General features: G+C 45.9%; 16 protein-coding genes across 16 annotated transcripts; 11 read left to right on the top strand and 5 right to left on the bottom strand.

Annotated features, from left to right (window-relative positions):
• Positions 1 to 1,986: 1,986 nt before the first annotated feature.
• On the top strand, positions 1,987 to 2,283 carry CORC01_11599 (uncharacterized protein; the record flags this gene model as incomplete). The annotated part of the gene is made up of 1 exon (XM_022623222.1): positions 1,987 to 2,283. The coding sequence occupies one exon, from the start codon at positions 1,987 to 1,989 to the stop codon at positions 2,281 to 2,283; it is 297 nt and encodes a 98-aa protein (XP_022470277.1).
• A 134-nt stretch (positions 2,284 to 2,417) lies between these two features.
• Positions 2,418 to 2,579, top strand: CORC01_11598 (uncharacterized protein; the record flags this gene model as incomplete). Its single annotated transcript, XM_022623221.1, has 1 exon — positions 2,418 to 2,579. A coding segment is annotated over one exon (162 nt), but the record flags the coding sequence as incomplete, so codon positions are not given.
• Positions 2,580 to 3,911: 1,332 nt separating this feature from the next.
• On the bottom strand, positions 3,912 to 5,045 carry CORC01_11597 (uncharacterized protein; the record flags this gene model as incomplete). The annotated part of the gene is made up of 1 exon (XM_022623220.1): positions 3,912 to 5,045. One exon carries the CDS (start codon positions 5,043 to 5,045, stop codon positions 3,912 to 3,914), a length of 1,134 nt encoding a protein of 377 aa, XP_022470275.1.
• Positions 5,046 to 8,755: 3,710 nt separating this feature from the next.
• CORC01_11596 (oxalate decarboxylase family bicupin) lies at positions 8,756 to 10,509 on the top strand (the record flags this gene model as incomplete). Its single annotated transcript, XM_022623219.1, has 5 exons — positions 8,756 to 8,832; positions 8,885 to 9,165; positions 9,250 to 9,576; positions 9,632 to 9,846; positions 9,898 to 10,509. The coding sequence occupies 5 exons, from the start codon at positions 8,756 to 8,758 to the stop codon at positions 10,507 to 10,509; spliced, it is 1,512 nt and encodes a 503-aa protein (XP_022470274.1).
• Positions 10,510 to 11,304: 795 nt separating this feature from the next.
• On the bottom strand, positions 11,305 to 14,730 carry CORC01_11595 (uncharacterized protein; the record flags this gene model as incomplete). Its single annotated transcript, XM_022623218.1, has 5 exons — positions 11,305 to 12,927; positions 13,792 to 14,043; positions 14,171 to 14,410; positions 14,550 to 14,601; positions 14,669 to 14,730. The coding sequence occupies 5 exons, from the start codon at positions 14,728 to 14,730 to the stop codon at positions 11,305 to 11,307; spliced, it is 2,229 nt and encodes a 742-aa protein (XP_022470273.1).
• A 1,374-nt stretch (positions 14,731 to 16,104) lies between these two features.
• CORC01_11594 (fatty acid hydroxylase) lies at positions 16,105 to 17,276 on the bottom strand (the record flags this gene model as incomplete). Its single annotated transcript, XM_022623217.1, has 3 exons — positions 16,105 to 16,444; positions 16,541 to 16,607; positions 16,697 to 17,276. 3 exons carry the CDS (start codon positions 17,274 to 17,276, stop codon positions 16,105 to 16,107), a joined length of 987 nt encoding a protein of 328 aa, XP_022470272.1.
• Positions 17,277 to 20,267: 2,991 nt separating this feature from the next.
• CORC01_11593 (uncharacterized protein) lies at positions 20,268 to 22,139 on the top strand (the record flags this gene model as incomplete). Its single annotated transcript, XM_022623216.1, has 3 exons — positions 20,268 to 20,858; positions 20,998 to 21,177; positions 21,267 to 22,139. 3 exons carry the CDS (start codon positions 20,268 to 20,270, stop codon positions 22,137 to 22,139), a joined length of 1,644 nt encoding a protein of 547 aa, XP_022470271.1.
• Positions 22,140 to 23,892: 1,753 nt separating this feature from the next.
• Positions 23,893 to 25,478, top strand: CORC01_11592 (uncharacterized protein; the record flags this gene model as incomplete). The annotated part of the gene is made up of 6 exons (XM_022623215.1): positions 23,893 to 23,998; positions 24,060 to 24,207; positions 24,285 to 24,537; positions 24,613 to 24,738; positions 24,823 to 24,972; positions 25,068 to 25,478. 6 exons carry the CDS (start codon positions 23,893 to 23,895, stop codon positions 25,476 to 25,478), a joined length of 1,194 nt encoding a protein of 397 aa, XP_022470270.1.
• A 367-nt stretch (positions 25,479 to 25,845) lies between these two features.
• On the bottom strand, positions 25,846 to 27,227 carry CORC01_11591 (mannan endo-1,4-beta-mannosidase C; the record flags this gene model as incomplete). Its single annotated transcript, XM_022623214.1, has 3 exons — positions 25,846 to 26,553; positions 26,647 to 26,973; positions 27,057 to 27,227. The coding sequence occupies 3 exons, from the start codon at positions 27,225 to 27,227 to the stop codon at positions 25,846 to 25,848; spliced, it is 1,206 nt and encodes a 401-aa protein (XP_022470269.1).
• A 2,818-nt stretch (positions 27,228 to 30,045) lies between these two features.
• On the top strand, positions 30,046 to 31,191 carry CORC01_11590 (glycosylhydrolase family 61-5; the record flags this gene model as incomplete). Its single annotated transcript, XM_022623213.1, has 4 exons — positions 30,046 to 30,138; positions 30,201 to 30,350; positions 30,415 to 31,080; positions 31,138 to 31,191. 4 exons carry the CDS (start codon positions 30,046 to 30,048, stop codon positions 31,189 to 31,191), a joined length of 963 nt encoding a protein of 320 aa, XP_022470268.1.
• A 4,306-nt stretch (positions 31,192 to 35,497) lies between these two features.
• On the top strand, positions 35,498 to 35,781 carry CORC01_11589 (uncharacterized protein; the record flags this gene model as incomplete). Its single annotated transcript, XM_022623212.1, has 2 exons — positions 35,498 to 35,646; positions 35,772 to 35,781. 2 exons carry the CDS (start codon positions 35,498 to 35,500, stop codon positions 35,779 to 35,781), a joined length of 159 nt encoding a protein of 52 aa, XP_022470267.1.
• Positions 35,782 to 38,136: 2,355 nt separating this feature from the next.
• CORC01_11588 (kelch repeat protein) lies at positions 38,137 to 40,141 on the bottom strand (the record flags this gene model as incomplete). Its single annotated transcript, XM_022623211.1, has 5 exons — positions 38,137 to 38,647; positions 38,706 to 39,026; positions 39,084 to 39,783; positions 39,846 to 39,941; positions 39,997 to 40,141. The coding sequence occupies 5 exons, from the start codon at positions 40,139 to 40,141 to the stop codon at positions 38,137 to 38,139; spliced, it is 1,773 nt and encodes a 590-aa protein (XP_022470266.1).
• Positions 40,142 to 41,455: 1,314 nt separating this feature from the next.
• CORC01_11587 (uncharacterized protein) lies at positions 41,456 to 41,767 on the top strand (the record flags this gene model as incomplete). The annotated part of the gene is made up of 1 exon (XM_022623210.1): positions 41,456 to 41,767. The coding sequence occupies one exon, from the start codon at positions 41,456 to 41,458 to the stop codon at positions 41,765 to 41,767; it is 312 nt and encodes a 103-aa protein (XP_022470265.1).
• A 1,600-nt stretch (positions 41,768 to 43,367) lies between these two features.
• On the top strand, positions 43,368 to 43,751 carry CORC01_11586 (uncharacterized protein; the record flags this gene model as incomplete). The annotated part of the gene is made up of 1 exon (XM_022623209.1): positions 43,368 to 43,751. The coding sequence occupies one exon, from the start codon at positions 43,368 to 43,370 to the stop codon at positions 43,749 to 43,751; it is 384 nt and encodes a 127-aa protein (XP_022470264.1).
• An 802-nt stretch (positions 43,752 to 44,553) lies between these two features.
• CORC01_11585 (MIP family channel protein) lies at positions 44,554 to 45,774 on the top strand (the record flags this gene model as incomplete). The annotated part of the gene is made up of 2 exons (XM_022623208.1): positions 44,554 to 44,858; positions 44,985 to 45,774. 2 exons carry the CDS (start codon positions 44,554 to 44,556, stop codon positions 45,772 to 45,774), a joined length of 1,095 nt encoding a protein of 364 aa, XP_022470263.1.
• Positions 45,775 to 47,807: 2,033 nt separating this feature from the next.
• On the top strand, positions 47,808 to 48,824 carry CORC01_11584 (uncharacterized protein; the record flags this gene model as incomplete). Its single annotated transcript, XM_022623207.1, has 2 exons — positions 47,808 to 48,292; positions 48,353 to 48,824. 2 exons carry the CDS (start codon positions 47,808 to 47,810, stop codon positions 48,822 to 48,824), a joined length of 957 nt encoding a protein of 318 aa, XP_022470262.1.
• Between the last annotated feature and the right edge of the window lie 13,025 nt (positions 48,825 to 61,849).

Here is a 61,849-nt window from a genome sequence, read left to right as displayed (position 1 = left end):
GCTCGTGGATGTCAACCTAAGGTAAATAGCTGGAAAGTCCGTCGGAACCACTCCCACCCATACTGCCACTAAGGTAGTTGACACTGCTCTTTCCTCCTCTCCACCGTTGCTCGATACACTGTGTGCCCGTGAGGCAATGACCAAACAGACGGTTCTTTGGAAAGCACGACCGGGGACAACCGGCGCCCCCTCCGTCGGGCGCAACACGGATTGCCCCAATGCCCCCACCTTTCCCCTCCTCAACCCAGGCCTCGAGCACTCGGCCATCCTCCGAGTCTTTTTCTCGCCAATTCCCACCTCTGCCAATGGCAACCTCCGTATTCGCCCCCTCTCATCCTCTTCATCACCATCCCCAGTCTTCCCCAATTTCTGCTTCCCCAGCATCTAGATGTCAATATCGAGTCTAGTGAAGGCTGGAGTCATCTACCCGTACCCCGTCTTCAATCCACCTCAATCCGAGTCATGCTGGGTCAAGTGGCCCAAGGCCAAGATACTCCAGACCTAGTGTTCCTCTCTGCTGGGCGTCACCACCAACCCAATCCACTGCTTATCACGAGTACACGACATGACAATGTTTGCCAAGACATTGTACCCTCAAGAAACACGCCATTGTCTCGACGTGCTTGCCGCCAGCGGAGCGCCAGTCAGCCAAAACTCCTCCCAAATCCCGGTCGCTACATCCAAGCTAATGTACAGCAAAGAGCAATCAAGCCCGGACAGCTCCAGACTCCAAGATGTTGATCAAACTTGTCCCGGCACTCAACCTCTCCGACCACCGCTGACCACTCACATCGTCCTCACCTGCCGCCAAGCCTCCTCTCGCCTCAACTTGCCCGGCCCTCATCTAGACTCAGCCTGGAGAGACGCCGGCCCGCTCACTCGCCGTGACTGAAGAGAGCTATCGACCACATACCAAATCGTTCGTCATCACAAACTGTCTCTCGGCCGATCGTTGCTTCCCGGTCCCCCATCCTCCCCCGCCTCTCCAACGACATATCCCCCTCAACCCCAAACACTGAGTCCCTGACTCCTCACTTGCGGAGAAGAACGGGTCCATCATCCTCGCCAAACCGAGCCCTTTTCGCATGCTCGCCACCTGGCTGGCCATGGGTTTGTCTGCAACCTTCGCATCACTCCACCTTCGTCACTATCCACTATTCGACTATGCTCCGGCGCGCATCCTGATCCTTACCGCAACGAGGAAAAACATCTGCAAGTGCATTTCCCGAGTATTTCGAGATCCCTTTCTAGCCCTTCTGGCCTCTGCTCCGGCCTGCTGCCGCCGCGTGCTACCCTGAGGCTTTTCTAATGCAGTATCCTACCATGCCTGCCGGTCGTTATCATAACCTTGGAAAGGCGTACCAAAAGACTCGAGATTCCACTGCGAACTTTGTCCGAATCTTTCGAAGTCACCGCTCTCAAACGGCGGTGCGCCGCAAGGCCCTACTGCGACGCTGCCTGCATGCCATTTAACTGCAATTGACAGTTCACAATGCTCCCAAATTTGCATGTCGCACCGATAGCACTATAGCTTCCGGCCAATTGGGCGATATACAGAGACCACGCCACAGAAGCAGGCTCGATACCTGACCGACACATCACCCACGAGCTCTCCCGCTGCTCCGGCCACCGTCTCACTGCTAAAGCGAATCCTCGCCAGACTAAGAAGGTTTCTAGAAGTCTAGAACCTGGAAAGACCGCATATGCTCGTATCTTTGGAATTGTGTTGCAACTAGCTTCCCAGCCTCATCGCCTGTAGAGTTTTCGACGTCTATCGCTACCTAGACGTTCCCCGATGGGCAGGCTCTTATCAGTCTGTTTCGAACCAAGGTGGATGTCAGAGAACGCCTGGCCTGTGACACCCCACGTCCGCGCTGCCTGCAACCCTGGGAATAGCTTGCAACAAGACACTCCCACTCTGCTTGTTTCTGATAAAGTGAGGGTCCGTTGCATGTGCTGCTCAACGCCTGCGAGTGCTAAGATTAGATGACAAGAGCAGGAAACAAAACAGCGTGGGTACCAGGTATGCGAGTCTGTTTCGCTTCGGATCGGCATCTTTTCTTGGGATCCGATGTGTCCGAAGTGACAGTTCCCAGTCGAGCCAACTTACAAGTTACTCAAGCACCAGATGTAAGAAACGCCAAGGCACCGGGCCCGTTTTGTCCCTCCCTTGGCCCGGCCTTTGCTCGACGTCGACAGCGTGGCGGCTACCTCCTGCTTGGCGGCAGACGTGACGAGACGTCCACGATAATTGCTCGCACGCTACTAGGCGCTATGCCATAAATCGCAACTCCGCTAAAGGGGTAACAACTTACTCGGTATAGGTCAATTGTCTTGGCTTACACACCATTGGCACGACCATGGAGCTTGTTTGCTTACCTTAGCTTTGGTCGACTCGTCCTCCACTACAACCACCCGTGCAACCTTCTTTTCGAGCCGCTAGCCTATCCAACGCCCGCTTGTCGATCAGTCTTGGTTCTGGCTCAGCCATTCGTTCCGGGACATCTTCGTGGTCCCCGACTAGGGCAAGGCTGTTATGGCTTCGGGGCGGATTTGCAGAGGACAAGGATCAACACTGACCATCGTCGGCTGCTTTTCAGAGGTTTTCCCCATCACGCATTACAACGATTGATGGGTTTTTTGTTTCCTTTGAGACTTTCGGAATCCTGCACGCCTTCTTGTAGTTCTGAGGATACACGGAGATTGCCTTCCGTTCTACTACACGTCTTTCGCATTTCGCTGCGGGGTTCAACATCACAACCAACTTAGCTGAAGACGACCGAAGGAGGAACCCACGCTGGCAAACGCGGAAGGAGAGTAAATCAGGTTGAATTTCTGCGTTGAATCTTGGCTTAGTGGATATCACCTTGGCATCTTACGACGTTGAAAAATGAGTCTTGGGGCTGTATGAGTGTTGCGTGCAACGCGACATTGAGCCCTGCCAATTCTTTTGCGTTGGATTTATATTATGCTCAACACTGCTCAACCATAGTAGCGTCTGGTTGGGTACCCCATTCCTTCACTGCGGATGTGTCTTGGCTCGAACAACCCACTGCGCTGTGACGGACACCTAGGTGCCGGGGGTGCAAGTAGAGGAGCACCATAGTCTCGAACTTAGGTATTGATGGTCCGTCTCCCCCCGCTCCCCCTCAGCATCCAATAGTCGAACATGACAAAGAGGTAATTATTTGAGTTCTCTAGCCGGCATAGAGCCATCCGGAATGTTTTCGTTCCGAAACGGGCCTCCGGATTTCGTAGACGTGATCCAACGAAATGGCAACGCTACTCTTCCAACTCTTTTCAACATTCTTTGTTGATAAATGGCGCATTCTTACTTGATCTTGCTGATCTTGCAGAATGAGGTCGGCCATTATTGTGGTTCAGCCTTGGATGTTGAGTCCTTTAGGTCTTTGAACCTAACGTGTTGAAGTCTACAAAAGAGAAGGCCGCAGACCATTCCGGAGTAAGGGTTGGCCTATTTGTGAGTCCAAGTATAGTACGAGCATTTTGTAGGGTCTTTTAGGTAGCCCTGATGTTTCCCTTCCTGTCATCTTTTCCACATTCTGGTGATTTTGGAGCGTCGAATCCCAGCGGGATCCAGTCCTGAATCGGGAGTCCTGCCAATTTGTCCGTACTCACCACGTAGTAGCCATGCAGAAATCTCACTCTCAGTTCCGCGGGGTAATATTATACATTATAATTATGCTTCAAAGAGGTGCAATTAGTACTGCTCTCGTGGTGGAATCCGGTTTGGACAGCACTTTTGCACTGCCGTGATCATGTCGATCCCTTACTCAACCACCAACGATACCACCGCAACGGGCGTAATCGGTAACACCTCCCTTCACGTCTCTCCTCTTCTGCCCTCTTCTTCCGTAGGCACCATCACGCTGACTTTCCGACTTCCCAGCTCATTCAATTATCGATCCCCCCTGAGACAAAATAGCGGCCCGGCTCGTGGGATCCCGATCGCCATATGAACTCCTCTGCAGAGACCTCAGCGGCGCCGTCCGTCTCGTCGGCCCCGACGCAGATGTGTTCGCGGTCCTCTCGCGCAATGTCGGCATATACACGGCCGGCCTTTTCTCCCATATCTGCCTCGGCTTCGACTCGGGCCGTGGCGTCTGCCTGCTAGATCTCCGCCGTGACGAAATCTCGGGCGCAGACAGGCTCCGTCGTCGACGATCTGCGGATGACACCTTGGCCGCCACATCGCCTGCTCCCCTCTCCCGTGGACCTCGCGCCCTGGACCCGTGGAGATCTCCCCACGAGGCACCCCTTTCCGCCCTCCGCAGACTCGGTGGCTCGTCGTCGCGGTCACCGTCGTCGAGCAGATCCAGCGTCGCGAGCCACTCTTTGGCCTCGCGTGCGTGCCTCTCGGCAAACGCGGCGCGCTTGAGGTGAGGTCTCTGCGCGGCTTGGATTTCCTCTGCTGACATGGCGCCGCCTAGCGTGGCGTGTGAGCCCATGATGATGCCGATGCCGGACATGACGGCCACAAGCGCAAAGTCGTCGTCCAAGAACGGCGGTGGCTGGGCCTCATGGTTCTCTGCGCCGGCGCCGGCGGCTGCGTTGAGGAATTGGAAGCCTATGCCGAGGTGCGGGCGCGAAGGGTCAATGGAGAGCATGGCGACGAGCTCCTCTTCGCCGTTGGCGTGAGCGCGTCGCGCGCGGTACGGCTGCGGCAGAAGCCGAGCTTCGTCGGGGGTGCGTTTGCGCCAGAGCATCCACCCATCGGAGCGCCTCAGAGTCCGGACGGTCAGACCGCGGCTGTGTCGCCATTCAAAGTCCACGTCGGTCGTCCTGTCGCCTCCACAAGGGTCGCGGAGGCGCATGGTGAAGCGCCAGAGGCCTTGGTAGCTTCTGCCTCGGACGAGGCGGCCTAGAAGCCAGCGGAGGCCTAGGGTGTTTGGTTGGCGGGCGCGGTCTTCGTGGAGGAGGAGGAGGAGGAGGGTTTTGGGGGCCAGCGTGTACACGCTGCATGTGGTGTCGCTGTCTCGGCGGTCGGGGCGGGAGGGGGCGGCTTGTTCGAGGTGGACTTGCATTGTGCGGCGGGTCTTCTAGCCCGGCATGTTGACGAGGCGGTGGGTGAGGTGGGCTATGATGGGGTGGGTGCTCAGGGGCCCGTCGTGGAGATTGATGCCGATTGCGTTGTCGGCGGCGGAGGGTTCGGCGTCGTGGGAGAGGTAGAAGAGGGGGTTGTTTGCTCTTTTGGCGAGGCCTGCGTCGAAGAGTGTGAAGGAGTGCGGGAGGAGACGGGGGGAGGTTGAGGGGCTGGAGGGCATTTTTGACTTTTGAAGTGTTGTCTCCTTTCTTTTTCTTGGTGAAGGATTCGTTATTTTGGATGGTTGGTCTGGGAGATGATCATGGTGTTGACGCGTTTGGGAGTGTGCTGTTGTGTGCTGTTACGTGATGTGCTCGAGGATGGAAATGACATTGGAGCAGTTGACCATGTAGATGTTGGGAGAAGGTGCAACCGCTAGTCGGGTCATGCCGTGAACGCTGCCGGGTGTGAGGGACCCACAGACTCGGTCCGGCTCGGCGTCTTACCGGTCCCGAACGTCTCCACAGCGGACACCTAAAGGAAAGGAGGCGTCGTGTCTTGAAACCCCGACCCGAGTTGCGTGTGTATCAACTACTCTATTCCGGATCGGATCTTGACACCTGTGAGACGTCGGAAGGTTCGGATTCTTTTAGCTGGCAGTACCAACATATATATGTATTGAGTAACCTGCGCAAGCTTACTCTTTCGGGGTCTTGATAAAATCTTCACAGACTCGTATCAAGGTACTCTACCCGCCCCAGAACATACCATGCAGTTACTTTCGTCATATTCTTGTATCTAATGACTCATTCTCCCGTGTTTCTCCTACCTATATGTTGCTCGCTGGACCCCAGGAGCCATCGCATTATTGAGGATCCGAATATTTGAGCGCAGTCATTGGCTGCGGGTAATTTAGACAGGCCGCCCGCCCTTTTGCGGCAGACAAACGGTTCTCTTACTGATGCCTGCAACTCAGCCTCGCCCTTAATCTATGCTCTTACATTCCGACTTGTTAGCATGGTTGCCTGGTACCGCACCATATGCTGCATGGAGTACAAAGTCCCTTCACAGGCTGCCAAATGGGGGTTCATCAATCATGACGTTCTGAATGAAACTTCAAATTGAGATTTCTGATCTATATTTTCCAAGCGTGTCAGGTTCCAAAGCACCTCGTGCTCTTATTTTGACCGGCAATGGAATCTGACTCGTCGGTGGTTGCTGGCTGCTTGGCTGTATGAGCTTTGGGTGGCTTTGCCCGAGAGCCTCGCCAGGAATCCGCTACGGGTTCGCTGTGATGTTGATATATTGTGTGTACTGATGCCATAGTTCATCAGTCTATGGCGGAATCATTGGCGATGCTACCAGGGAACTTTTACTCACTGTAAATCGCTAATGTAGGTCATTCCAGCACCCCGCGGAAGATTGATAACCTTGTTCCGACACGTCCGACCGACCTTTAGGCTATTATGCAACATGGAATTTTCCTTCACGACGCAGAGCTCGTTGGAGGCCTTATTCTATCCACCCTCTGATTTACTTTTGAATACATGTCAAAATATAGCATCAGGAAAGCGAGCATGTCATGATGTCATGCTCTTGGATTGAGTGACAGTCATGGGAGGTCAGAAGAATAAATCTTTTGCGGATGTTCAAAGAGTTGGCCGTTTGTGAATGCATTATAATTCGTTCAAAGATACCACCCTTCACAGTCGAAGATCAGATCAATGCCGGTAGGATCCGATAGCAATTGGATGAGGTTTTTTTATGTTCTTGGGATGATCTCTGCAGATGAAACACTCTGAAAGACCACGGCCAAGTACTTTGCACCAATTGATGGATGGGTATGCTTAACGGGACTTGGCTACCGTCAAGGGTGCTCATGAGTCTAGCTGCTCGGTCGATCATTAGCCTTGCGATCCAAGCTTCCCCTCTTTTGAGCCACGACAGATCTGCAGTGGGCAGAAGAAGAGAAAAGAAAGCCGCCTGTATCGGATGAAGCCGCACGCGCCAATGGCGGGCATGCATGCGCGATGGCATTGTGGCGGCATTCCCGCAGCACCAAGCGCAACCCAAATCGCACAACGATCCAACCACAGCAGACATCCGACGACTCCAATTGCATTGACGTCCCGGATGGAGGAAACAAGCTTTGATTTGTATCCAACTGCCCCTCCTTCATGCTGTGCGGCTTTGTTTAGTACCCCGTCTCGCTCATCTTGTAGACAACGTTGCATTCGTCTCATCATTTGGACTCTAGGCGTGGGCCTTCTAGCCCACGTTCTTCCAGATGACACGCTGATATTCCCCTCCTATAGAGATTATGCAATCTTTGTTACTTTGGCCAACGACTGACCAGGACCCCCAACTTTCTTGTCCCAACTTTCTTGGGTCCAACCTGGCATACAGGTTGATGCAATGAGCATGGAAGCGAGTCGAAGGTCAGGAGACGAAAATGCCAATTTCAAGGCAGAGCTGATGTGCAGCCCACCCAAGGAGTTTGCAGCATTTGTAATTCTGATTGTTCACAATTCGCATTTGAATGGCTGGCGCGTCTCTAAATTCTCACCAACTTCCTCTCTCCGACTTTAGAGGTCGGCGGCATGACGCTAGCCAGCCGAGTGACCAGGGAGCTAGAACTTTTGATTCTCGAACAGGTGTAAGCGCGCAATCCCGAGCTTTCTGCGAGACACCGGGGCTTTTTCTTTTTTGTTCTGTGCCGAGGTGTTCGTCACACCCAGACACCCTTATTCATCCAAGGTTACGTTTCTTCTGCATGAATAATCTACCCACAAAGAACACACCTCAAGAGGGTTCGGTGGTTCAGGCGAATCGCGAACGGACCATTTCTAACAAGTGGTGACTTCACCATGTAGCCAGACTATCAAATGCCGTCTTCGGCAAAAGGGGGGGAAATGCAACGTGGGGCATTTCCGAATCCCGCTATCAAACGGTCCACCTTGGAGGCCAGGCGACACCACCAAGCCTTTATTTTTAACCTTTTGCTTAGCATTGGTACTTACAAAACGGCTTTCATCTCAGCAAGTCAGCCGGGTAAAATAAGGCACGGTGGACTTCCCGAAGCATCCGTTGGATGTAAGCGTTTGAGTGAGACACCGCGCTGAGCGTGCGGGTGCTTTTTCGGAGGTTATGAGTAATCGCATGGTGGTTAGCCGTTGACAAGATCGATATGTTCGTCCACCCGGTGCCGTACAACCGACGTGGGTCCTTGTCTTACCCGTGCTAACCGTGTTTGATGTTCGCGATAGACCTAAAAGAGCAAGTAACGCGTCATCTAGACTACTATTGCCCCCGGCTCATACTACACTGTTCGTGCTCCACAAGGCTAGCCCCATATCATCCACATATCACGGTCCGGACGCCAAGGCTGGGAGTTTAATCGGTCCCGCGGAGTTCTACTCCGCCTTGCGATAGAAGATGGCACGGATTGGGTGATGGGAAGCAGGTTGGGAGAAGGTCAAGGGACGGCATAGCTAGCTTGGGAACCATCTTATGCCGTCTGAGAGCTTCTTGAGGCACGTTCTGAGTTCGTCCGATGGCATATGAGGGGTATAAGAAGACCCTTCTGTCCGGCCTTCAAAGGGCCTATTCTTCATCAGCTTCCAATCCATCTCGGAGCAAGACACTGAACCAACGGCCTTTCGTCGTAGCGCCATCTTTCCAAAGTAATCTGCGTCCTACCCACCATCTATCATGTATACCCACGGTGCTTTTCTACTAGCTAGCTTGCTTGCGGCTCTGCCACATAGCTATGCGATCCCAGCGCCACAGTCAGTGTTCAGAGGAGGACATTAGTGCGAGACGTGGCTGACAATTGAGCAGAATCGGAGACTATGGAGAAAACAAAGGCCCCGTTGGCGGTGTCAATCCGCCTATTCCGTCCGTGACTGCCCCCACGGGAAACCTCAGAGGAGATTCTAGCCTGCTCGGAGGCAATGCAGCTCGGCCGAACCCCGAGACTGGCGGCTCTGCCATCGTTGATGACGTAAAGCTCGTGCCTGGCCAGAAAGCAGACGGAAAGCTCGGCCTGTACCTCAACTTTGATGGTGTCGACGTCCCGCAGCCGATCCGCGGCGGATTAGGATCCCCGGATCCAGGGCCCAGTATGTTGCATTCCTAGCGGGGGGGGCGTAGAAGGGTGATCTGACTGCAGGGAAGCGGGAGGCGCTAACACATAATTCCCGCAGGAACCTATGCCTACGAGAAGCTTAACCCCGATCTCTTTGCCCCGCCGGGTACCGACAAAGGCGATGTTGAGAACGCCATGTGGCCGTTGGGCCTCTCGCATAACCGCCTCGGCAGCCAAGAAGGCGCCGGCTGGGCGCGGCAGCAGAACACCAAAGTTCTTCCCGTTGCTTCTGCGATGGCGGGGGTTGATATGAAGTTGCAGCCTAACGCGTATCGCGAGCTTCATTGGCACACCTCGGCTGAGTGGGCACTTATGCTGAAGGGATGCTGTCGCGTCGCCGCGATGAATGAGGATGGAAAGACTTTCATCGATGATATTTGCGAGGGTAAGAGACTCTTGGGATGATAGATGACACCCCCACGGCTGACCGAGATACACAGGTGATGTGTGGTTCTTCCCCAGGGGTGTTCCTCACAGCATCCAGGCATTCGACCAGGGCACGGAGTTCCTTCTTGTCTTCGATCAGGGAACCTTTAGCGAGGAGAATACCTTCCTTGCTTCTGAGTTATTCTTGAGAAATCCCTTGTCCGTACTTTCCAAGAACCTCAAGACGGACGTGTCTGCATTCGACAAAATCCCCAAAGATCAACTTTATGTAAGTCAACAGCCATACATCGCTATGGATCTTATGCTTACTTGTTTTTAGATCTTCAACGGAACACCTGCACCAAAAGACATTGAGAAGCAGAACCAGACCTCTTCGGCCGGATCGCTCACCGGTGCTGATTCATACACCTACCACTGGTCCCAACAGAAACCCTTCCAAGTCCCCGGCGGATCCGTCAAGATCCTCGACCCGCAAACGTTTCCCATTGCGGAGAACTTTTCAGCCGCCCTGGTTGTCGTCCAGCCCGGCGCCATGCGCGAAATTCACTGGCACACCACCAGCGACGAGTGGAACTACTTCCTCCAGGGTTCCGGCCGTATCACAATCTTCGAAGCTCCCGAGGCCTCGCGCACATTTGACTTCACCGCAGGCGACGTTGGCTACGTCAAGGTGGGCGACAGCCACTACATTGAAAACACCGGTACCGAGGACGTCATTTTCCTTGAGGTCCTCCAAGCGCCCAAGTTCTCGGATATCAGCGTTGCGCAGTGGCTAGCACTCACCCCGAAGCAGGTTGTCAAAGACACTCTCGGTCTCTCTGACGAAGTCATTGCTGCTCTTCCCAAGGAGAAGGAGTATATCAAGGTTGGCAACATCAACATGACCGCATTGGCGGATGGTGGACGTAACTTTAAGAAGTTCAAGGCTTAAAATGGCTTTTGGATTTTTTTCATTTCTCCTGTAAATATTTTCAGAAACGTCAACTGGAAGTCTGTGCGGTATAGAGGCATGTATTCAGTCATTCGAACATGTGGGTATTCGAATACCAGGAGCAAACATTACGCAATTAAGCAGCCTTTCATTGCCGCTCTTCTAAAGATAGGAGACTGGCTTTCTAGGGCCTCGAAAATTTGCTCAGTACGTCGTTTTATAAAATGTGCAGGCGTACATATAGATTCGAATGGCTGGCACATCACTTTGGGCCTGTGAAGCAGCTCAAAATGGCATTGATCTTCACACTCGGGAGGCTTCCGACGGTGCTAAAGATTTTGGCTTCGGCTAGTTTGTTCGACATCGGTTCTCAGAAATCCATTCCATGGAGGCGACAACATCGGCATAGGTCTTCTCAAATTCCCCAAAACCGTCATCCCATTGATTTAAGGGTATCTAGGCGTTTAAGTATAGTGGCATATTACACTGGCGCCCTTTATTCCTTGATGAGTGTCAGGGGCCTGACAAGGGGTGCTCTGGTGGGCCCCTATTAGTTATCTGAGGGATATAAATCCCTTCTCATAGAGCCAATTTAGGGGCCTAGCCAGGTTCGAATGCTATAAACTAAGGTACCGATACCTACCTCGAGATCCTTCCGTGAAGTGGCCCTTTGCTGACTTCTTCACTTGTGAACCACACGCCCTGACAATGGGCAAAAGCTAAACTGTTTACATGATGTGGACAGGCTGAAGGTATGATTGTTATTGCAGGGTACATGACTATCGAATTGTAGTGCTAATGACCCAGGAATTCCTTGACCTCGTAATTTTGCCTGGCATAAAAAAACCACAAAGATATCGTGATGACTGCAATACCCGCAAGAACAGCAGATGCATAATTCATCTCATCTGCAACAGCGGGTAGGTAATAAGGGAAACAGTAAAAAATCAATGCAACCGCCGACCATGTAAGCATAACAATGTTCGCAGCAAGGCCAAGCTTAGGATACCAAAAGGGCCCGTGGTTGAAATTCGAACGGCCTTGGGATAAAACCAAGATAGCGGGGATACTGTAGCTAATGTATTGAAGAAGCAATCCGGTGGAAATGAGAGAGTTGAAAGCAAGCTCAGACCCGAGGTAAAGGCACCCAAAGATCGCAGTCCCCGATGCTGAGAATATGAGTGACCAGGTAGGCGTGTGCAGCGGGGATGGTGCAATTTTGCTGAAGTGGCGATGCATAGGGAAACCAGCCTCGCGACTGATGGTCCACGCGAGCCGAGACTGCCAAGTCTGGATAGACCAGGCCGCACCGACGGTTGTGATCATTACGGGCACCCAGAGACCAACCGCGGCAGCCTTGCTGTCCGTGATGCGGTAGAATAAGGCTAGGGCAGAGTTGTCGTCGGCTCCGTCAATGATGGGAACGTTGATGAGGACCGACGTCACAACGAGGAGTCCGGAGACGAGGCCCACCACGATGGTCCACATCAGCGCCTTTGGGATATCCGTGCTGGGACGGGGCATCTCCTCTGCCAGGTGCGTGGCGACGTCGAGGCACGAGAAGCTCCAGTTGGCTCCGTTCATACCGATAATGAAGGCGATGCCGTTTGGCCAACCCGAGATATTCACCGACCTGACAAAAAAGTCCTTTGCCGAGGCGTGCTCGTCCGACATGGCGAAAAGAGTTATAAAGATGACGACGATGGTGGAGCAGCTGAAGAGCAACATGACCTTGGAGATCTTTGGCAACAGGCTCTCAAAGCTCGCCCCGAAAACGGTGACGATGTTGAGCAGCTGGAACCCCAGGAAGCCCATCCAGCGCTTATAGACAAAGTTTGGGTCAAGAAGTGTGATGATGGAACAGATGCCGACAGGGACGGAAAGACACGTCGACGAGCCTGTAGCGACGGCGGCAAGCCAGCTGATGACGGCCGTGATGTACGACAGGAACCGCCGAGATCTCGGCGACGCCAGCCGGTGGACCCAGATATACTGTCCGCCGGGATGTGGCATGGCGGAGGCCAGCTCCGCGAGGGTGGTGGCAGTCGCGAGGCCTACAAAGGCCATGACGAGGAACCCCCAGAAGAAGAGGGGCGGGCCGCCCATGGGTAAGGTGCTGCCGAAAACCAGCAGCAGGCCGATGGCGGTGTTTGTGGTCCCGTAGCCGATGCCGAGGGCGGATAGAGTTGTGAAAGGCTTCATAGTCTGCACGGTGACGTCGCCGTGGGGAATGGAGCCATGCTCCGCGGCTCCCTCGTCCGCTTTCTCTGGCATAGCGGCGATTGCGTTCCGAGTTGTGGCTGTTGGGGATCTGTCGAGTGAGGATGATCGCTGATTCATTGTGAAGCGTCTGCTTTGGGCATTCGCTAGAGGCGAGGTCTCGTTCAAGATGACTGACTTGATGGATATAGGCCCAGACTGTGGAGGAGGGAGAGGGTTAGAGTACAGGGAGAGATTCTCCCTCAAGTCTTGGGGGTGGAGTATCGGGAGACCATATTAAGTAAGGTGTATGCACGTTTTTTGTGCATGTTGTGTGGTTGTGTGACTGGCTACGTGTAACTTAGCAGCATGAAGTTCGAGTTGACCGGCCTGATGCATGTTGATAAGCCGAGATACCACCTCTTCCATAGAGGACCAGATCACTGAACTTGGTTCTTAGGGCTTTTGTGCTATGGGCTCGCATTTTGCACGCAGTTGCCAGATCCGGCAAGCCAGAGCGGGCCCCGAATCCGCTCCCGGTGCCCCGTATCCCGGCCACCCTACCTCGCCGACAACGGCCGGGTCACCGGCTCAAGTTCAACAGAAGGATTTGAGTAGTCATGGACATACAGAAATCATTTGATGGAACTAAAAGCTCAGGCGGAAGGATTACAAATTCTTAGAGCTCAGTGTTTGTATTCGCCCTTGTTGCAATCAAATTTGGAATTGACGGCCTCACTTGTCTCCCTCACTAGGGGGCCTTCAACTCATATCAAGTTTGATCCTGCAAAACCCCGAGCCCCTCAGTCTGGCGTCTTAACAATCCCCCACAATTCTGCCTTGACCAGAACCGAATGCAGTCGTACGGGGGGGAGGGTGGGGGGCATTAATCCGAGACGGCATTTGAGAGTCAAAGTTTAGATGGTATTGGGACTCTAGTGCAGACTTGAACTCGTATCAATCGAAACCATAGCCAACGACACATCTCACTCATTACCTCCCACCCCTCCCATCCCCAGGCCCAGCACCCGGCTCCCTCATCATAGTAAACAACCGAATCGCATCCCCCTCATCATCACAAACCATCTCCCTCTCAAACACGAACCCCCAGCGCCCGTAAATAGCCACGTTCGGCACGTCCCTGCTGGACTCGAGATAACACCGCACACCCTCAGCGTCAGCCCGTTCCGTCACGACTCTCATCATCTGGGCGCCGACGCCCTTTCCCTGCGCGGCGGGGAGCACGACCATGATGTTGAGAAAGTAGTAGCCCCGCGGGTCGGTCCAAAGTTCGCGTTGGGCTTTGGCTTGCGCCTCTTTCCAGATGTAGTACCGCTATTTCCGTCAGAGCGAAGTACGGGAAGTTCAGAAAAGAGTTGAGGTGTAGTATAACATGACCGTAGGCATTCCCACAAATGAGTAAATTCAATAAAAAGGAATATTGTAAATGTAGCATGCGTACCTTGACGTTCAGCCCTCCGCGTCCATACCACAGGTTATAATTGACCTGCCCAAACCACAGACGCCAGCCCTCCAGCCAGTCTTTCCACGTCGGCAGCGTATCCGCGGGCTGCGGAGGGAGCCACATGGCCACGCCCAGCACCTCGTCGCTGTCTTGTTCCTTTGCGACGTGGAAGATGCCGTTGCGCATGCCCCATCTCATGCGGAGCGCTAGAGATTCGTAGTTTCTTTGCGGGTTGAACTGGGTCACAAAGTCAATCATGAGATCTGTTTATCTCTTTCTGTCTCTCTCTCTCTCTCTCATACTACATGGGTCGCGGAAATGTCCAAGGTTGAGTGGCGTCCTCGACTACCAGCCAGATTGAGAATGGAGACCGCACCTTTGATTGATCGTATACCCAAACGTTGTACGGGTCGCCGCTGAAGGCTTGTCTGGGCGTATGCGTGAGGAAGGTCTCGGTATGACGTCTGGTTCCCCCCGATGCTTGCATTTACTTACTGTACCGCCTTGACTGCCCCTGGAATATCCGCTTCGGTGAGAGTTGTAACTTGGATCGTCATCTTGGATGATTTGCTGTGAACTCTCGACGGGGATGCGATGAGATGCACTTGATCATTAGGGATCAAACAAGACAGTGAGATGAGTGCCTGACGCTCTCAAATCCTTGCGGCTTTTGATATATTCCTGCCAGCCTCAAGGAACAACGCAATCAAAATGATATAAAATGGGTAAACAAATCACCAGCTGGTTGATAGCTGCAACAGCAAACTCCATCTCCCGATCGAGTGTGAGTCTGCGGGGTACAGATAGTGTTCGTGTAGGTACATGCAGATTGATTACCGGAAAAGAGATAAGATCGCATAGACTTTCCGCGAAAGGTAAAGCGGGAAAGGGAGCTGCATTGGAGGCCAAGCTCTAAAAAGAGAAAAACTCCCCCCTTCTCCCAGTGGCGGCGGCTCATTCACCGGCATGGATGAGAGCTGTGAGAATGAAGTTTCCCCCCCCCTTTGCCAAGGACCTCCGACTCACACCGATTCGCCATTCCACCGAATTGACCGACCGACAGCAGGAATTGGGCGTGTTTGGGTTCTTCCTCTTTCTTCCCCCCCCCTCAATTCCCCTCCCGGCCGGCTGATATTGGCATCTTATCCGTTTGCTAGGTATCCCGTCCAGCAATCCGCAACGGCCGCTTTCGCGAACGGGTCGTATGCGGGCAATCCGAACATTTGTAAACCTTCCCGCCCACCGGATGACGTCTGGCGATGGCGTGGCGAATGGCAAACGCATGGCCACTGCAGTCACTTTCAGTTCCTCTCCAAACTTTCTTCTCCTTCCCGCGGGTTCTTGTCCCATGTTTTCAATTGACAGACAGCCTGACACGGGGACACGGGACACGAGACACGTCAGTGACGCAGGCGCAGGCCGGCGCTGAGGCCAACCTCGCTCGTCCTTCTCAATTGAGCGGAACTTCTTTCGGGTGAAAAAAGGTTGGTGAGTGAGCAGGACTAGACACATCGACAACAGCAGAATTGGTTTATTTGAGGGACAGAGGTGTTGAGGATGTTAAAAAAAAAAAAAAAAAAAAAATGCCTTGGTATTCGCTTAATTATGATTATTCTACTTATGCTTATGCTCATTCGCCATGAGTGGTGTGTCAAAAGTCCACCAGGAACTGTAGTGGACGGGGGAAAGTCGTTGGAGGCTTCACTCGCTCATTTTCGAGGGCCTACCGATCCTTTCGTGTGAAATGAAGAAAATCTCATCTCAACATCAACGTGTCGCCATGCTTCCTTCCATGCATTCTTTTATCAAGAAATGGGGTTGGTCGGTTTCTCCAAAACGTGACCGAATGCAACGCCATGGCCCATAAATCCAAACACACTCACTTTCTTTTCTTTTCTTTCTTTTTTGGCTCCCTTACTGGTCCAGCCCACTCACAGATCCTTCTTCTTCTCGTCCTGGGGAATCGGGTTCCCCTTTTCGTCGACGAGGCCCTTTGCGCGCATGACCTTGAGGGCATCGTGGAGGGGGTCGAGCTCGGGTTGGGGGGCGCGGTGAGAGTCAAAGTAGTTATCGGCCCAGGTAAAGTATTGGCCGTAGTTGACGGTGAAGTACATGTGGTGGAGGGTGTGGTGGGCGGGGCTGTTGATGTACTTTTCGAGCCAGTGGCCCGAGATCATGTCGCCGTCGTGGATGAGGATGGTCCAGATCTGGACGAGGACGAAGAGGCCCATGTAGAGGTACTTTTGGATGGGGCAGAAGAAGACAAAGACGCTGGCGGGTGTTAGTCTGGATGCACGTGGGGGGTCACGAGATTGAGGCTCAATGGACTCTCCATTGGGTGGTTCGGAATATTGGGATTAGACTCACTGGTAGGGCAGAGACTGGACGTAGCCGTCAAGAGGGTGGAAGGCGAGGGCGGCCCAGGGCGTAGGCACTAGGCAGTTGTCAGTTCCTCCCGTTCAATGGACCGTCATTCAATGGTCTAGAAAGCAAACAAGTGAAACATATGAGGGGGTGACATACCAATCCACTTGTGGTGTGGCTTGTGAATGTACTTGTAGACAGAGGGGTGGTGCTCGAGGCGGTGAATCCAGTAAATGGCGATATCATTCCAGACCATGAAGACCAAGGCAGACATAGCCATCCACAAGAGACCGTACTCGTTAATGTGGGTGTACAGCAGACTCTTGCCGCGGACCTCGGCGAGGAAGAAGGGTAGCGTCAAAATATTGATGACGGGGACGGCCTTCATGGAGGAGATAATCTCCTGGCGGATCTGGTTCTTGAGGAAGCGCGGGTGGTGCTCGAGGCGGCGGTCAAAGATGAGGTAGTAGGAGAGCGGGCTGAAGATCCAGTAAAGGAGACAGGCGCCGACCTGAGTGATTGCGAAGATGGAGACGCATTGGCGCAGGATGCTGTCGCGGGGCCAGGCGGAGCCGTACGAGTTTGTAAAATCTGATGGTGCAAAGGAGGCGGAGGAGGAGGCGGAAAAGGCGTCGCCGGTCGCGTTGTATGCGACGCCGGTTGTGGTGGGCGCGGGGACGAAGTAGGCGTAGGCCTTGTCCAGGACGAGGGGGTCGAGGAGCTCGAGCGCGACGTCCATGATGGGCCGGCTTTGTGTACTTGCTGGTTGTTTGTTTGTTCGGCAATGGGAGCGCGCGAGGAGGCGTAGGGACGCAGGTGGGATGGCAGCTATCGAGTGCAGGCTGGTTGAGGGAGGGGGGAGGAAGAGATGGAGAGGCAAGAGAGGTGAGAGAAAAGAATGAAGAATGACGAAGAGTCAAGTTGCCGATAAAGGTGTTCCGATCAAGTTGCGCTCGCTCGCTCGCAGCTCGGTCGGTCGGTCGGTCTGTCGGTCTGGTGCTCTCCTCTTGTTGCTGCTGCGGCTGCTCAGGGGCAAACGAAATGGCAAAAGCATTTTTGGATCCGGTTATTTCACCCACATAAAATTACCTTACCTAAGTTAGTCAACCACCACCACCACCAGAGAGCTCCTGCGCGCTTGCGACCAGTACGGATACCATTGGGTGACAAGGGGCAGGACGGGAAAGAGGGATGGCAAAGAGTGCGACCACATCAGGAAAGACACAGAGCCAAAAAAAAGAAAGGCAAAAAAAAAAAAAAAAAAAGAAAAAAAGGGCCACCCGCGGGGACGGGGGCAGGACCGCGAACAAAGGGGGGACAAGGGGAAGAGAGGGAAAAAGGGATGGAAAAAAGAGCGAAACAACCAGAAAAAAAAAAAAAACAAAAAAAAAAAAAGGAAAAAAAAAAAAAAAAAAAAAAAAAAAGGGACCCACCAGACGAAATGACGGCGCTACGCTTGATCTGTTCATCTAAACCAGGGCGGGCTGATTGTTCCAGCCAATCATATCCACATCTGCCCTGCATCTCTGCCTCTGGCGGGGTCTTCTCATGGGTACGTACCTCTCCCACGACACCCGTACCCGGGTTCCCAGGTGTTCAGGAAAGGTACCTACCCAAGGTAGACACTACCCACGGCGCATTCGGGAGGTGGTGTCATTTTGGTAGTGGCTGCAGCGGTGGAGGGCAATCATGCAGCGTGGCAGAGCGCGCCAACACCGTACTTGTGCCCTCTGATTTGCCAATCGCACTCCCCATTGCACCAGATCAGTTTTCCTCCCCCTCCATCCTCTGCTGTTCAATGATTACTATCTAGGTATGTATCCGTAGGTGGATCATGGATGCGATGATTCGGCGTATTCGTCGGGCCCCTCGGTCTCCATCCGGCGCCGCGAACACGGAGTTACGAAATGCCCACAGTGGAGTCCGTCAGCCCCCCGAGTCCCGCCTCCAATGGGAATGCGAGGAGGATGAATAAAATCGGGGCGGATCTCTCGGAAACTCGTGCTGCGAGTCGAACCATCTTCTTTCTCCGTCTTCGCCACGGGTGAGCTCGGGGGGCGCTTGGGGACAGCATACCCCAGCAATGTGGATGCATTATCCTTTTCTGCCATCTGGATTTTCTGGGATCATCATCCTTTCGGTCTGTGTGGCATGTTGATGAGTCTCTGCTAGTACGATTAATCATCCCTCCTGAGCGAATCTATACCAAACCTCCTGTCCGATGGCCCTCTCACTTCTCTGGTGTTGTTGGGAGGAGAGAAAACCCCGCCCTTGGAATAAACAAAGATGATGTAGCCATCGACAAGTGCAATTGCATTTTCGGACGACTTGGGCAGGGATCCAAGGCCAACAGCAGTTTCGGCTGAGCCACAACGACTCGCTCGTTTGAGAGTGAAACCGAGATTGGGCAGAGCGATAGTGGCATGTTGCGCGAGCTCTCGTTGAGTTGCAACTTGCCTATCCGTACAGCGTCATACTTGGGCACTGTTGGTGATGAGTTGTAATGGCGTCGGCTGGTCTTTGAGCAGAGCTTTCGTATTCGTTTAGCATCCACCCAGTGCTCGGGCGCTCCACATGATCTACAGTTTAACCGTCAACTGCGGCAGAGAAGTAGCTAGCTACCCAATCACAGTAGACAACAAGCCAGTGCGTGCAGCGTGGCGTTGTCCGCGTCGAATCCAAGTTGGACTACAGAGTGCCTCGCCTTTGCCTAGAACTTGAGGTGGAAGTTGTCCAAGTCTCTGGCAGAAACTCTAAATGTTGAACCTCTGTCAAAAGACTCAGGCCGCAAGCACAAGTTGGCCCATTTTCTCTCAGTCCATGGTGCAGTATCGAGGGCTTTGCTTATGTAATTCATACAACGGGTATCCGTACTCCGTATGGTAGACAGCTTGCAGTGGACCAAGTAGGTAGGCACGTAGGCACTCCCGAATCCCCCATCGCCGCTGTTGACTAAGCCCTTATGGGAAGCTCATTCGAGATGTGCAACTTCCCTTCTCCGCAATCCCATCCCAACTCTCTCCTCTCTCTCTCCCGCTCTCCCTCCCTCTCTGCCGTGCCGTCTCCAACAACGGCGCGGAATCCGGGCCTCGCAGCGCCCAAGATCGGACGTGGGGACCTTGTTCGGACGTCTCGCCCTCCACAAACCAATTGCATAACGCATCCCTAGCCGGTCCTTTGTGTCGATAAGGGGATTAGACCAACGACGTCTCCCGCCCAAGACAGCGGTTCTCGCCCACCCCCCCTGGTTGGTTCACGCCCAACGCACACATCACGCATATCCCTAGACCAGCCGAGCCGCGCGATGCCGAATACGGGCAGGCCAAGTCCAAACTGTCACTTGTGCCGGAGCCGAAGGGTCAAGGTGAGAGAGAATGAGAGACACGATCCGAGACACAGCAAAATCCCAAAACGGGTCACTCCCGCCCTACCGCCCTACCGCCCTACCGTCCTACCGTCCTACCGCCCTCCCGCTCGCCAGTGCGTAGCGTCGCGTTCGTCGCGTATCCGTAATGTACCTGCTCATGCCTAGGGTTCCATGTACCTACCTACCTATTTGACCCATCTCATACGTGTATCCGTAAAGAATCATGCCTACATCGCAATGCAGCTGACATTGGGGGGGCCGACCGTGCCCGCGGCGTGAGGAAAGTGCGATTTAGGCCGGCCGCAGTGCCAGAGATGCATCAAGTACGGGGTCCAGTGCCCTGGGTACCGCGCCGATGATGGGATGCGGTTCCAGAACGCCGATCCCGCCTCGTTTGAGCGCCGGAGGAAGAAGAGAGGCCAGCAGCACCAGCAGGAGAAGGACGACGCCGCGGCGTCGACAGGCTCGGGGACCCTGCAGATAATAGAATTCACCCCGGATTCGTGGACGACGGCGTCGTCATCGTCGTCCCCTGCGTCGAGCCGGCAGCCGAGCCGGCAGTCCACTCCCGCCACAACCATCACCGTGACCACAACGACCAGCACAACCCCCAGCAGCACCACCACCGTCTCGAAGCAGCGGCTGCCCGTGCTCAAGACCCTCCGCCAACACTGGACCGCCGAGTCGGTACCGCTCGTGCTGGGGTTCTACCAGAGCCTCGACTTCCTCCCGGGGCTGTTCCGGGGTGTCGGCCACGACCACTGCCTCGTCCTCACTGGCCAAGTCTTCACCAGGGCCTACATGATCAACCGGTTCCGTCCGAGGGCCGACTACCGCGAGCTGTCCATCGTTCTCGGCCACGCCCTCGCCTCGGTCCAGGAAGCCATCGCGAGCCCCAAGACGTATACTTCAGACTCGACCATTGTTGCCGTGTGGCTGTTGGGGAACTACGAGGTGAGTTGAATACGGCGGGTGATAAACGGAGTCGTTGCAGTACACCAAGACCAAAACTCCCCTCCCCCGGGTGCAATGGTATCGTACACGGTAACGAGTTACTTTGCGGAGCAGGGAACTAAAAAGAACGTCTTGACAGCTGATGATTGGCGGGTTGGAACGGAGATCCTTCATAACCGCTAAAGAAAGGGGTTCGTCGCCCGAGGTTCCCTGGCACATCCACGGCCAGGGCCTCCTCAGCCTCATGCGCGCTAGGGGAGACCGGCAGCTCTACAATGCGTCCGGCCGCCAAATCTTTTGGGTCATGCACAACATGATTGTAAGTAGAAAAACAATAAAACTGTCAATCCACGTAGCCAATCTACACGGTAAAGACAAACATGCTAAAAAAATATAACCACGGGTTAGCAAGTCCAACTCACAATAGCAAACACGCCCTGCCCCCCCGATTTCGAACGCTGGCTCGACATTATCGAGAGCACCCTCCAACCGGGCGAGGGGCTCCTCCTCCAGACGGGGCGCTACCTCTCGGCGGCGTGCTCCCTGCTGTCGAAGCTGATCCCCCTGACCATCAGCGGCGACGCGGAGCGCGCGCGCGCGGCGTACCCGGCCCTCGTTGCCGAGTGCGACCGCGCCGACCTCGCCATGGCGGAGTGGATGCGCGCGGCGCCCGAGTACCAGATTGAGCCGGGGCCGGTGTGGGGCTACTTTTGGAACTCGTGGCGGAGCGCGCGGATCAAAGTGCACCACATGATGATTCTCATTTCCAACCTCGTCGAGTATGGTGAGCCGCCGCTGGTGCCGGCCGATTATGCAGTAGGTGGTGGTGGTGGTGGTGATGGTGGTGGTGGGTGCCCGTTGCTGAACCCAGAGGTGCTCCGCGCGCGCCGGGAATCCTGCATGGCCATCATCGCGGCGGCGGGGCGGGACGTGGCGGAAGGGATACCGCGGTCGCTGGGCGGCAAGATGCCGGACATGGATCCGGACTCGCCGGCGGCATACTTTGACGCGGTGCGGCTGATTTGGCCGCTGAGCCACCTCTACGTCATCCCGACGGCGCCGCGGCACCTGCGGATCGCGGCAAGGGAGGCGCTGGTACGGATCGCAAAGGAGAAGGGGATCCTGACGGCGCTGAAGCCGCGGGCGGGCGGGGTGCTGTTCCCGGCTGCGGCGTTGAGGGGGATTCCGGTGGATGATTTGGGGGAGGGCGAGGTGGTGGAGGAGGAGGAGAATCGGGCGAGGTTGGATGGGATCGTGACCAAGGTGGAGGCGACGGATTAAAGAAGCCGAGAGCTCGCGATGTCTTTGTAACCTATGGGTTTCCTCGGGGTTTATTTTTCAAAATGGTGTTTTTGGTGTGTTGCCGTCGTCTTGGAATGATTGTTGTTGACTTTTTGGGGATTGTGCTCCTGACACACAGCCCGTCGGTGTATTGTCTCGGGACTTTGACCGTCGGTGCTAAACTCAATTCGCCGACGGAGATGACATCAATGACCCATGCAGAAAAGGGGACTTTGTGCGCCTCGTCTTTCAGCTAAGCTCTGGAGGCTGCTTACGTTCGCATGGCTTGCTGCTCCCCTTCCCCCCATGGCCGATCACTGATGATTGCTCCCCGTCTTTGAGCCGATTACAACGGTACCGTCTGACTGCCACGACTGCCTAGTGCCTACTCGTTTCCCAGGGTTATTGTACGGCGCCGGTTCGACGTGATCCCCCCATCAAGACGATCCTCGCCCCCAAGTTGTTGCTTCGGAACCAAGCCTCAGCACGCGCGGCCGACGTTTGCATTCTACTTACTAGCAGAGGCCCAAAATCGCAGCCCATTCAAGGGGGGTTCAATAGACTCTCAAAGGGTCCAAGGGATGGATGGACAGACGATAGGTAGACATCCGCAAACGCCCAGCCCACCGTAGCTCTGGATCATGGATCTGCTCTTGCACCCTGGTCCAGTGGCTCAGGGAACGAGAAGCTTGTTTCGACGTTTTAGCGCCGAATCGTTTCTTGGTGCTGCGGCCTGCACCGTTGTGACTGTCTACCTAATGTGATGAATGGATAATTCATCCGTACAGAGTCAAGAGTCTGGTCCGGGGGCGGGGGAAGGGGGGGTGGTTTTGTCGTTTTTGTGGCGGAGTCTTTTTTGTGGGGGTGGGGTGCCCCCTTGTGGTGTTTTCTTCAAAGTGGTGAAAGGGAAAATTTTCCGTTCCAAGGTAAAAGGGTGGGTGGGGTGGGGGGTGGGGGGGGGGGGCCCGCGCCAAAGCGGCGCCGCTGGGGGGCGGGGACCCCCTCCCCCCCCCCCCCCCCCCCCCATGCCGGATGAGGAAATCGATTCGACCCCGTTTCTTCCTTAACCCGCCCTTTGAACTTTTGAGGTGAGGCATGGAGTAGGTATTCGTACCTGACTGGTGGTGACTGGTAGGATTTGCGCCGTGTGCCGGTTATCCGGTTCGCGGTAACCCTGTGTAGAGGAGAGAATTGCTGGCTGGTTGGCTGGTTGACTCAGCCACGGGATGGGATAGACACGCCCTGCGAATGCACATCAATCTCACATACAGACTACCATGTAAGCACGAATCCGTCCACCAAAGATCTTTGCTAAAGAGGGGAAAGAATACATACCGGTAGTATGGATCCAGAGGAGGCCTGCGCTCCGCTGGGCTTAGATTACGTCTAGATAAGGTACAGCACTACACGTCAACACCCTGGGGCGCTGCTAATGCGCTTCGTCCGCCTATTGGCCACGTTCGCTTCGACAGGGGGCTGAGTTTGGAACTAGCGGAGGATTTCTGTGAATGTAAGGTATTAAGCGAGTGCGAAGGCGACGCCGACGGGTGCAAAAGGCTTGTTTTTACTCTTTTTACAGCTGCCTACTGGCTATGGGGCTGGGAATTCTCTGGGAGGGCTCCACGCGCGATGTTAAGAGTGTAGTCGCGGGAAAAAAGATATAACTACCCGGCTTGGGGACTTGAGATATCTCGGAAAGAGTTTGAACCATCAAGCCAACCCACGAAACGTGTCGACCAACGCAGTTCTTATCATGCTTATACTCGAAACTCTCATCCAGGCCAGGGGCCTTCTTCGGGACCGGGACAGCAGCTCCAACAGCACCAAAGATGCCTGCCCAAACATCTCCCTCGCCGAAAGTCAGTTTTAGTTGCGGTGTGGTAATTCGTGGCATGGTCATTTAGCTAACAACGACTCGAGATGCATCTCAACCCCTCTTCGGCAACATGTCCTTTTACACATTCAACATGATTCTCTCCGGGAGCTTCGCCGCCGCTTCCTGTCTCATCATCGTCTCCCTCATGATCCTCCACGCGACGCACCTCAGCAAGAGCAACGAACAAATCAAGTGCGTCTCACCCCAATCCCCCCTAGTCATGTCCTCAACCCCGTATCAATCAACATTGGAACTAACAAACAAGAAAGAATCCTTCGAATCTCTCTCATCATCCCCTTCTGGTCCATCATCTCCTTCCTCTCCATCTGCTTCCCCACAGCCGAGGTCTACCTCCACCCTTGGCTCGAGTTCGTCCAGTCCATCTGCCTGGCCACGTTCTTCCTGCTGCTGTGCGAGTTCGTCTCGCCCAGCGCGCAGCACAGGGACGTCTTCTTCGCCGGCATGACTGTGAAGAATAAAAAGGCTGCCGGCGGGGAGCAGAACGGCCTCGAGTGGTACCGGGTCAGTAAACACGGCACACTCTCCATCCAGTGCAAGTGTCATGGTCTACATTTTGCTAACGCCCCCCGGTTGCAGAAAATGTGGTTTGCCGTCTTCCAATATCCCGTCGTGGCCCTGCTCGTCGCCATCTTGACCGCCATCACCCAAGCTGCGGGCGTCTACTGCGAGTTTGAGAGCAAGGTGCACTTTGCTCGACTATGGGTGAGTTTGCATCTTCCCTCTGAGCCGTCAAGACTATAACCAAAAAAAATAAATAAAAACTGACATGACGTTTGCGAAATACAGCTGCAACTCATCAGCAACGCCTCACTCACGCTCGCCCTCATGACGGTCATTCGTTTCTTCATGCAGCTCAAGTCCAAGCTATCCCACCACCAGCCCATCGCCAAATTCCTAGCTTTCAAGCTCGTCGTGACCCTGACTTTCCTCGAGACCGTAAGCAAAAATCCTCCATCCAACAATTAAAAAAAAAAAAAAAAAAAAAAAAACCCAAGGCTCCGTCCTCGCGCTAACACCCCCCCCCATGACAGATCATCTTTTGGATCCTCAAAGACACCGGCGCCCTCAACCCGACCCCGAAACTCACCAACGCCGACCTCCGCATCGGCATCCCCTCCATGCTCATCTGCATCGAGATGCTGCCCCTCGCCGCCTTCTTCCACTACGCCTACTCGCACCGGCCCTACGTCATCGGCAGCGGCAACGTCCGGCGACCGCTCGCCGGCGACCTCGAAGCGTACGAGCCCCAGACGTACTCTGGTGGGCCCGGCGGCGTCTGGGCGCTGGTCGAGATGTGGAACCCCATGGAGACTGTCGAGGCCATCGTCTTTGGCCTCAAGATGAAGGCGGAGGAGAGGAAGCAGCAGCAGCGCGGGAGGGCCGGGTGGCAGGCGACCAAGTATCAGTCGGTGGATGAGCCGTATGAGATGGGTAGGAGGTGAAGCGATGGTGGAGGGCGAGGTTGAGGGGCGATGCTTATAGATTTACACTTTTTATGACTTATAGATTTTCCAGAGAAATATACCCATTCAAAGTTCCCTTCTTTTGTGCTTGCCAGCCTTTACTATAGCATCAACTTTTGGCTATTCGATAGAAAGCTGGTGGGGGCTTTCCAGCATCATCGAAATTTTGGACCTCGATAACTGGATATCTTGACGAGGGAGAACTACATCGGACCAGGAACACATAGAACGCCCGCACTGAACAAGATTTCCGCGTGTTGGATGATTGAGTAGCATTCGATTAATGCACAGCAGCTTATGTATTTCTCTATTACAGTGTACATTATATGTAAGTTGTATTCGACGTCTAGAGCGCGTTGACCTTGGCGGCATGCTCGTAAACCAGCGGCTGGGCCTCGGCATCATCCAAATAGATGGTGAACCCATCATTATGGTTGCGGCCATACGAGTAGTGCGAGAAGCCAAACTGCCAATACAGATCCGGCATCTCCTCCTCGAGCGTAATCGCCTGCCACTTGCCCAGAACCTCCGTCCGCGGGGTATCGTCCACCACCCCGAGGTTCGCCAGCCTCGCCTCGGCCGTCAACCAGCCATACTCCTCATGCACGACCGGCTTCCCGACCTTGCGCCCGGACGCGGCGTGGTCCCGGATCCACTGCTCCGTCCACGCGACCGTCTTGCTCCACCAGTCCGGGTACGAGTGGAACACGCCAAAGTCGACGTCGGGCAGCGCCAGCTCGTGGTCAAAGTCGCTGCCGTCGGCGCCGTTGTACGCCCAGTCGTCCGACTCGATGTTGAAGCCGCCCTCGCCGCCCCACGTCACGAGGTGCTTCTTGTCGAGGGACTTGACGTAGGCGCTCAGCTCGGCGATCCAGGTGCCGAGGCGCTCCGGGGTGCAGTCGTCGCTTCGGGGCAGGTTACGGACGGCGTCGCCGCCGCAGCGGGGCTCGTTGGCGAGTTCCCAGGCCATGATGGCCGGCGAGTCCTTGTATCGGGTGACCATCGTCTTTACGTAGCGCTTGAAGGCGTCCTTGATTACGGGGACGTGGTAGAACTATTATCATGTTTCGCGATTTGTCAGTGACTGGATACATGAATTGTAAAAGTCTGTTGCTGGGAAAAGGGGTGGGGGGGAAGGTTTGCTCACGTCGTCGTGGTACTTTCCGCCCAGGTTGACCGTGTACACGTCCATGCCACCGTAGTCGGCCCAGTTATTGACGAGCGCGACAATCAGCTTGATGCCGACCTTTTCAGCGGCGTTGACGACCTTGTCAAAAGCCTCAATGTTGATAACGGAAGTGCCGTTGTTCCACGTCTGGAAAACAACGCTGGTGTCACCGGCGCCCTCGCCGCCGTACTGAGGCAGGCCGCCGGCGGTGTAAGTGGCATTCTTGTCGTTGAAGCCCCAGGTGCGGAAGACTTTCAGTCCAGCTTCCTTGGCAGCTGTCAAACCGGCCTCGACATCAGTTTGGTTCTAGCGGACACCGTTAGTCTCGACGACATCTTGCCATAGACGGTCAATTTGGTTGGGGAGGGGGCGTGGGGGTGTTCACGTACGTTGTCAAAGGGGAAGTAGTAGGCATTGCTACCAGCAAAATTGAAGTCCTCGCCATCGAGCTGGAACTTGGTGCCCTTGACCGTGACGAAGCCCTTTCTGATGCAAGCCGCGGATGCAGCTCCGCTGGCCAGGAGGCCAATCGAAAGCAGACTGGAAAGCTTGGGTAACATTTTCGGTTTGACTGGCAGGAAATGCTTGCAGCTTTTTCCTAGCCCTCATCCAGATAACTTCTCACTCTCTCTGTCTCGCCAGACGCACAAAATGTCTTTCTGAATATGGACATCTACTGTGGTTGGGCGCCATATATATTGACCCTGCCTCCGGAAACTTTACATCATGGCACGCAACGTGAACTGAATCATCTCATCCGGGGTGTTTCCCGATTCGAACCACGGAGACCGTTGCGCCGCCTGCCTCGGGGTACTTTGGCCGGGGGCATGCGGGGGAAGTTGGAGTTGCCAAAACGAGGGACCGCGGCGCTATGCCGCTTTCAATGCGGAGGGTTGCTGCCCGAGAGTTGGGGTTGGTGACGATGGCATGGAGTGATACTGGAGTGAGAGGGCAATTGACAAATCACAGCTTTAGATGCGATCGTACCTGAGGAAAATTTTCAGCTTGAAAAATCATGGGATGGTCCCAAATGTCATCAACGCGCGTAGCATTCCCGGCGATTCTTAAGCAACGGCGAGATTTTCGGTTGAAAGTGGATAGCAGCAGAGAAGGGACAATGACTACAAACGTCTCTCTCAGACATCGTGACAAACCTCCACGTCTTTACACTGTACACCACGGCTGTTCAGGCCCACCGCGCATGCAATCATCTGCAGCTATGTCCGTACATAGTATATTCATGCCAAGAGAAAGCTAGCGCCAGGGCCTTCTGGCCGATGGGGTGAACTACTTGTTCACCTGATTAACAGATGTGGGGAATTAGTTGTGAAGCTGATGTAAACTCCCCTCTCCCCGACAGATCGTCGTGCAATGTCCCCGCGACGGTTAGTCGGATAGTCTTCCTGAGCGATCCCAATTGAGCTCAGGAACCCTTCACACGGGACCGTCTCTCGAGTCTCCTACACCGCCTACATCCCCTGGCACCCAGGCGAACGCGGTTCGAGTCTCTCGCATCTTCCATCACTTTGCTAGAGAGAGAAAGAAAGCTTTATTGGCGTGCTTTGCTAAGATACTGGGCCAATCCATCTCAAGTCGTTGCCGCTGCAGTACATCGCTCGACATACTCCCATGCCTCGGCGTGGACCAGGCAAGCCACGGCTCCGAGCAGCGGCCGAGACCATGCGGGGTCGTTGAATCGTGATGCGGGGTAGCTTTGAGCTCTACGACGATCCCGCCAATTTGAATACCTACGTGTACTGCCTGTTTGCTGTAAGGAAGATGCAAGAAGAAATCACCAAAACCACGACAGCTTGTTGCTGAGTCGCCAAAAATAAATATGCAATTTCTGATTTGCCAAAACGTGGAAAAACCATGGAAAGCATTTTACCTACATGAATGGTCGTCGTAATGCTGGCGATGAGGTACGCTCCAGCGAAATGGTCTCTCAGCGCCCACTCTTCGCGGAAGAAAAAGTCAAAAATCAACCGCCGGATGGCTCAACTGTGAATTGCCTCGTGGCGGAATCGAACCGCCGATCTTCTCATGTCACTAATACTAGTGAGACGCTATACCACTTAGCCAACAAGGCTTGCATTCCGGGGCTCCAGTTGCGGAATATGTAGGGCGGTGACGACAGGTGGGACGATGGGTGGAACTGGTCTGAGAGAAATGGGGCAATTTGTTCCAAGACCACCGCAAGAAATATGTAACAATACGCAGAAGGCGTACAATTGTAAAAGGGGTAGACTCCAGGGTGTTAAGTTATTCGTTAGGCATGATGAGACCCTGCAAAACGCGGGATACCTAAGAATTTGTCTGAAATATTCCCTTTGCTAAGAACCGTCAACCTAAGGTTGTCAAACTTCGACTGGAGAAGTTCCATTCACGTGGCTTCAGGAAGGTTAGAAGTGAGAATTAAAAGCTCTAGTACTCTAATGACATAGTTTGTCGCTGTCATTAAACTTTAAGATTTGGGTACAAAGTCTTTTTCTATTACTCTTCTCACTTAATGTAGATACGACAAAGCAATTGACAAGAAAAGACAACTCAAAGATTTCATGTGTTTTTGAAAGGCAGCCAAGTAAAATGCGCAACAGGTGCGCTTCCTTACACTTACCTACATGGGTTAAGCTGAGAACCACTGCTTGCAGTCGTTGGAGGCATCCTTTCCCGCATTCCTGCTAGAATTCAGAAAACAATGGGATTCATAGAATGCTGTAACATCTGGCTTGTTAGTTCCCAAGACAGTTAGATACTTGACATTAGTGTGGTCAAGAAGAAGCAGAGATCTATAGGCACTTCTAGAATTCCTCGCCATTTGCACATTTTCAAATACTCGCACTTTAGCTTCCCCTGGACCTACCTAATTAGGTATGTAAGCGCTTTAGTCTTAGGATCCCATCGAGTCAAATAAGACGGAATCAAAGCCACAATTCCCGCATTTGGCGTACCATCGACGGGGCTGGTCCTCCGCGACTCCAACCCACTGCCGAAACCAACCAATTACCGAAATTAGTAGGCTATCGCTGACGACCTCTTCATCAAAATCCGGGGAAATCCTGGGGCATGGCACGTAGCATGCTTCAAGCGTCACTTGATTATGGTGTGTTGGGAACGTCCACGGGGTCCTACCTTCATTTACAGCACGATCGCTCACTCGTCGGGTTGCCTCGTCAAGAGCAACGAGGGATCCTAGCCAAGACTCAGAGCCATGGGATTCGTATATTGAATCATACGATTCATTTACTACCATTACAAGTAACCAGAACAGAGGTCTGTCAAAATCTATATATCAGTGACGTGCTACGGCTCTCTCTTTTCTGTTGACATCCTCCCGGGCCTCAATCTACTTTTCCCGCTTCCCAAGCTTTGATCGCCATGAAGACTGCTATTATATCCCTGCTGGCGATCCTAGCCAATCGGGTTTCAGCACACGCAACCTTCCAGGATTTGTGGATCGACGGAGTCGATGTAAGTTGTTGAAGCCTTCGACAGAAACAGTGCTTAACTTGTGCTGACTATAAGTACCTTAGTTCGGCGGACAATGTGCTCGACTTCCGCTGTCCAACTCGCCCGTCCAAGACGTCACTTCTAATGATGTTAGATGCAACGCCAACGGCGGCCCAGTGGCTCGCAAGTGCGTAGTGAAGGCCGGATCGTCCGTCGTAGTTGAGATGCATCAGGTGCGGCAGACACGTTCCGCATGGCATGAGAAATCCCTCACAGAGCTGACACCCGGACTTACAGCAACCCAACGACAGAACATGCGCCCAAGAAGCCATCGGAGGCGCACACTATGGGCCCGTACTCGCCTACCTAACCAAGGTCTCCGACTCTTCGACCGCCGACGGCTCGACCGGCTGGTTCAAGATCTACCAAGACGGGTGGGCCGCCAAAGCTGGCAGCGTAAACGGCGACGGCGACAACTGGGGATCAAAGGACATGAACACCTGCTGCGGCAAGGTCCAGGTCAAGATCCCGTCTGACATCCCGGCTGGAGACTACCTCCTCCGCGCCGAGTCCATCGCCCTGCACGCGGCCGGCTCGAGCGGTGGCGCCCAGCTGTACATGACATGTTTCCAGCTCACCGTCACCGGCGGAGGCAGCTCCTCACCCGGGACCGTCTCGTTCCCTGGCGCGTACAAGGCTTCTGACGCTGGCTTGCTCGTCGACATCCACAGGGCCTTGACCACCTACGCCGTCCCGGGCCCGACTGTGTACGCGGGAGGATCGACCAAGAGCGCCGGAGCTGCGTGTGTTGGCTGCGAGTCGACTTGCACGGCGGGATCTGGACCTACCGGAACGGCATCGAGCGTGCCGCTGCCGACGGCCTCTGGCGGCTTGCCCGGCTGCACTGTTGCCAAGTATGCTCAGTGCGGCGGCGAGGGGTATACCGGCTGCACTACTTGCGTTGTAAGTTGTCATTTTGTCCTTGGTTGTATGATTTCTTGACGCTGATATTGTATGAAGTCCGGTTCAACGTGCCAAGCTGTTTCAGCTCCCTACTACTACCAATGCGGTTAAACTTTGTGAACTGTTGGTCAAAGTATGAGCGGTGTCTTTAAGCATCATTGAGGATCTTTCGAGGGCGATGGATGGAGGCTCTTGCGATGTTATCGAAACTTATCATTCTCCAGGCTGGGAAGCTGTCAAAGGCCGTCAAATGGGCGGATTGCATCCAGATTCATCAGAGGCTGGATCACCAAGATAATGTCATGTACAACACAGCATCACTAGTTCTCTTGCGAGTGCCCCAGTATGACTTAGTAAAATAAACTTTAACTTTTGCTACCCCCCTTTTGCTATCTATCAAGTTTCAGACAAAGGTTGTAAGACACACGCTGTCATGACCTCCCGTCTCGATGCTTCCACAATCGTCAAACTGGACCTTCAGAAGACGTCAACTAAGTTTTTTGCCAGGTAACACTCTATAGTAAAGTATTGTTATTATCATGTTCCACGCTCTATTTGTGGCGAGAGCGATTCCTGTCTATCGCTGCAGCAACCTTTTCGTCGTTGATGAGGCGAAGAGAACTACCAAATCAACCACCCAGTGTGGATTGACTCGACGACTGCTACAGGCCTCATTCTCAATGGTCGTGGGAGATCAGTGTAGTTGGCTTGTTTCTCTTAGCCGTAATGATTCTGTTTTTACTACCACGTGTTTTAAATCGAGTGAAGATCTATTTCGGCTTATTGACAACGAAGCAATTGCTGGCTATCATACACAATGCTGGGACCTCAAACCAGAAAACAGCAAAAGCAGGCTTGATTAGTACTTGAGAAGAATATGATACAATCAGAATAAAACCTTTACACCCTGCACATCTCACTCAAATGACTCATACATCAACCATAAACCTCTTTCTGCCAGATTTGGAGCCAGCCCTGGCGCTCACGGCGGCCTTACTTGAATCCTCAGAGATGGATGTCCATGCAGCAGGGTTGTGTACCTTGACTCTCGTTTTCGAAGAGAATCCTGCGCATTGGATTCATCATCTGTTCACCGACCCTCTTCCTCACCTCCCATTTCCTCCTCAACATCCTGAAACGATACATGTACCGATTGCGTGCCGAATCGACTGCCTGGTCTGTCAAACCTGGGAGGCTCTTGATCCGTTCTTGACGGAGAGTGCCCGCTATTCCCGGGCGAAAAGCCGTTGCGGTCTGTCTCATTGATATCCTGTTGTGCGTTTTGTCTAGAACGGCTTTCTCTTCTCGAGTACGCTCTTCTAGACGAATGTGGCACGCCCCCGACCCAATAGGCTTCTGAATGTTCAGCCTGCCTATATTGCGGAACGGGCCCCTGATGATGTATGTGACCAAAGCCTGACTGTTTCGGCATGAATGGATTGCCAGATACAGGAGCGGGAGTATCCCAGTTCTGCGACGGTGGTCGAAAACCGCCTCCCAAGAAATGGGCCTCCGAGGCCGCTGGTCGATCAGGTTGTCTCTCGAGAGCCTGAAAGACTCCGCTCTCTCTCAGAGTGTCAAGAAAAACAGCTTTCATTTCGTTTCGAAATTCCGTAGGACTGCTAATGCTGGAGCTAGTGTCGGAGCGATGCATGCGTCTGCCAGGCTCTGAGCGTAGGTCCTGGATACTATTTTCGATGCCTTTTTGCAACTTCCTCATCTCCTTGACCCAAGAGGCTTTCTGTGCTGCCGCCGCTCTTTGTTTTTCTCGAGCCCTCTGTCTTTCATACTCTTGCTGCTGCAAGTACGTCAAGTCGTCCAGCCTCCTATGCACTTCATCCAGGCTATAGCGAAATTCATGGTCGACAGGAAAATGCACAGTTTGCTTCAGAGGCTTCCATTGCTTTGGAATCGGCTGCTTTTTGGGTTTTGGGACAGTTGCGTCCGGATAATAATTTTCCTCGAATGGCGCTTGCTGTGCGGCTTTCTGGAAGTAAGGGTCTTGACGGCTGCTTTGGAAAGAAGTTTGCGGGTGGGGCTCGGCATAAGCATGGCCAGGATTTCCGGAAGAATATGGGGGAGGGAATTGTACTCGAGTTGTTGGATGGTAAGGATCAAACTGTGAAGGATGTGTGAATGGCGGCTGTGCAGGAAAATTGTGCCCGCCCATCGGAGCCGTCCAGTCGGCAGGATAAGGTGCCTGATAGTAAGGCTGCATTGGAGGCGCGTATATTGGATAAACGCGTAGGGGAGGGGGAGGGGGAGGGTAAGGAGGAGGCATTTCGGTGTAGATCATCGCCTGGATCTGGGGCTGTTGATCGAAGCCTTGAGAGTTGTTCGGACCAGAATACGGTGATGCGGGATTGCTATTCAAAAGGACTCCCTGCCCCCAAGGACCTGCGATACCTTCGAGATGGTCGCGCTGATAAGGGATTGTCTGTCCGGTAGTATATCTTGCCTCTTGAAAGTTGCCAAAGCTGTCTGGGCTGGCATAGATGCCGTTTCATCCAAGTTGTGAGGATGGATCTTCAGACTTGTTGACAGGATTCGTGGGACGCTGATGGTACCTATACGATGTTCTTGGCTCCTCCAATTCCGAGTCGCTACAGTCAGTGTCATCCGACGCACTTTGTCGTTGGGCCCGCTCGCTTTGCGGAGGATACGAAAGCGCTCCCTAAGCTTGGTATATTGCGGTACGAATGGCAAGGGTAGTAACTACCAAAGGATGAAGTGATGACTTTCACAGCATGCCGTCGATTCCTAACGAATATGAATAGTGCACATTGGCCCGATTTGCTGAAATTGGGACTCCAGGTGTGGCTGCTGCTTTATATTTGCGGTGAATTACAGTCCACGTCGCCCGGGTTTATAAATTGTGCACGAGAGATGATGGGCCCTTTTAGAAACGTTGAACTGCTCGTAGGCCTCTAAAAGACTGACGTCGAGCATTCATGTCATTGGTTCTGATATGCTCAATGGGGGGAAGTCATGCATTATGCCGCTATGAACGGTGGCCACCAGTTCGAGGTTCCCACAGCCGCTCCGACCACACAAGCCGCCACTTCGGCCGTCCCCCAACTCGTTTTACTCTTGGACAGATGGACTTAGCATGAGCTTCAAGCAGGCTATGCTGGAGATGCAGTTGCCTTATGGACGCCTTGGATTCCGCCTTGAATTCAATCGACTTGGTGCAGCGTACATATGCGGGCACTGGCGCTAAAATGGCGCTAAGGTGTTGCGAGATACAGAAAACTACACCGATACCGATGCATGGAGTGCTTCATACACGAACGGTGGTAGGGGACGAAGCCTTGGCCAATGTCGACAACCTCAGCTTCGCGAGGCAAAGAAACTAGGTCCAAGAAAGTTTACATGACAATTTTGGAAGTAAAATATCCCGGATCTGAGGGCATGGCGTTTTCAACAAGTCTTTTCAAGACGAACAGAGCGAAACACTCGTAGAGCGTTGCAAGGTAACGTGAACCTCGAACAGGCGGGCTATCATGCAATAAATATGCATGTGGTGAGATTTGGCAAACGACCATCCGATAATGGTGGCAGTGTTGACGTGTTTTGGAACAAGCGGCGTGGGGATTTTGAGCCAGTAGGATAGACCAATGCCACCGAGATTCCGGTGTGAAGCTCAGCCCGCGTCACACGTTTCTATTTAATCCTCGTATTCCCTGTAAGTCTGGTTGGCCCAACGAATTGAACGTGAAGCGCTTCATATGATTCGTTGGATCTTCGCTCGAGGGCATGGATTCAATCGTTTAACAAAAGAGAAGCTGCTGGATCCTCTTCGCGTTGGTATCTTCATGGTGGTGACACCACTTCAACTGGCGCATCTGTCCGCACAACTTCTTCAACTGCGGCCTTTCAAGATACCGAGTAAGTACTCATCTCAGATACCCAGTTTTTATCAAGGATTATCTAAGCATCACAGAGAGCACTATTACCGTCATTCAGTCATTACTGGCTACTTTTGATGCGATCAAGCACATCAACGGTATACTCGCCGCCTTCAAGGACGTGGGGAAAAGCCTCCCTCCCGTCGAAAACATACTGCAACTCGCTCATGACGTTCTCAAAGCCGAGAAGCCAGACGCAGCGGCGGAGAGAAAAATCACAACCACTTTTAGAGATTGCTAAAAGCGAGCTTCTACATTGCGCTATATCTTCAAAGACATAGAGGGCAGCAAGAACCAGAACAAAGAAGTCAAGGAGTGGTCTGCTCTCATCCAGTTTTACCATAACAAAGTCGAGAGTCTGATGCAGAACATACTCAAAAAATCAAAGGTCCTTGCCATTCGCCAAATCTTCAAAGCAAGCGCCGAGTTGCAGAAGTAGTTCGACGGTCTGGAGGGCGCCATCCGATCTCTGTCAGAAGTGGCCCCATCCCTCCCGGACGCGGACTTTGATGGACCAGACAATAACATCTCAACGAACAACTACAACAAAGCGACAGGCTTGGTTTCGACCGGTAGCAATGCGTATATTTCTTTGGGGAATAAATACCATTCAAGTCACAACGTGTACTTTGGTGACAAGACGGTGGTCCTGTCTGAAATGCTTCAAGTTACAGAAACGCTGACGACAGGCAGTTTTTTCCCTGTAAATCATCACTACCAAGTCTCTCCTGCTGCCAGTCCATTCCCATTTGATTGAAATGATGCTGTCTGCTGTTCTCACAACATGAAGTGAATCGCCCATACCTTCACATTGTAGACTGTTTGAGGCTAGTCTCGCGGCCACTGGATGCTGCAAAGACACAGACCGAAACATTCCAAATCGCTCGAAAAACACCAGGCTTAGGACATGTAATCCTCAACTGTCAGCCTTTGAGGAATGGCGAGCTGGAAATTTCAGAAAATTCCGGTGTTATGGATTGCATACGATGACTCTTCCGTTGACAACTCAGAGTAGAGCTCTAAAAAGACATCCTTCTTCTAGCTGGAGCTGGGAAAACTGTTCTTGCGTAAGAATTCGATTTTTTGTTTTGCTCAAAACTTTGGCCGAAGACATGCTCAAGCTAACGTACATTTGCCAGATCTTTTATCATTGATCACCTCTACAATCGCTTGGGACACCACAATAAAGAAGCACAGTGTGTCTACATTTACTGAGACTAGTTACCTTACCTTACTTGAAGCAATCTGAACAGGGAATCAGCAACATTCTATCCATGATATTGTTACAACTCTTAGAGACTCACGATGCTTTTTTCACAGAATCACAACGTGTAGTCAATGCCCGGAAAAAACTCGACAACCCCTAATTGAGGATGACTAATTCAGAGTGGTCGCGTCCCATGAGGAATTATTCCCCATAGTGTATATGGTCGAAGACGCTCTAGATGAGTGTCTCGAGAACACCGAAGTCAACGCGCTAGCCACGTTTATGGGCAAATGCCGGAGTCTGCCAACGAATTGCAGAATGATTTTCACTTCTAGGCCTATATCCGAAATCGGTCGAATGATAAGCCCAGATTTCAAATATGTAGTGAAGTCAGACAACAGCGATGTCAAATCATATTTTGATAAATTCATCAAGAGTCATTACGATTTCCAGGCGATAGTAGGGAATGGCTGCGAATTAGATACATATTTCCGAGAGAAGGCCTTGATGAGAATCATGGAAAAGTCTCAAGGAATGTAAGTGTCATGAATATCAAGAGGTAATATCTGGTCTTTCTGAACCGCGAATCAATTCCCTCCTCGCGCATCTTCACATCGAAACCTTAGCCTCAGATTCAGCCTCGCAGAGCTCAAAATAAGCTATTAAATCTCTCCACAAGCCCGCAAGAGGTATGCGACCAGGTCATGAATCGCATCAAGACAAACCCTGCTTCGAAGCGGATTCTAACTATCCACGCATTGTCTTGGCTTGTTTACGCGAAAAGAGCTCTAACGGCTAGGAATGAACTTCTACACAACGTCGCGATTTGCAGTGCCCCTCCAGCTCCGTTCCCTGAAAATAAGCCAAAGCAATGCATCCTCCCTACATATGTCTTCCAAAAGTGCACCGAAAACGTCCTTTTGTCAGCTTATATCGGCCTCATTGTTGATCTTTCGGGTGGAACAACACCAAAAGGCACTGTCCGATTGGTTCATGCCCCTGCGGCGAAATTTCTCCTGAATAAAGCCTTGTGGAAGGAGTTGGACGCGCCATGGTTAACGCAACACACCAAGTGGCCCAATTCGAGGATAGACTTTGGCTCAGCAATGAACCAGTTCATGATCATGACTCTATCCTATTCGATGAACGGACTTAGAATTGTCTTGAAATGGAGCCATGGCCCAAAGTACTCTGCCGGGTTCTCATTGCCGTTCAACTTATGAGGCATCTTTCAAAAGACTCAAAGCCTGTTTTCATCTTCACATTCAACCTGTGGTTCCTCTGCCTCATCAAGAAGATTTTCCACAGCCTCGAAGTGAGAAAGACCAAAGGGAGGATGTAACTTTACGGTGTCGCCTGCTGGTTCTCGTTCTATCTTGATGCATTGGTCGACGATCCGGCGGAACTGGGAATTAATGCCCGCCTGTAAGCCCATGTGTACTTAGAGTTACAAATTCTGTCAGCCAAAAGGGGTGAGTGACCGTGAATTGAACAGAGTAATAGACCTGGTTGGTATGAATCCCGCAGACCAATTACTCAATGATAATGTTTCGTTCGATTTACGAAAGATGCGTTCGGATCAAGGCCCTGAGTGGAGTTTGCAATAAATTGCAGTCTAAATGATATGGATGATGTGATCGTCTGCCACTCGAGCTCGAATGGGCGAGGGGTCGGCGAGGGATAACCGGGTCAACTCTCCAGCTTTCCCCGGAATTTGGCGGACCTTCATTGAGAAGATATGCGGTGAGGCGTACGCTGAATAGGCCGAAACGCTGAATGATCAACGCTGTAATTAAATGCAAGGGTGGTCTTTGATTGGATCACAACTGAGTTTGAAGTAGAGTTGATCGACGTTGAATTTACTTGCGTATATATCATTCTTACACCCAGACTGCAGAGAATATTTGATAATTAATGTTTACTAGAACTACCTTATGGGTTCTATCGCAGATCAAGTCTGTATTTGGATTGATCTCTATTTTCACTTCCCAACAGCGCGTGTTGGGCATCGAGCTCCGTAACGGTGTAATGATGAACTCCCGTAGCAGCCATCTCGGGCTTTGGCACCTCTGCCCACATTTCATGCTTTGGTATGGGTCCACCGTACAATTCCAGTTGTGGCACATCCGAATGCAGCTCCCCTGGGGCCAGAGGGTGGTAGTAAGCCTGTGTGTATGATCCATCGCTTCTTGCATGGTCAGGAGCAAGCGGAATAATAGCTCCCTCAGTTTTCTTATGCTTTCTACGTCGAATGAAGCAGAATAGAGCAATACCAATGAACCCGCCAACAACGGCTCCAACAACGGCCCCGACAATGGCAGCTATTGGAAGAGACCCTTTGGAATCTTTCTTCTCTGATGGATCTTGGCTGGTTCCTCCCGTAATGGTCGAGTTGGATTTTCTGAAAAGAGCCTGAATTTCGTTGGATGACCATTGAACAGAGCTGACCCCACTAGATTCACATTAGCACCTTCGATTATGCCCTCAAGCAAAGATAGCGTGTTCCTTACGTTGCCTGGTACCACTCGTTAACTGTTTTTGCGCTTTCGTACTCTTTTGCCCCTGCATCATAGTCGGTCTTCCAGGTCCAGTCCGTCATATCAAAGAGGCCCAGCCCTTGTGGCCAGGGGTCGGCACTTGAATATCCCGTCTTTCCATCCACTCCTCCAACTGACAGCATTTGACGGCGGCCGACTACTGCACAGCAATGGCTCCTCCTCGGGTTTTTCGATTCATACGGCACTTGAGTCCAAAAGAAGCCCGGAAGGCTTAGCACAAAGACGTCGTCGTAAGTTGAGCCGGATTCAGTGTTGGTACCGCCGAACACAAAGCTAATGATTCATTAGGATCACGGAAAAGGGATCTGGTGCCGATATGTATGCGCTCACATTTCGTAGGTTCCGTTGTTGCCTTCCACTCCAACACTGCACAAATTTCTGCGTGGAGTAGGCGCGTTCCCAGTTGTCTTCTGCCAGTACCAGTCTTTCGTCACTGGATCCATGAAGGTCAAGTTGCTGAAATCTTGCCACCCGATGGGTTTCTTCTGATCAGGTTCGAGGCCCCATGTCGCGCCGCCCATTATCGTGATAAGACCGTTTGGACCGAAAGTAGGGATGTATATCGCAGCGCCCCCTGTCAATGTGCCGTATTTAGAGAACGCGTCGCTCGTCTCGTTAGTCCAGGACTTGGTGGTCATGTTGTAGGAGAGAATGCCGGGAACAGGCTGCGAGTAAGGGTTCGAGGTCGTCCAGCCCGAGGATTGTCCTCCGAACCAGAATCCGGCGTCAGTGGTGCTAGCAAATGCACCGTCTTCATTCCGTCGCAGTTCCTGAAATAGAGTGGGATTCGCTGGCGTCTCCTTTGACCAAAGGCCACCTCCTTTGCCGTCCGCTTCAAACTTCCAGGACGTTGGCTCATCTATTGCGTCGCCATATGGTCTGTGTCCACCCCAAATCCAGAATGTGTTGGTCGCTTCATTTATCCATAGCGCCTGAAGGTCCGTAGCTTTCGGCTCTTTGGGTAGCTCCCTGATTCTAACGTTGGATGCGGACCATGATGTGGACAAGTCGATCGATAAGGTTGAGTTGACTGTTATTTACCCCGTATGAGAAGATATGGAAATAGATTGCCGCGTCGTTGGAGTGACTGACCTCCGTTGGAGCTTCGCGGCCCTATAGGATTGCCTCTCGCGTCGAGCTGAGAGACCTCGCCGCCGTCGATGTAGGCATAGCCGCCGAGTACCGCGACTGAAGAGTGAATACATCAGCTGAGGTCTATTGTCTGGCGGTCAATGGGGTCTACCTCTTGCTTGTGTTCGACGTAGGAAGATCTCCGGCGAAGGTGCATCTGATAATTCCCAGGCACGTTTCGATTGGGCGTTTGCGAAGCCGGAAAGCTGGAGCACAAGGCCCACCAAAGCTCCCTCTACCAACGACGTGGCGATCATCTTTTTGCAAAACGCAAGAGAAAACAAGCAGCAGTGAACCGTTTAATGCACAGAAATTGACAAAGCGAAGGAGAGTGCGAGGACAAAGAGCAATACGTAGTCAAGTCTCAGCCATCGAACTCAATGTCCGAGGGAAGGGCCCAAAAAGAAATAGAGATAGGGAGGGGTCGGAACGTTGCCTTCGCATGCTTCGGTTGAGGCTGATGCTGCCGAAATTGACATCAAACTAAACCATGCTGAAAGCCTGCAGACTTAAGACGCTCAAATAGAGACGATAAGCCAAACTGCCCTGCTAGTGGATGAGAGGGTATCCCAATAGCGCGAGAAGGATCATTAGCGCCCTTAGCATGCTGACGACTTTCTGAACCCCTGTCCTGTCTGGTGTTCACCCGAGCCTAATAACGGTGTCTGACAGTCCTTCAACTGCCTGTCTGAGGCCACAGCCTACTTGAAAGAAGGGGCCAAGCCCGCGTCAGACTGAATGCACGTACTACCTAGGCTGACCCGGTGCTGGCTCCCATCCAAACCTCGAGTTTAACGACCAAAGAGTTTCGCGATCAAGTCCTTATAACCCAGCGGCGGCTGGAGATTGGCATCGATCACCCTGGAGGTTTCTGTGGACCGATCACATAGGCAACAGCTTATTCGATTTAAAGTGTAAGAAGCCACGCTCCATCGGAGATCCTGACCGACAGTGGGCCAAAGTATCCTGCGGGAATACGAGTAGCGTGATCATCATCCTTGTAACATGGTCCTTGGATGAATTGGGGGTTGGTTCAGTGGCTGTGCAGGACGCTCCTAATCCTGATACCTTCCCATCTTCCAGATGATTTGTTGGTTCGGCTCAGACAATGGAAAAACAGGGGTACGATACAAACAATGCTGTCTCCCACTTCGTCGTAGTCAACTTCTTCACAGTCTCACTCGCATACCACAAATCCGATGAAGTGATGCGAAATAGTTCACTGAACAGCCTCCATGATCTGACATGAGCTGAAATGCACGCATCAAACAGCATCAGTTGTTTACATTTGCCGCGTTTGATGTCGCAGGATTTATGTTTCCGTCGAGAAATAGAAGGGCCATTGTGTTGGACCAGGATGTTCTAGATCAGTCGCAAAAGACACTATTGAATCTGGGTTTACCGATAGTGGCAGGGAATTCATTGTACTATATTTACATTATAAGTAGTTGAAGACTTCAGCACACTACAGGGCTTCAGTGTTTTATCAAAACTGAACTCTCGCTACCCGTCCATCAACGAAAGTCGTGAATTTTATCGTAAATTCATTTCCCGCAAGCAAAGTCCATGAGATGGTTGGCGCAGAGATTGAGAAAGGCGCACCTGAGTCAGAGCTGTCAGGGACCGACAAGAGTGCGCTTCAACTAAAAGCTCATGGTACGACAACAGAGAAGCAGTCAAAGAAAGATGCCCAAGGTCCAGAAGACACTTCCACACACAAGTACGTTTCGTTCCCCCCATTCCCAGGCGAAACCTGCGGCGTGGCTTTGGAGGTCAGTCAAGGGGAACAGTTGTCCGTGGAGGCAGGAGCACATGAACAAGAGTCTCCCAACCCACCGAATCAGCGGCCGCGCAAGGCGTCATCTTTCTGGTCATGGAGATGAGTTATTTTCATAGATAAATCCAACAGATTGAAACAAGAGAACTACGCCGGAAAAAAATTGCACCTTAGATCATCCTCACTTGTTCCTTCGGGGAAAGGTATTCGAGGCGTCCTAAATGAAGGTACAGGTGTGCTCGTCGCGCCAACTGGATCTGGCAAACACATCGCCGACCAAACTATTATACTAGGTTGGCTTTTAATCAGACACCTAAGCCTGGGCTTCAACGGGCATCTCGGTTGTTCGTTCTCTTCGGAAGCCAGTTGCCTTTTTAGACGCAACCAGGGGAAACTCAGTGGTTCTATGGAATAACTATCTACACAAGGCACTGACAGCACGCAGAAAAAATAGCTGCTCAAAATCATTTCAGCCTAGGCAAGTCAGTAACTTGATGGGGCCATGTTTTTGGTGCGAAGTCTTTGTGCTTGGCCGTGGTGAACTCTGCCCAAGCCTAACCCTTGAGCCGCAGAGCAGGACGCGAGCCGTACCACAATTAAGTCTTGCAGTGATCATTGAAGCCGCGGTAAATTCTTTCCCATTCAAAAAGGACCCCTTTATGACGAGGATTCAGGTAGGTCAGCCCGAATCTCAGCCAGGGAAGAGTCAGAAGACGAAGGAAGTATGGAAGCAAACGCAGCGGATGGATGCTGGACTTGACCACGTTCTTACGTTGAAATGGAATGGTAACAGGCTTTCTGATGTATCAATTTTTACGTGCACTGAGCTTAATCCGTTGCTGTGTAACTAGGTCGACATCGCCGCTAACTTCTTTGTTTTTCACAACGTTGAAGAGCAATTATCAACCTGCGGTTGGCTTTTACGGCTGCAGTACAGCTGCTAAGGTAGTTGTGAAAATATATCTAGCCCATTCAATTCAATGTCTACAGACGAGAGAAAACCTCTTTGCCCGCATTGCGGACCCTGACAGTAGCTTTGTTGCGTCAATGCAAATATGATTGGATCATCACCTCAGCAAGTAATGGAATCTTCGACACAGGAAGCAGTAATCTCTGAGTTCCTCAGCTCAACAGCCGCCTCTGCCATGACAGATTAGCAAGATGTAATGCTAGAAGCGGCCAGGATTATAGCGTCATCGGTGCCTTCGGCAATGCGGAATCGACTTCGTTCAACGTCAATCGCTCTCCTTTCGAGGCCACATATGCGAATGGTGTTGAAATACAGCGAACTTTTATCTCAGAATCAGTCACATTCGGAAACACAACTGTTTCCAATAATACGATGGGCTTCGGCCTGTGAGCTGAACTCACCTCTGATTGCCATCCTTGATGTCGGCCAGACGCAAAACTTTGCTGATACGGATGGGGGCTTCCAGCGGAAGCGTTGTGTGGGCGGGATGGAGACGGCAAAGTTCACAGGTCCGATGTAAATGGTCCCTCTAGTTGGACAAAAGTTGTTCAACACGGACGGCTTTATCGCAACTGGACCTCCTAGTGTTTTTCTGATAACCAAAATGCCACACTCAGCGCAATTAGCGGGAATAGCTTACCGCCATTTCTCATTGACACGAGCAACCCTTCCTTGTCTTTCCCCCGAAAGATCATGAAACAGATCGAGCCAGCCATCAACATCAAGACATTGCAGGATGAAAAAAAGGTTTGAGAAGCAGCAGCGGCAACTCAGTTGCGAAATTCGGCTCTATTTCCAGACTGCCAAGGTCGAGATTCCTCCATCGATGATCGTCACCCCGCTAGTGAAGAATTGCGCTGCAGTCACCGACGAGGACGGAAGTGCACTGTGTATCCTGCTGTCGGAACTTATTGACAGCGATGTAGCATCACTCGGTGCCCCTCCGCTCTCGGCGGTGTATGCGGTCTTTGATCTCGAGAACAGTCGATTTGGGATGATGGCACAGGCAGAAGTCAACGAGTCTGAGACAACATGTAGCATTGAGGACATTGGGCCAGCTGAGCCATTAAAGGAAGCATGCGCTTTCGCCATCACCGATTTTGGATTGATTGTGTCTTGATCCATTGCATCTTGATCAATCGACTTGCTTACTGGCTGTTACAGGTTGAGCTCTATCTACGTATTTCATGTCTCACTGGCATTAAAGCAGAGACATGTCAGACTACGGCTGTAGCACTTGCAGGGCATTGCAGGGCAAGATGACCTGCTATACGAATCTACTTATGAACGTGTCTCAATAGAAATATATCAAATTCCGAAGAACATTTGTAACGTCTCTTAGCTTTTTATAGACAACAAGTTTGTGTCGAGGTCGTTGACATCACAGATGTCGGTGAGCCACGTAGAACCAACAACCTTGGGAAAAAAACAGGGAAAGTTCGTCGTAGGTTCCCTCGACCCAGAAAAATCACGCATTGACTGGCCGTGCTTGCGCGATAACTTATCAGGCTTCTCCATAATAGTGTTTAAATCCACCGATAAATACGGAGTTGTTGTCTTGCAGCTCCTTGCACCACCAAATGGGAGCTTGGCCTCGGGAACCACTCGCACTAGTGAGCGGGTACGCAATGCAACATGTAGATCAGCTTGATACGGGATGCAGAGACAACCGTGCTGCCGTCTGGCTGTGGGTGGATCGATCAGCAGGAAACAAAACACAACACACCTCGTCCGAAAACATCGTCATCTCAGCCTAGGAATCTCGTCAGTTCGTTTTCTTCTCCTCATCAAGAACCCGTTCTTCTACCTCAACCATACCATCCATAAGTACCCGCCGCTGTCAAACAATATATCGGCAGGTCCGTCTCGATAACAGATCAGACCGCTTCCCACACAACCCAACAACATAGGCGTGACAAACCATGTCTCCAGCTTCATCAATCCACGATCCAGGCGAAAGCCAGCCGCTTCTCTCAGGGCATCGGCGACGCACCGGCACGTTTCAACTGCCCTCATTCAGTGGCCAGCGGCTCGTATCGCCTCTATCGATGCGACGTGCCTCGCTGCAAGAAGTTCACCCACACCACGAAGACGTGGAACCGGTTCTGCCGGCCGCACCAGTCGCTGCGCATCAAGAGACACGACTGCACAAGCCACAGTGGGCGCTCAGCGACAGACCGCCAAACACCTGGGCCCAGATCCGTCATTACTGGCGCGAGGAGTTCGCGTAAGTACTGGAGTATCTCACACCTATGCATCACTGCATATGGTTCACCGCCGGAGGTTTCCCGCCGGAATCCCTGACGGCAATGAAGCGCTTGGAATGAACCAGAAGCTGACCGCATAACTATAGAGAATTCTGGGGCACGTTTATGATTCTGCTCTTCGGAGCAGGCGTTGAATGCGAGACACGTCTCAACTACCAATCCCCCGACATCCGCGAGAACGCCGGAGACTTTTTGCAATGCCGCCTGGCCTGGGCAGCAGGCGTAGCCATGGCGGTATGGATGTCCGGCGGCGTATCAGGCGGACACTGCAACCCGACGGTGACAGTCGTCCTCGCCCTCTTCCGTGGCTTCCCCTGGCGTAAAGTGCCCAGCTTTTTAGCTGCGCAGGTCCTGGGTGCGACCCTCGCCAGTCTTGCCGTCTACCTCAACTATGCTACGAGCATCGCGGCATATGAGGGCGGCGCCGCCCGTACTCTGGTCGGCGAGCACGCCACTGCCGGTCTCTTCTTCACGTTCCCCGCCGCCAGACTTCCCTACGCCGGTGCCTTTTACACCGAGTTCCTCGCCTCGGCCGCGCTGGTTGCTATAGTGTTTGCTCTGGCCGACAAGAACAACCTGTCGCCGCCCAAGGGTACGCAGCCCTTTGCCATGTTTTTGGCTCTGTTGGCCATCGGCTCCGCGTTGGGCATCAACACTGGGTATGCCATGAACGGGGCCAGAGACACCGGCCCGCGTATCGCGTTGGCTATCGTCGGCTACGGCTCAGAGGTCTTCACTCATGACTATTATTACTGGCTCTGGGCGCCTTGGGTTGCGGCTATTGTTGGTGGTATAGTGGGTGCTTGCGTGTATGATGGCTTCATCTACACCGGGCGTGACTCTCCTTTCAACATCCCAAGAAAGGAGGATGATTGAAATCCTTGGTAAGGGGGTTGATTCTGACGATACGAGAAATAGAGTGGGTAGCATCAGATTGTCAGGAAGACCGTCTGACACATAGATCTGGACTGCATACCTTGGTTGACGACTTACTGCCGTCAATAGTAGGCTTGTGGTTGTCTGCTGATAGACCAGTAGATAGACATGAGCGGAGCGTTTTAGGAACTGTCATGAGGATATGTACGATAGCCATCGACTAATTCCGATCGAGGGTCCTACATGTACCAATTACAAATTTCTTCCTGATGTGTGACATCGACGCATCAGCTTCTCAGAAGAATGAGAGTCGTCCGGACTTCACTCCACACATTCAAGAGCCTTTTCATCTCCACCCGAGTACGCAAAATTCGGATTCTTGTGAGATGCAGGCCGAGAGTATCCGTGAAGATTACGTTTCAAGTGGAACTGAATACCGAGCAATGTATATCCTACAGAATCATTTAGATTCTCATGCATTTTATCTGGGGGCATTGTTCTGTGGGTGTTAATGGTGTCTTTTGTTTAGCAAAGGGTTATTGCTAGCTTCTATGCGGAAGTAGCGTTATACCCCGCAATATTTCAATAGTTCCTGCAGGCAAAGCATGAGCTAGCCGAGCAGGAATGAAACATTGGGTTCTCTAATATAAGTAGGCCACGTTTGTGGCACTTCGTTGTTCACTCGACCTCGAGCCTCTTAGATCTTTTTGATGCGCCGCGTGGGCTTCTGTCGCGAAAAGAGCCTTGTGCCACGACAGGTTTAGTCCCCCAAAACACTACATATATATCTAAGCGAAGTCATGAGCTGCTCAGCCTCCATGAAACGCCCAGGGCGGAAGTTGCTCGCCATTTGAAACGGAAGCTCCTATAAATTGGCTTTAGTTATCGCCGTCACACCGTGATTACGTAGGAATAGTGAATCCAGAACTGCTCAGCAGCAATTAGGCCTGATCATGACAGTTCATACTCTCATGGTGCGGCGCTCAGGAGCCAAAAAGCTGTCAAAAGCCGATCACGGAGAGTAAATTACTGCGACATCCCCGATCGGACCGTCAACGGTCAGGCTGGGTTAGATGTTATACGGGAATCAAGCATCGCAAACCTCGAAAGGCCCATGCCAAATAGAGTCATGAAGTTCATAAGATTATTGAGTCTAATACCCTTTTTAAAAAGAACATGAAGTGGAAAATGACACAGAGAGCGGCGCTGTAGACTAGACATTCCAGCTCAAATGGCACTTCAGATCATTGATTTGGTACCGAGTTTTTCGAAACGGTTGAAATAATACTTTCCAACATGCGCGTAACCTGCTTCAGCCTGATTTTGCTTTCAACTCGAAACTGATACTTGGGGAAAAGGATATCGTATCCGTGATTGACTCAAGCTTATGTAAGAAGCAAAGTCTTCGTCCTTCCAACGAACAGCGAAGGCAACGAATTTTGGCTGGAGCGAAGCTTCCGGGGTCATCTCGCTTAACGGCTGTGCCGCAGGTTGGGCAAGAGGGGCCTTTTTTGAAATTTTGGTTACTTCGATATTCAGAGAGGTCTCATCAGTAGTATTGTATGAAAGTGATTTAGCCCTGATATTGCGTCCGAAACCCGGTTTCTTACGTCGAACCGATACGATTAGTAACGAGTCGCAAAGGATTTTGATACCGCTGAGCCACCAAAGGCATTCATACTGAGCTAGCAATACGACGCAACGAGGCATTTAGAACCAACACCCTGTGGTGTTGGGATCTTTAGTGCGGCACAGCGGCTAGCAGCGCGACCAAACAAGGGTCCTTCGCCCGGTCTGCGTCTCTTTTAGCTAGACTCCGCGATAAGTAAGAGTGGCTTGATCGTTGCCAAGCTTTTGGCTTCTATTTATTCTTTAATTTTCATGCTTAAATTTGCAGCTTAAAAAGACACTAATATCCTGCTCCCCTCTTGGCAAAGCTTGATCCGCTCTTCTCGGTAACTCCGCGGTCTTCTTTCAGACACTCTCACAGCAACCCAGAGAGTGGTGACGATTCCACGCACAAGTCGCCCAGCATGCCGTCCGCCACTTCCACGCAGCTTTCTCAATATGTGTTCTCCAACCTTGGGCCTATGACCACTGTTTGGACGCCGCCAGCATCATGTGCCACGCCGTCGCCTCAGCTCTACCTCGCATTCAACGACTCTGCCACTATATATCCCCAATGGCTTCAAAAATGCGAAACCCGCGATTATGGAGACTGCTACCCTTCCGGCAAGGCCATTGACTCCGCAGGGTCTGCGGCCTCCAGCGCCAACGACCTCGCCAACGCAGGGACCATCTACTACTTTTCACCAGCAAGCGCTTGCCCACAGGGTTACACGACCGTCGGCGTGGCCGCCAAGAACGGTGCTGGAGATGTCAGCTCGTCTGGTGCGTTCGTGCCTCCGGTCGTCACCGACCCTGCGCTCGCGGCTAGTCTCCTGCCATGGAACCCGCCAAACAATGTCTTGATGGAGGCCCTTGAGGGCGGGGAGACGGCTGTTGTATGCTGCCCCGAGTAAGTGCTCTCTTCTCTATGATTAGAAGAGCCGTCTTGATCATCTAACATTGAGCCAAGGGGTTACACAGCAGATGAAGCAGGCGGTGCCACGTGCTACTCGGAAGTGCCTTCGTCACTCTTTGGAGATCCGATGACAGGGTGTAAATACACGCGAACGGTCACCGGAGACCGTTCTTACACATTTGCGAACGCCACATTCACTTACAACAACACGCTTGTTACCGCCGAGGTTGCTACTTACACTGGAACCTATTCGGAGCCTAGCTACTCTACTGTCACAAAGACTATTGACAGTGACGTTGCGGACTTGTACATCCCTGTCGCAGCAAGAGACGCTGTTACGTTGGTGTTCAGAGCTGCTGATGTTACGGGTAGTACGACAGGCAGTGGCGCGGCCGGTCCGACACAGACAGGCTCTAGCAGTGCCGCTGGTTTGAGAGTCATGACCTCTGGTGGAAGAATGGGAATGGTTGCCGCTGCTTGGACATTCGCTGCCATTGTGGGCGTGATGTTAGGCATGCCACAGTGAGGTGCTAGTAGATTGTTGATGTGGCCCATGTGCAGATACCGCCGATGATGTACGATAGCCATGCAAGAATTGTGTATAAATATTATGACGCATCTCTTCATTTTCAACAATACCGTTATGCTGTGTCTATGCTATTCTATAAGCCGAGGAGCTGATTAAGGTCAACAATGCTAATTCTGACCTGATTGGTGCTGCTAGGCTTGGGCTGGTCAGAGTCGAACATTAAGGAGAGGTCGAATCGCTCGGGAAGATCGAGGATAGCATATCAAATACTAATAAACAGTTAAAATTATAAAATCGACCTCAATAAGTTATAAATATTATAAAAAATAATAACTAAAAATAATTAAATAAATTTTATTAAAACTATTTTTTTATAATTAAAAAGTTAATATAAAGATTATATTTATAAAAATATCTATTTTAAAAGCTTAATTATTAATATAAATAATTTAAAAGAAACGTTTTATTAAATATAAATCTTATATTAATAACGGACTTTTCAATAAGTTCGATATTTTAAATAATTTAATATCTTTATAATTATAATTAATTAAATTCTTAATATTTAAAATTCTTTAAATTAAATTAGATAATTAATTAATTATCTTTTTTAATATAGACTTAATAAAGGAGGTATTATATTAATAGGGTATTAAATTTAGTATAATAACGTTATATTTAGTAAATAGTTTAAAATAGGCTTAGTATTCCGTATTTATCCTTATTATATAAAGTTAACAGTTGAGTAAATTAAATAAAATTATATATAACGTAATTAATTTATTTATATAAATATTTTCTATAAAAAATAAAAAGACCCTCGAATCTTTGGGTTAAGCTAAGTTAATTAACTTTATATAGTATTTATAACGATTAATTAATAGTTTATAAAATAACTTGATTTTTAAATATAAAAAAGGGTTTTGTTTATTTATATAATTAATTATTTAAGACTTATTAAAGTATATAAAAAAAGTTCTAAGGCCTTTTAATAAGAGTTAACTATTATAAATAAGAAAAGTCGATATAAAGATTTAAAATTACTACGTATATCGGTAATAAGAGCCGTAATTCTATGGATTTAGTCCGAGAATAAATTATTAAGTGCTATAACGGATTCTCTAATTATTGGTTTACATAATCATAAGGTGATTTATTTAATCGAACCGTAGTGACGAAGAGTTAATTACTTTTATATTAATCTCTACGTAAAATAAAAAAGAGAGGTTTTAATTATTAATTAGATCGCTAGTTAAACGCTAATATAAAGACCTTTAAATAGCCCCTACGCTAACGCTAATTTTAAATCGAATTAAACTTTTAATTCGATATTAATTATTTCTTTTTTATTATTAATTTTATATAATTAAAAAAAATAATCTGATAATCTTATAATAACGTATAATACGTTAAAAAATAATAATATTTATAATTTCTTTTCTATTTTTTTAAGCCTTCTTTATATAACTTATCTTTTATACGTACTATAGTCGTTTTATTATTAATAAATCGTTTTGAACTTAGGTTTAGGTTTTATTTAAAAAAGGTATTTATTAAATTATTTTTATTATTAATTTAATAAATTTTAAAATTTTTATATCGTTTATACAATTATTATAAAGTTATAATATTTATTATTAACTTTTTTTTAATAATACTTAGTTTAATAAAGTATTTATATAATAAATAAAAGTTTATATAAATAATTGTTAATATTATAAATAAAATTAATTAATCTGTAATCTATTTAAATATAGTATAAGTCGCGTATATAAGATTAATATTATTAACTATTTTATAGATTTTAAAAGTTAAAACGTTTTTAATTATTTTTTTATTTTTAATTAATAAATAATAAATAATATTATTATAAATCGTAAATTGATTGTTTTTTATAACTTTATTTATTAAAATAATAATAATATTTAAATTAAGAAGTTAAATTTATATTATTTATAAAGGATTTATTAATAAAAATATAAAGCTTAATAGAGGTTAAATTTAATAAAGAATAAATTAGCGGGCGATTTAAATTTATTATTTATTAGCTTAGCCGTTTATTTAGTATAGTTATATTTTTTAATTAAATTTTTAGTTTATATTATTTTTATAATATTGAACGTTATTTTAAATTAATATATATTAATAATATACGATTTTTTTATTTATTCTTTTAATATATTTTTTATTAATTACGTATTATATAATTAACGAAAATAATCTTTTTATTTTACTTTTTTTAATAAAAAACGATAGTATTATTTTTAATTATAAAGATCTTTTTATTAAACGTTAATAAATAGTTAATAATAAAAATATTTTTTAATTTAATAATTAATCCGGCCTTTTTAAGCTTTTTATTTTTTTTTATTTTTTTTTATATAAATTTAATATTAAATACGCTTAGTGTATCGTTAGTTTATATATTAATGATTTTATAAAGTCTTTTTAAGTAATTAAAGATTAGTAAATATAGATTATAAGTTAATATAATTATACTTAGCTATTTAATATAAAAATCGTAATTAGTCGCTTATTAATAAGTGTTAGTTTACGTAATCACAGGGTGATTTGTTCGATCGAACCGTGGTGACGAAGGGTCAATTACTCTTGTATTAATCTCTGCGTGAAGTGGAAAAGAGAGGTTTTAACCGTTAGTTGAATCGCCGGTTAAACGCTAATATAAAGACCCTTAGATGGCCCCTACGCTAGCGCTAACTCGAGGTCGAATTAAGCTTCTAATCCGATACTAATTATTTCTTTTTTATCATTAATCTCGTACGATTAAAAAGGCAATTTAATAATCTCGTAATAGTATATAATACGCTAATAAAAGTAATATTTATAATCCCTTTTCCGCTTCCTTTTTAAGCCCTTTCTGTATAACCTATCCTTTTATACGTATTATAATCGTTCTATTATTAATAAATCGTTTTAAACCTAAGTTTAGGTTCTATTTAATAAAAGCGTTTATTAAATTATTTTTGCTATTAATCTAACGGATCTTAAGAATCTTATATCGCTCGTACGATTACTATAAGGCTATAATATCTATTATTAACCTCTTCTCTTTAATAATGCTTAACTTAACAAAGCACTTATATAGTAAATAAGAATCCGTATAAACGATCGTTAATATCATAAATAAAGTTAATCGATCTATAATCCGTTTAAGTATAGTAGAGATTACGTAGGCGAAGTCGACGCCGTTAATTATCTTATAAACCTCTAAGGCTAAAACGCTTCTAATTACTCTTTTACTTTTAATTAATAAATAATAAACGATATTACTATATATCGTAAATTCGTCGTCTCTTATAGCCTCGTTTGTTAAGATAATAATTTATCTAAATTAAAAAGTTAGATTTATATTATTTACGAACGATCCGTCGACGAAGATATAAAGCTTAATAAAGGTTAAATCTAGCGGATAATAAGTCAGCCCGCGATTTAAATTTATTACCTACTAGCTTAGCTATTTATTTAGCGCGGTAACGTTTTTTTTAGTTAGATCTATAGCTTACGCTACTTTTATAATATCGAACGTTACTTTTAGTTAATAAATATTAATAATATACGATCCTTTTACTTACTCTACCCGATATCTCTTTTACTAATTACGTAATATAAAGCTAATAAAGGTAATCTTTTTTTTTTACCTTTTTTAATAAAAAACGACGGTATTACCTTTAATTATAAAGATCCCGCCGTTAAACGTTAATAGGTAGTTAATAATAAAGATCTCCTTCGGTTTAGTAATAAATCCGGCCTTTTTAAACTTTTTATTTTCTTTCCGTATAAATTCGATATTAAATACGCCTAACGTATTATCGGTTTATATATTAACGATCTTATAAAGTCTTTTTAAATAATTAGAGATTAGTAAATATAAATCGTAAATTAACGTAATTATATTTAGCTATTTAATATAAAAATCGTAATAGGTCGCCTATTAATAGGTTCCTAATTCTATTAGCCTATATAATAATTTAAGTATTTTGATAATCGTGCCCTCTAAATACTTACTAATCATCTTTTTTAAAAAGTAGGCAAGGATCTTCCGTATTAAACTAATAGCGGATTACGTATACGCTTACGTAATATCCCTACTCTATACGTAATATCCGTCTCTAATAAAGGAAAGGATTAAAGCTAGTATTAACCGTTAGCTACTTTTTTAAACCGTCGGCGATTACGTAAATAATTCTACTTTTTTAACGTCGCTATATCCTTAAATTACGTAACAAGATTTCTTATACGGCGCGTTAGTTCCCTTACTTTTAATCTCTTAAACTATACGTAACTTAAAAATCTGTAAATTAACGTATTTATTTAAATTATATAAAACGAAACGATATACGCCTCGATCTCGTAAGGTTTTTATTTCGATAATATCTAAGGCCTCGTAGGGCTTGCCCTCTACGGTAATAATCCCTTTCTTTTATAATTTAAAAACTAATTCGAAGTCTATTTTCTCCTTAGCTAAATAAAAGATATTAATATAATCGTCGATTAATTTATTATAATTAAAAAGCTACGGAATTAAGTTTTTCTAAAGCCGACTTCGCCGCCGTTACGGCGGATTTAATAATTAATTATTTAATTTATTAATTATAACGATCTTATTAAGAACGATCTTTGATTAGTCGATCTAGTCTTCGCCTTTTTAGATAAGAGGTGACTATTCGACCTCCCTTAGCTCTTCTCTTTTTTCTTTATAAATTATCTTTTTATTTACTTAGTTATACGGTCGGATCGCTATTATTACGACCTTAAGTAGTTAATTTTAATCTCTTACGATTATATAAGAGCGCTTATTAATAAAAATTAATTTATATAGTCCGGTCTACTTATTTACGATATCTCTCTAGACTTATATATTTAAGTTTAATAAGATATTAAGATTTTATAATATATCGGGCCCGTTACGTACCGCTAAGGCTTTATTAACTTATTTTTTTACCTTTAGATCCTATAAAACTCGTATTACCTTTTTAATCGTTTACGCTTTTTAAACGATATTAAATAATAGCGGTAATAAAGTAGTAGTTTTAAAATATAATTTAAATATTAAAAGCGTTAAAATTAAACTTTATAATCCGGTAGTATCGTTATAACATTTTAGCGCTATTTATAAATAATCGTTATTTATAAAATCCGGGCTTTTATCTCTAATAATTTTAAACGCTTTTTTTAATTATTAATAAGCTCGTTCGATTTTACCGATATTATAATAAGCTTTAATTAATACTATTTTTAATTTAATTTTATACGATTTAATATTCTTTTTAAATTCGATAGATTTAAAACTAATTCCGGTATTAGTTTATATACTGTTAAATAGGCCTTAATACGTATCGATCTATCGCGCTTTTAACACTACCTAAATCGTTTTTATTTAAAAATCGGTAAAGAACTACCCTATTTAAAAAGAGGTAGCTAAATCGATTATATAGAGAACTGGCCGGCTATTTAAATAAAAAACGTTTATTATTATCTCTTAATTAAAATTAAGTTCGTTATAAATCTTAAACTTAAATCGTTATAGGCTTTATACGTTTATTTAGTATTAATAATAGAACTTAGTTAAGTATTTTATTATTATGATTTTAACGTCGTTACTTAATTACCTAAGTAGAGTATAAAGCTTTTAAACTAATAAATAATCGAACCTCCGATAGAAGCGCCGTAGTTCGGTCTTTATAAAATAATAAATTAATAAAATACCGGTCTCGAGCCTTATAAAAACGTAGCCCTATCATCGTTTAATAGTTTTAAACGCCTTATTATTAATAATCTTATTTATAAAGTTTTCGAACGTAATACTAAGGCGATCTATATCTATTAAATATAAAAAAAAAGGCGTATTAATAAGTAATATATAAAAGGTTATAATACCGAACTAAGTATAGATATTAACTATTCCGATCCTAACGATCTATTCGCTTAGTCCGAACGTAATCCTAACGATACTGGCTTTGGCGGTATTAAGTTCGGTTAAATAAATTTTTTTTAAGGTTTAGAATTACCTTTCTCCCCCCGTTAATTATTTTAAAACTCTTGTATTTAAAATAATCTTTTAGAAAGTTTTTAATTTATATTGATTATTAATAAAATAAGTCTATGCGATCCCTTCTACTTAATTAGTTAAATTATATAAAAAGGGTTTTAATATTACTACTAAGCCTATTTTTTTTTTAAAATTACCTCTTTCCTTGCCTATTTAAGGTTAAAAATAAAAGGTTTTTACCTTAGATTAAATTAAAGAGTCTCGAAGTTAGGTAATCTTTTTATTAATAGATTATAATTAACCGTAAAGGAAAGCCTACTTATTCAAAGCTTTTACGGCTTACTTTTTATTAAATATTAAATAGTTAATTACCGATAGGGTAAAATAAAGCTATTAAGTCTTATTTAAAACGTTTAAATCCTTATCGTTATTAATTAAATAAGCGGTTAGATCTTTTATATTTCTAAACCTTACGATAAGGTTTATAATTTCGGGCGATTTGCCCTCGTAATCGATAAGGAATTAATTATATTTAGCTAGGTTAGTTTTACCGACGGTTCTTTTCGCCCTTTTATATCGCTTATATACTTCGGTTTTTTTTTTTTTAAATAACTGCTAAATTAATAGCCCTCTTTTTAATATATATAATACTTTTAAGGTCCGTAGGACCTTACCGTAGGAGGCTTTTAAAGGCCGTCCGGAGCTATTCTTTTATTTTAGCTTTATAATTAAGCGCCGTATTTAATTTTTTTTTCTTTACTATTATAAATACGGTTAACTTAATACTATTAGTACGGTTCTTTATTAATTAAAAACTATTACTATTTAGGTATTTTAGTTTTAATATTAAACCCGGTTTTAAATTAAGCGCAGAGCGCCTCGTATTTATTAAGCTAGTTTTATAAAGTAAATCTTACTTTATTAATTTATTAGACCATAGTTAATAGATAATCGACCTTCTGTTTATCGGTTCCTTTTATTAATAAGGTTTTATTAATTTTATCGATTTATAAAATAAGCTCTTCGAGGATCTCTATCCTCGGTTTACCCTTTATCTCTCTTACTATCGATCTAAATAATAAGGCTTTAAATTTAATAAAAAGCCCTTTTTTTTAATCGTTAGTTTTAAAACGGCTTCGAAGGGCGTTAACGATTATAATAAAGTCGTTTTAATTAACTATTATACGTACGACTTAATAATAATATTCCTTAGCCTTTTCGGTAAAAATAATAGTAATCGTTAAGTAATATTAATAGTTTTAGATCTTAGTTTTTTTATAATTAGCGTAGAATATAGTTAAAGTTTTTTATAAAACCTTATACTTTCCCCTTAAGTACTTCCTTTTTTTAAAAAAGATTTTATATAAATCCGTTAGTTACCGTATGCTAACTATTTCTAAGCTTAGATCTTTATAGCCTATTTAGAAAAGGGGATTAAGGCCGTATTAACTATAGTTAATTAATCTTAATTTAACGCTCGTATTTAGTTAAATAGGGCTAAATAGCTTCGTTTTTACTAATGATCCGTTGGCCGTAATAAAGGTTTATAAAGGTAGTAATAACCTTACTTTTAATAATATCCTTTTAATTAGCGTAGATCTTAAAGCCGAAATAGCTTTATTTATAATTTTAAGTAAGAATTCGGGCTTTTTAATCCGTTAGGTAAACTATTCGAATTAATTAATTACCCAGTTAATTTATGCTTCGGATTAAATTAAGAAATTAGTTACCTAAACCGTTACTACAAGGGTCTTATAGGGCTGCCTCGCTAGCGTTTAGTTTAGCAGGACCTTATTACTATAGATAAATCCGCTAAATTCTTTAATAATCCGTTTATTTATAAGTTTAAACTAATCGTTAAGCTAATAACTTAAGTTATCGATTATATAATAAAATAAAGTTCGCTTGGCTAAGTTTTATTTACGGTATATTTTAATTATAAATAATAGCACCGTATTAATTTAATTATTATTAAGATCGTCCGTATCGTTATATAGCTAATTTCTTTAATACGCTTAGATATTAATAGTAATTTATTAATCCGGGATAGGCACTTTTACTTACGCCCGGCTTAACTCGCTTAAAGTCGTATTACGGCCTATATTAAAACTTAAGGCGATCGTTATATTAGCTTTTAATATATTAAGGTTTAACCTGCTTAGAAGTAGCGGCGGCAGCCTCTTATCGTTACTTAACTCGTTGTTAAGGGTTAAATCGGTTCCTACGCCTTAGGTTTACCTCGTAATATTCTTTATATTTATCTTTTACTTTATAAATAGGCTTTTAGCGCCGTTTTTAATTATTATAGGCTTTTTTTATTTACTCTAAGCGGTTTTGTTATACTTCGTTAAGGTAAATTATAATTAATTTAACGACGTCTTAAATATATACGTTTCTCCCTAAATAGATACCCGGGAGGCGTATACGTTTATTAAACGAATTATTATTATTCGGTAGTCTATTTCTTTTTGAAAAATATAAAAAGACCGTTTTAGATCCGTTTTTAATCTTTTTTTTTTTAGGATTACCTTAGCCTTAGTCTCTTTTTTTAGCACCCGTTATTAAATTATAAAGATATTTATTACTTTTATACGATAAGTACTTATAATAGGCTAGTTAAGTTTAGAAATCTCGTAATAGCTTCGTTTTTATTTATAAATCGTTGTTAAAGTAGTATTCTATTCGTTTATTTAAAAAGGTAATAAAAAAGTTAAAAAAGAAGTTAAATTAGATAAGATCTTACGAGGTTTATTTTATATTTTCGATCTCTTTTTTAATTTAATCGTTATATATTTTAAGTTCGTTAAGGCTATCTCTTTTACTCTTGCTTTTATTAAAAAGGCGTAAATACGATTTATTTAAAAGATTTTTTTAGTTCTCGATCGCGCGGCGCTTTAATATATTTTTACTAAGGGCTTATTTTTTACGCTTATAAAGTTAAATAGATTACGTATTTTACTTTTTACGTTTTTATTTTACGTTTATATTTCGCGGGTTATAAAATAAATATAAATATTACGCGATCTAGTCGCGGTTAATATAAATATAAAATAAATGGATTTATGTATTTATTACGAGAAGTAAATAAAAAAGAAAAGTAAAAAGAAAAGTTTTTTAAAATTAAAAAAGGTATAAAAAAAAGGATTTTTTTAATAATCGGCGGTTAATTTAAACGGTTCCGTCGATAGACTGTTTAAAAGCGTTATTAATATAATAGACGTCTTTTTTTTAATAAAAGTCTAAAAAATTAGAAATTTTTTATTCCGTGCGGCGTTAAAAAGTCGTTTTTTTTAATTTTTATAAAAAGTTAAAATAGCGCGATTCCTTTATCCCGTACGGTATTAAAAGGTCGCCTCTTTTGTTTTATAATAGCCTTACTAATCTACAATAATAGTTAAACTACTAATTAATATTAGTTTACATAATTATAGGGTGATTTATTTAATCGAACCGTAGTAATAAAGGGTTAATTATTTTTATATTAATCTCTATATAAAGTGGAAAAAAGAAGTTTTAACCGTTAGTTAAATCGCCGGTTAAATACTGATATAGAGACCCTTAGATGGCCCCTGCGCTGGCGCTGACTCGAGGTCGAATTAGGCTTTTAATCCGACAATAAGCTTTTAATTTTATTAATTTATATAATAATTTAAATATTTTAATAATCGTACTTTTTAAATACTTATTAATTATTTTGTTTAAGAAATAAATAAAGATTTTTTTTATTAAATTAGTAGTAAATTATATATATACTTACGTAATATTTTTACTTTATATATAATATTCGTTTTTAATAAGGGAAAAGATTAAAATTAATATTAATCGTTAATTATTTTTTTAAACTATTAGCGATTACGTAAGTAATTTTATTTTCTTAACGTCGCTATATTTTTAAATTACGTAATAAGATTTTTTATATAGCATATTAATTCCCTTATTTTTAATTTCTTAAATTATTTATAATTAAAAAATTTATAAATTAATTTACTTTTTTAAATTATGTAAAACAAAATAATATAGGTTTCGATCTCGTAAAATTTTTATTTTAATAATATTTAAGACTTTATAAGGCTTATTTTTTATAATAATAATCTTTTCTTTTTATAATTTAAAAACGAGTTTAAAATCTACTTTCTTTTTAATTAAATAAAAAATATTAATATAATTATTAATTAATTTATTATCATTAAAAAGCTATAGAATTAAGCTTTTTTGAAACCGGCCTTGCTATTATTATAACGGATTTAATAATTAATTATTTAATTTATTAATTATAATAATCGTATTAAAATTAATTTTGAATTAATTAATCTATTTTTTACTTTTTTAAATAAGAAATAATTATTCGACTTTTTTTAGCTTTTTTTTCTTTTATAAATTATCTGTTTATTTATTTAATTCTATAGATAAATCGCTATTATTACGACCTTAAATAATTAATTTTAATTTTTTATAACGATATAAAAACGCTTACTAATAAAAATTAATTTATATAATCCGGTTTATTTACTTATAATATTTTTTAAATTTATATATTTAAGTTCAAAATAATATTAAAATTTTATAATATATTAAACTTATTATATATTATTATAGCTTTATTAATTTTTTATTTTATTTTTTTATTTTATAAAGCTTATATTATTTTTTTAACTACTTATACTTTTTAAATAATATTAAATAATAACGGCGATAAAATAATAATTTTAAACTACGATCCGAATATTAAAAATATTAAAATTAAACTAATTTAATAATATTATTATAATATTTTAATATTGTTTATAAATAGTTATTATTTATAAAATTAAGGGTTTTATTTTTAATAATTTAAATACTCTTTTTAATTATTAATAAGGTTATTTAATCTTTTTAATATTATAATAAGTTTTAATTAATATTATTCTTAATTTAATTTTATACGATTTAATATTTTTTTGAAATTTAATAAATTTAAAATTAATTTTAATATCAATTTATATATTATTAAAGAAGCTTTAATATTTATTAATTTTTTATATTTTTAATATTATTTAGACCGTTTTTATTTAAAAATCGGTAAAAAATTACTTTATTTAAAAAAAAATAATTAAATTTATTATATAAAAAACCAGCCGGCTATTTAAATAAAAAATATTTATTATTATTTTTTAATTAAAATTAAGCTTATTATAAATTTTAAATTTAAATCGTCGTAAACTTTATACGTTTATTTATTGTTAATAATACAACTTAATTAAATATTTTATTATTATAATCTTAATATTATTATTTAACTATTTCAATAGATTATAAAACTTTTAAATTAATAAGTAATTAAACTTTTAATAAAAGCGCTGTATTTTAGTTTTTATAAAATAATTAATTAATAAAATATTAATTTTAAGTTTTATAAAAACGTAATTTTATCCTTATTTAATAATTTTAAACGCTTTATTTTTAATGATTTTTATTATAAAGTTTTTAAATATAATACTAAAATAATTTATATTTATTAAATTTGAAAAAAGAGTGTATTAATAAATAATATATAAGAAATTATAATATTAAACTAAGTTTAAATATTAATTATTTTAATTTTAGTAAGCTATTTATTTAATCTAAATATAATTTTACTAATACTCGTTTTATTAATATTAAATTTAATTAAATAAATCTTTTTTAAAACTTAAAATTACCTTTTTCCTTTTATTAATTATTTTAAAACTCCCGTATTTAAAATAACTTTTTAAAAAGTTTTTAATTTATATTAATTATTAATAAAATAGGTTTATAAAATCCGTTTTATTTAAGCGGTTAAATTATATAAAAAAGGTTTTTATATTATTATAAAGCCTATTTTTTTAAAAATTTACTTTTTTTTTATTTATTTAAAATTAAAAATAAAAGGCTTTTATTTTAAATTAAATTAAAAAGTTTTAAAACTAAATAATTTGTTTATTAATAGATCGTAATTAATTATAAAGAAAATCCTATTTATTTAAAACTTTTATTTTTTACTTTTTATTAAATATTAAATAATTAATTATTAATAAAATAAAATAAAGTTATTAAGTTTTATTTAAAACGTTTAGATTTCTGTTATTATTAATTAAATAAGCGGTTATACTTTTTGTATTTTTAAATTTTATTATAAAACTTATAGCTTTAAGTAATCTATTTTCGTAATTAATAAAGAATTAATTATTTTAATTAAATTAGTTTTATTAACCGTTCTTTTTGCTTTTTTATATTGTTTATATATTTTTATTCTTTCCTTTTTCAAAAAACCATTAAATCAATAGCTTTTTTTTAATATATATAATATTTTTAAAATCTATAAAAATTTATTATTAAAAGCTTTTAAAAGCCGTCTAAAGCTATTTTTTATTTTAAATTTATAATCGGGCGCCGTATTTAGCTTCTTTTTTTTTATTATTATAAATATAATTAATTTAATATTATTAATACGGTTCTTTATTAATTTAAAACTATTATTATTTAAATATTTTAGCTTTATTATTAAACCCGGTTTTAAATTAAATATAAAGCGCTTTAGAATTACTAAGTTAGTTTTATAAAATAAATTTTATTTCGTTAATTTATTAAATTATAATTAGTAAATAATTAACTTTTTATTTATTAATTTCTTTTATTAACTAAGCTTTATTAATTTTAATAATTTATAAAATAAGCTTTTTAAAAATCTTTATTTTTAATTTACTTTTTATCTCCCTTCATTACTAATTTAAATAAGAAAACTTTAAATTTAATAAAAAGCTTTAGTTTCCGATTTTTAATTTTAAAACGGTCTTAAAAAGTATTAATAATTATAATAAAGTTGTTTTAATTAATTATTATATATATAATTTAATAATAATATTTTTTAACTTTTTTAATAAAAATAATAGTAATTATTAAATAATATTTATAATTTTAAATCTTAATTTTTTTATAATTAATATAAAATATAATTAAAGTCTTTTATAAAACGTTATATTTTCTTTTTAAATACTTTTTTTTTAAAAAAATA

Source organism: Colletotrichum orchidophilum (genome assembly GCF_001831195.1).
Source record: "Colletotrichum orchidophilum strain IMI 309357 chromosome Unknown Scaffold_128.1, whole genome shotgun sequence".
Classification (NCBI taxonomy): domain Eukaryota; kingdom Fungi; phylum Ascomycota; class Sordariomycetes; order Glomerellales; family Glomerellaceae; genus Colletotrichum; species Colletotrichum orchidophilum.
Note: the sequence above shows the minus strand (reverse complement) of the source record. Positions and strands in the feature narration are given on the sequence as shown.